Here is a 70,732-nt window from a genome sequence, read left to right on the forward strand (position 1 = left end):
AAATGCACATATTTAGGGGGAGGAACCTATATCATAGGATTTAAAATCTTATTTATCAAATCTTATGTAAGCTTTAAATGTGTTGTCATCAATCACCAAAAAGTGGGAGATTGAAAGTGCATTCATCCCTTTTGTGAGTTTTGGTGATTTGGATAACAACACATTTAAAGGTCTAACGAGTTTGCTAAGTGTTGAACAGGAAATTTAGTATGATGAACATACTTGAATAGTGTATAATGATCAGTGAACAAAGGTTCAACACGAGGTTAAATAACCAATGAGACAATGCAAATGGATATAATATGATCTCTATATTGGTTTGAATATATGGACAAGACCTGAGAAATCACTACATACATATGACCAGAATAGAGGACAAAGTGATTTAGAGGATTGGTCAAGCCAAAGAGAATAAGATATGAGGAATCGTGAATTGGCTTGACCATATTATTGTCAGTCCATATATGCTTCTATGAGAATCAAACTAGAGCTTGATTGATCTTGACAATTATATCTAGAAGACATTCAAGCAAGGTTCACAATATTGAAGAAATGATTCTCTCAATGGATGCTCAATTTGATGTGACTCAAGAATGGCTTGATAGGGTGAAGATAGCAAGGAAAGGGCTTCGAGGAACTAAGCGAAGGTGAAGGTCAAGCGACGGCTTGTAGACCGAGGTACCATGGCTAAGGTGAAGAAGAGAGTACTTGCACTAAGTCGATGAACTAATCAGCTATGAAGAGTTATAACATGTTGATGCATCAGTAAGGTGACTTGAACCATGATTTGAACTCATATAAGGTGATATGGTACAAGTCACTGGGTTTGATTTGAGTTTGCTTCAAAAGGTGAGACAAAGATGTTTGTGATCCTTATGAAGCAATGCCATGGAGAAATCACACATGAGACACCAATGACTCAAGGAGTTTACTTCATTATATTTTATTTAACTTGAGTATAGGAATCGTCGTACTATAAAGGGGGATCCAAAAAGAAGGTTGGTGTTTGCCAAAGCTCAAACCTCTCTATTCAAAAGCTATTTTTGAAAAGCAAAAATCTCTTTAACATTCTATGGTTGACCGTGGTTAGGGTTGAGAAACCTAGAGTGTTCTTGCTGAAAAGCAGCTGAACTTCTTCAACTGCAGCTGAGCTTTCCAGCTGAACTTGACTTCAGCTGAGTTGAGCTTCTTCAGCTGCAGCTGAGCTTTTCAGCTGAGCTGAACTTCAGCTGAGTTGAGCTTTCTCAACTTCAGCTGAACTCAACTTCAGCTGTGAACCTCTTTGACCATACACCAGCTGAACTTGCCTCCGGGCAGTTGAGCTGGGGTTTTCTCTCCTAAACTCACTGGTCAAGACCGGTTGAACTGGTCCTGAGGGGCAGTTCAGCTGGTCTCTGACCCCTCTGATCTCTGATCTGCAGTCTGCCAGTCAGACTGGCAAACAGGTCGCCAGGAGCTGTCAGGGGCGGTTCAACCGCCCCCCTGGGCGGTTCAACCGGTTTTGGTCAACTTTGACCAGTCTGCGGTCAGTCTGCGCGTCAGTCTGCCAGTCAGACTGGCAGACAGGCTGCCAGGCCTGCCAGGGGCGGTTCAACCGCCCTAGGGGGCGGTTCAACCGGTCTGAGGCAGAAAAATCTGCCCAACGGCTAGTTTTGAGCTCCACCTATATATACTACCTCCTACCTCTCTCCCCACAGCAGTGAGCACGATTTGAACTCCATTTCTAACCCAAGAAACACCTCTCTCTCTCTCACACACATCTGAGAGCACCTAGAGGGGGGGGGGGTGAATAGGTGATCCTGTGAAATTTAAACTTATAGCCACAAAAACTTGTTAAGTGTTAGCCCAATAATCGCCAAGTGGCTAGAGAGGAGTCTCAACAAAACACAATACCACAAGAGATCACACACAGAGATGACACAGTTGTTTATCCCGTGGTTCGGCCAAGACCAACGCTTGCCTACTCCACGTTATGGCGTCCCAACGGACGAGGGTTGCAATCAACCCCTCTCAAGCGGTCCAAAGACCAACTTGAATACCACGGTGTTTTGCTTTGCCTTTCAATATCCCGTTTGCGAGGAATCTCCACAACTTGAAGCCTCTCGCCCTTACACTTGAGAATTACAAAGAAATACGGAGTAAGGGAGGAACTAGCAACGCACACAAGACTCAAAATCAGAACAACAGCACGCACACAAGTCGCAACAAGAGCTCGCAACACAACTCAATGAGTTCACAACTCAACAAGAGCTCTAGATGCTATCACAATGAACCAAATGCGCGGAATCGATGTCTTGGTGCTTAGGAATGTTGTCGGAATACTTGGTGTTCTCCTCCATGCGCCCAGGGGTCCCTTTTATAGCCCCAAGGCAGCTAGGAGCCGTTGAGAGCAAATCAGGAAGGCTGATCTTGCCTTCTGTCGACTGGTGCACCGGACAGTCCGGTGCACACCGGACACTGTCCGGTGCACACCGGACACTGTCCGGTGCCCGATTTCTTTCCTTAAACGGCGCAGCCGACCGTTGGCCGCCAGAGAGCCGTTGGCGCACCGGACATGTCCGGTGCACACCGGACAGTCCGGTGCCCCCTTCTAGCCGTTGGCTTGGCCACGTGTCCCGCGCATATCGCGCGGCCGACCGTTGGCCCGGCCGACCGTTGGCTCACCGGACAGTCCGGTGCACACCGGACAGTCCGGTGAATTATAGCCGTACGCCGCCGGTAAATTTCCGAGAGCGGCCAGTTCGCCCGAGTCAGTCTGGCGCACCGGACACTGTCCGGTGCACCACCGGACAGTCCGGTGCTCCAGACCGAACAGCCTTTTGGCTGTACACAGCCAACTTTTCTCTGACTCGATTTCTCCTGTTTCAAGCACTTAGACACAATACATTAGTCTTCAAAACAATGTACTAAGGTTTAGAAACATACCTTTACTCTTGATTTGCACTTTGTCCATCCATGGGTATAGATTCACATTTAAGCACTTGTGTTGGCACTCAATCACCAAAATACTTAGAAATGGCCCAAGGGCACATTTCCCTTTCAATCTCCCCCTTTTTGGTGATTTATGCCAACACAACATAAAGCAACTAGAACAAGTGCAATATCACTTCAAATAAAACTCAAATTTATTTTGATTCAATTTTGGCATATATGGATCATCCTTTGCCACCACTTGGTTTGTTTTTGCAAATCAAAACTCAAATTTCTATCTCTAAGTCAAACACACATGTTAAGTCATAAAGAGAGTCATTTCAGGAGTATTTGATTCAGGATTCCAAAAACTCCCCCTTTTTCCCATAATCAACATTTCTCCCCACAAGAAGCCAACTTTTGACAAGAGAGACAATAAAATTGTTTTGACAAAACAAAGAACTCTATTCTACTATTTTCAAAATCTCTCAAGTGGTAGCTGATCCATTTATCACTTTGGCCTTTATTTTCTCCCCCTTTGGCATCAAGCACCAAAACGGGATCAATCTTGGCCCTTTAACCCCATTGCCTCACCAAAATCTTCAATTAAGAGTAAATAGGTAATAAGAGTTAAAAGATGAACTTGGAAAAGTTACTCTTTTCATCGGAGTGCAGTGGAAGTCTTGCATGGTCCAAGTCCACCTTTTCCCTTTTAATTCTCCTTCGAGACTAAAACAAGCAAACTCAAGCATATGGTTAGTCTCAAAGGGTCAAGTTGTAACACATCTCCCCCTAAAACTGTGCATCACTTTGCAACGGACTTGTGAGGTCCAGGGAGTGTTTGTACAACTTGAGCACCATACTAAACAACAAAATGCAAAAAGGAACATGATCAAAGGCATATACACATGTATGCTATAAATCAATCCAAGTTCCGCGAATCTAGGACATTTAGCTCACTACGCAACCTGCAAAAGGTCTTCTCGTCTAGAGGCTTGGTAAAGATATCGGCTAGCTGGTTCTCGGTGCTAACATGAAACACTTCGATATCTCCCTTTTGCTGGTGGTCTCTCAAAAAGTGATGTCGGATGTCTATGTGCTTTGTGCGGCTGTGCTCAACAGGATTTTCCGCCATGCGGATAGCACTCTCATTATCACATAGGAGTGGGACTTTGCTCAGATTGTAGCCAAAATCCCTGAGGGTTTGCCTCATCCAAAGTAGTTGCGTGCAACACTGTCCTGCGGCAACATACTCGGCCTCAGCTGTGGATAGGGCAACAGAAGTTTGTTTCTTAGAGTTCCATGACACCAGGGACCTTCCTAAGAATTGGCATGTCCCCGATGTACTCTTCCTATCGACCTTACATCCAGCATAGTCGGAGTCCGAATATCCAATCAAGTCAAAGGTAGACCCCTTTGGATACCAGAGCCCGAAGCAAGGCGTAGCAACTAAATATCTAAGGATTCGCTTCACTGCCACTAAGTGACACTCCTTAGGATCGGATTGAAATCTAGCACACATGCATATGCTAAGCATAATATCCAGTCTACTAGCACATAAGTAAAGTAACAACCCTATCATTGATTGGTATGCCTTTTGATCAACGGACTTACCTCCTTTGTTGAGGTCAGTGTGTCCGTCGGTCCCCATCGGAGTCTTTGCGGGCTTGGCGTCCTTCATCCCAAACCGCCTCAGCAGGTCTTGCGTGTACTTCATTTGAGAGATGAAGGTGCCGTCCTTGAGTTGCTTCACTTGGAACCCAAGGAAGTAGTTCAACCCGCCCATCATTGACATCTCGAATTTATGCGTCATCACCCTGCTAAACTCTTCACAAGACTTTTTATTAGTAGAACCAAATATTATGTCATCGACATAAATTTGGCATACAAACAAATCACCATCACATGTCTTAGTGAAAAGAGTTGGATCGGCTTTCCCAACCTTGAAAGCATTAGTAATTAAGAAATCTCTAAGGCATTCATACCATGCTCTTGGGGCTTGCTTAAGTCCATAGAGCGCCTTAGAGAGCTTACACACGTGGTCGGGGTACCGTTCATCCTCGAAGCCAGGGGGTTGCTCCACGTACACCTCCTCCTTGATTGGCCCATTGAGGAAAGCGCTCTTCACATCCATTTGGTACAACCTGAAAGAATGGTGAGCGGCATATGCTAGCAAGATACGAATTGATTCTAGCCTAGCCACAGGAGCAAACGTCTCCTCAAAGTCCAAACCTGCGACTTGAGCATAACCTTTTGCCACAAGTCGAGCCTTGTTCCTTGTCACCACTCCGTGCTCGTCTTGTTTGTTGCGGAACACCCACTTGGTTCCCACAACATTTTGCTTAGGACGAGGCACCAGCGTCCAAACTTCATTCCTCTTGAAGTTGTTGAGCTCCTCTTGCATGGCCAACACCCAGTGCGGATCTAGCAAGGCCTCTTCTACCCTGAAAGGCTCAATAGAAGAGACAAAGGAGTAATGTTCACAAAAATTAACTAATCGAGACCGGGTAGTTACTCCCTTGCTAATATCACCCAGAATTTGGTCGACGGGATGATCCCTTTGAATCATCGCTCGAACTTGGGTTGGAGGTGCCGGTTGCGCTTCTTCCCCCATCACATGATCATCTTGTGCTCCCCCTTGATCACACGCCTCCTGTTGATGAACCTGTTCATCGTCTTGAGTTGGGGGATGCACCATAGTTGAGGAAGAAGGTTGATCTCGTTCATCTTGTTCCTGTGGCCGCACTTCTCCAATCGTCATGGTTCGTATAGCGACCGTCGGAACATCTTCTTCATCTACATCATCATAATCAACAACTTGCTCTCTTGGAGAGCCATTAGTCTCATCAAATACAACGTCGCTAGAGACTTCAACCAAACCCGATGATTTGTTGAAAACTCTATACGCCTTTGTATTTGAGTCATAACCTAACAAAAACCCTTGTACAGCTTTGGGAGCAAATTTAGAATTTCTACCCTTCTTCACTAGAATGTAGCACCTGCTCCCAAATACACGAAAGTAAGATACATTGGGTTTGTTACCGGTTAGTAGCTCATACGAAGTCTTCTTGAGGAGGCGATGAAGGTAGACCCTGTTGATGGCGTGGCAAGCCGTGTTCATGGCTTCCGACCAAAAACGCTCGGGGGTCTTGAATTCTCCAAGCATCGTCCTCGCCATATCGATTAGCGTCCTGTTCTTTCTCTCTACCACACCATTTTGCTGTGGTGTGTAGGGAGCGGAGAACTCGTGCTTGATCCATTCCTCCTCAAGGAACTCCTCCACTTGAAGGTTCTTGAACTCGGACCCGTTGTCGCTCCTTATCTTCTTCACCTTGAGCTCAAACTCATTTTGAGCTCTCCTGAGGAAGCGCTTGAGGGTCCCTTGGGTTTCAGACTTATCCTGCAAAAAGAACACCCAAGTGAAGCGGGAAAAGTCATCAACAATAACTAAACCATACTTACTTCCTCCTATGCTTAGATAGGCGACGGGTCCGAAGAGGTCCATATGTAGCAGCTCCAGGGGTCTTGATGTGGTCATCACATTCTTGCTGTGATGTGCTCCTCCCACCTGTTTACCTGCCTGACAAGCTGCACAAGGTCTATCTTTTTCGAATTGTACGTTAGTCAAACCTATCACGTGTTCTCCCTTTAGAAGCTTGTGAAGGTTCTTCATCCCCACATGTGCTAAGCGGCGATGCCACAGCCAGCCCATGCTAGCCTTAGCAATTAAGCATGCATCTAGACCGGCCTCTTCTTTTGCAAAATCAACTAAGTAAAGCTTGCCGTCTAATACACCCTTAAAGGCTAGTGAACCATCACTTCTTCTAAAGACAGACACATCTACATTTGTAAAAAGACAATTATATCCCATATTGCATAGTTGACTAACAGATAGCAAATTGTAACCAAGAGACTCAACTAAAAACACATTGGAGATAGAGTGCTCATTAGAAATTGCAATTTTACCTAACCCTTTTACCTTGCCTTGATTCCCATCACCGAATATAATTGAATCTTGGGAATCCTTATTCTTGACGTAGGAGGTGAACATCTTCTTCTCCCCCGTCATATGGTTTGTGCATCCGCTGTCGATAATCCAGCTTGAACCCCCGGATGCATAAACCTGCAAGGCAAATTTAGGCTTGGGTCTTAGGTACCCAACTCATGTTGGGTCCTACAAGGTTAGTGTAAATATCCTTAGGGACCCAAATGCAAGTTTTGTCTCCCTTGCATTTTGCCCCTAACTTCCTAGCAACTATTTTCCTATCCTTTCTACAAATAGCAAAGGAAGCGTTTAAAGCATGATAAATTGTAGAGGGTTCATTCATTACTTTCCTAGGAACATTAACAACATTTCTCCTAGGCATATTATGAACAACATTTCTCCTACCAACATTTCTATCATGCACATAAGAAGAACTAGAAGCAAACATGTCATGAGAATCAAAAGCATCATATGCGTTACATCTCCTATAAGCATTTCTAGATTGTCTCCTATCATGGTACATAAAGGCATGGTTCTTTTGCACACTACTAGCCATAGGGGCCTTCCCTTTCTCCTTGGCGGAGATGGGAGCCTTATGGCTTGTCAAGTTCTTGGCTTCCTTCTTGTAGCCAAGTCCATCCTTAATTGAGGGGTGTCTACCAATTGTGTAGGCATCCCTTGCAAATTTTAGCTTATCAAAATTACTCTTGCTAGTCTTAAGTTGAGCATTAAGACTAGCCAATTCATCATTAAGTTTGGAAATTGAAACTAGGTGTTCACTACAAGCATCAATGTCAAAATCTTTACACCTATTGCAAGTTTCAACAATTTCTACACAAGATGTTGATTTACTAGCTATTTCTAACTTAGCATTCAAATCATAATTAACACTTTTTAATTTAGAGATGGATTCATGACAAGTAGATAATTCACTAGAGAGCATTTCATTCCTTTTAATTTCTAGAGCAAGAGAATTTTGTGCACTAACAAATTTATCATGCTCCTCATATAAAAGATCCTCTTGTTTTTCTAGTAATCTATTCTTGTCATTCAAAGCATCAATCAACTCATTAATCTTATTAATTTTAGATCTATCTAATCCCTTGAATAAGCATGAGTAATCTATCTCATCATCATCACTAGACTCATCCTCACTTGAAGAAGCATAAGTACTAGTATCATGAGTGCTTACTTTCTTCTCCCTTGCCATGAGGCAAGTGTGACGCTCGTTGGGGAAGAGGGATGACTTGTTGAAGGCGGTGGCGGCGAGTCCTTCATTGTCGGAGTCGGAGGAGGAGCAGTCCGAATCCCACTCCTTTCCGATATGTGCCTCGCCCTTGGCCTTCTTGTAATGCTTCTTCTTCTCCCTTTTGTTCCCCTTTTCTTGGTCACTTTCATTATCAGGACAGTTAGCAATGAAATGACCAATCTTACCACATTTGAAGCACGAGCGCTTCTCCTTTGTCTTGGTCTTGCTTGGCTGTCCCTTGCGACCTTTAAGCACCGTCTTGAAGCGCTTAATGATGAGGGCCATCTCCTCATTATTTAGCCCGGCCGCCTCAACTTGCGCCACCTTGCTTGGTAGCGCCTCCTTGCTCCTCGTTGCCTTGAGAGCAATGGGTTGAGGCTCATGAATAGGACCGTTCAACGCGTCGTCCACATATCTTGCCTCCTTGATCATCATTCGCCCGCTTACGAACTTCCCCAGAACTTCTTCGGGCGACATCTTGGTGTACCTATGGTTTTCACGAATATTGTTCACCAAATGAGGATCAAGAACGGTAAAGGACCTTAGCATTAGGCGGACGACGTCGTGATCCGTCCATCGCGTGCTTCCGTAGCTCCTTATTTTGTTGATAAGGGTCTTGAGCCGGTTGTATGTTTGAGTTGGCTCCTCGCCCCTTATCATTGCGAACCGTCCAAGCTCGCCCTCCACCAACTCCATCTTGGTGAGCAAGGTGACATCATTCCCCTCATGAGAGATCTTGAGGGTGTCCCAGATCTGCTTGGCATTGTCCAAGCCGCTCACCTTATGGTACTCGTCCCTGCACAAAGAGGCTAGCAACACAGTAGTAGCTTGTGCATTTTTATGAATCTGTTCATTAATAAACATGGGACTATCCGTACTATCAAAGTGCATTCCACTTTCTACAATCTCCCATATGCTAGGATGGAGAGAGAACAAGTGACTATGCATTTTGTGACTCCAAAATCCGTAGTCCTCTCCATCAAAATGATGAGGTTTACCAAGTGGAATAGATAATAAATGAGCATTAGTACTTTGAGGAATACGAGAGTAATCAAAAGAAAAGTTCAAATTGACCGGTTTCTTTCTCTCGTATTCGTTGTGGTCGTCGTCCTTTTGGGAGGAAGTAGACTCATCGCTGTCGTAGTAGACGATCTCCTTGATGCGTCTTGTCTTCTTCTTATTCCCATCTTTGCGTCTGTGGCCCGAGCCCGAGTCGTTGGACTTGTCATCCCTTGGCTCGTTGACGAAGGACTCCTTCTCCTTGTCGTTGATCACTATTCCCTTACCTTTAGGATCCATCTCTTCGGGTGGTTAGTCCCTTTGTGAAGAGAACGGCTCTGATACCAATTGAGAGCACCTAGAGGGGGGGGTGAATAGGTGATCCTGTGAAATTTAAACTTATAGCCACAAAAACTTGTTAAGTGTTAGCCCAATAATCGCCAAGTGGCTAGAGAGGAGTCTCAACAAAACACAATACCACAAGAGATCACACACAGAGATGACACAGTTGTTTATCCCGTGGTTCGGCCAAGACCAACGCTTGCCTACTCCACGTTGTGTCTGTAAGGAAAATGGACCCCGGGCCATTTGGCTAATTGAGTTTTGGTGTTTGATGAACAACACAATCCGTGAACTAATAAGTTTTCTAGTGTTTGTGTTTGTAGTTCACAGGATGCGAAGAGAATTGGACCAAGGCAATGAGGATGCAACACCTCAAATGAAGACATAAAAAGATGCATAGAAGTCCAAGACTCAAGAACAAAAGAAGCCCATAGAAATCAGCAAAGAAACCTGAGAAGAGGGCTGTCAGCCAGCGCCTGGTGGCGCACCGGACAGTGCACAGTACCTGTCCGGTGTGCACCGGACTGTCCGGTGGGACAACCGGACGGTCTGCGCAGAGAGGCCGCAGGCAGGCACTCTCGGGCTATAGCACCGGACTGTCCGGTGTGCACCGGACTGTCCGGTGTGCCAACGGGCAGACGGCAACGGTCGAATCCAACGGTCGGATCCAACGGTCGACTGCTACAGACGCCAACGGTCGGCTGACATAGGCGCACCGGACATCTACTGTTCAGTGTCCGGTGGTGCACCGGACTGTCCGGTGCACCCGACGACAGAAAGCTGCTGCTTTCTGTCCAACGGCTAGTTGGGGGTGTGGAGGCTATAAATACCACCCCAACCGGCCATTCTCAAGTGTGAGAGCCCAAGCAACATTCCAATACACATAGTGCATATTTCCAAGTGCTCAAACACCCAAGTGTTTAATAGAATCACTCGGTGATTAGCGTAGGTGCTTTGCGAAGTGCTTAGGTTAGTTAGACCGCTTTAGCGCTTGCTCTAGGTGAATCCTAGTTAGTTGAGTGAGTTTAGATAAACCTCACAACCCCTCGGCTCTTGCGCGAGCCGTTGTAATTGTACCGAGTGGGGCGAGAGTCTTGCGAGACCGTGACAACCGCGTTTGTGTCACGGCCGCCACCGTGTACCGGAGGGAACGAGGCCCGCGGCGTTTCGGCCGAAAGCTCGATAGTGGAGACGGCGGGGAGCGTCCGAGAGGAGCCGAAAGCGGAGCACCACTTGCGCGTGGAGAAGGCCCGCGGCTCTCTACGGAGTTACTCGACCGTGGTGCTTGGCCCTCGCGTGGGCTTCCCTTTGCGTAGGGGCACCAACGAGGATTAGTCGGGACCTTGCGCGGTTCCGGATACCTCGGTAAAAATACCGGCGTCATCCACGAGAGTTTGCATCTCTACTTAGCTCTTTACATTCCGCATTTATATTAAGCATTTAAGTTTCAATCTTGTTGTCATACTTATTTAGTGTAGATTGAAACTTAGCCTTTGCGGTAGAGATGGCAACACTTAGACAAAACCTAGTTTGCACATTCTAGTTTTGATTCTTGCATAGGTTTTGCTCTAGGGATTTAATTGTGGCCTAGATTAGTAAAAGTTTTAGAAGTCCTAATTCACCCCCCCCCCTCTTAGGCGTCACCCGTTTCCTACAATTGGTATCAGAGCCCGGTTTGGCTCATTTGAAACGCTTTAGCATCACCGCTAAAAAGAGCCGACGCTTTTTAGAGGAAGGGATGGATACCCATAGGCCACCACACTTCGACGGCACTAACTTCCCATATTATAGTGCTAGAATGGCTTGTTACCTAGAGGCCGTTGATCTAGGTGTTTGGAGAGTCACTCGTGACGGGATGAAACCTCCCAAGAATCCCGAGAAACCCACCACGAGTGAGGAAAAAGAAATTCATTTAAATGCTAGAGCCAAAAATTGCTTGTATGAATCTCTTAGCATGGATATTTTTAATCAAGTATTTACCTTGAAAACTGCTAATGAGATTTGGCTAAAATTGCATGAGCTCCATGACGGCACATCCAATGTCCGTGAGCAAAAACATTGCCTAGTCTTAAATGAGTACAATTCTTTTGCTATGAAAGATGATGAGCTTGTTAGAGACATGTATTCTCGTTTGAATCTAATAATCAATGAGCTCAACTCTATTGGCATTAATAAGCTAGGTGATGCGGACATTGTGAGGAAGATTATCTCCCTGCTACCACAACAAAGATATGGAAGCATCATCACCATCCTTCACAACATGGAGGACTTGAGCAACATGACCCCGACCATTGTGATTGGGAAAATCGCGGCCTTTGAGATGTCGCGAAAAATGAGTCGGGGAGAGGAGCCAACTTCCTCAAGACCATATGCCTTTGCATGTGATGAAAGGAAGGGCAAAAAGAAGGCTCCCACTCCAAGTACCTCAAGTGAAGAAGAGGAAGAAGAAGAAAGTGATGATGATGAAGATAATCAACCATGCACATCATCCTCCGAGGACGAAGAGACAATCCGACGCGTCGGAAAGGTAATGGGGATGATCCGCAAGATTAATCTAATGGGTGTGCCCCTGCAGGTCGAGGATCTTCTCTTTAACATTGACAGGAAAAAGCAAAGGAAGAGAGGATGCTTCGCATGTGGGGAGAAGGGCCACTTCAGGGACAACTGTCCAAATATGGCCAAGCCCAAAAAGGAGAGGAGCAAAGGCAAGGCGCTAACAAGTGTTAGAACTTGGGATGATTCTTCAAGTGAAGATGAACCTCCAAGGACGCGCAGCCACCGATCCTCGTCACGATCATCACGGTCATCACACAAATGCCTTATGGCAAGAGGTAACAAAAGCACTCCATCCTCTAGTGATGAAAGTAGTAGTGATGAAGGTGAGGGAAAAGCCTCTCTAGATGAGCTTGCAGAAGCCGTAGAATTTTTTCAGGATGTTTGCACTAAGCAAAAAGCTCAACTTAAAAATTTGAAAAATAAGTTGGTTAGCTCTCAAAATGATTACAAAGGTTTGCTAGAAAAATTTGAAACTTTTGCAAACTTAAATAGTGAGCTATCAACTAAAATTGAGCTATTAGAATCTAGTGCTCCATCCACTGCTACCGATGATAGCCTTATTAAAAAGAATGAAAAACTTAAGGCTAAGTTAGCTAGCTCCCAAGAAGCTATTGAAAATTTGCTAGAGAAAATGGAAATTCTTAGCATACACAATAATGAGCTAACTACTAAGCTAGAAAACATTGGTAGCACCCCAGCAGCATCTTTAGTTGAAATATCTGAAATAATTAAGAAAGATGCTTCTACTTCCTGCTTGGATTTAATTGATGATTCTAACCCCTGCAACCAAGTCGTTGTTGAGAATATTGTTATAGAGACATGTACGGATGAGGTTGCAAAGGAAAATGAACAATTAAAGCAAGAAGTGGCTCGCCTTGGCAAGGCTTTGTATGACAAGAAAGGCAAAGCCAAACAAATCCAACCTCCACAGGATAACACCACTGCGGGAGTGAACAAGCCTATGGAGGGAGAAACTGTGATTTGTAGGCTATGCCACAAGGAAGGCCACAAGTCTTTCCAATGCAAGGCGATGACCGGGGATAAACAAAGACAAAAGCTCAAGCAAAAGCCATCAAGCAAAATCTCAAACACCTACATCAAAAAGGTGAACAAAAAGGATGCTACACCATATTTGATCAAGAAGAAAAAGAACGGAAAGGTGATAGCAATCAAGGCCAACAAGCAAGCCAACAAAGGAAAGGGGGCCAAACGCATCTGGGTGCCAAAGGAGATAATTTCAACCATGAAAAGCACCAAGAAGGTTTGGATCCCGAAAGGGAAGTAAGTGGACCGAAGGTCATCGGGAAATTTGGAGACTTGGCTAAATTGGGATGTATATCATGGGATACATCATATTGGATCAAGTTTATTGCCAAGTGTGTTAGTGAAAATTTTGGACCCAAATTTCCCACCCATGACTAAGGTAACTAGTTTTATTGTATTCTTTGTTTTTACAATTGATATCTATTTATCTATTATCTAGTTTACCTTTCTTGCCTAGTATTACATTTGTTATGTACTTTTATTTAAGATCATGCATACTAGGTAAATCATATGGTAGGATTGCTTGTTTTTAATTCATATACTTAAGCAAACCTACATGACTTAAAATGTTTATTTAAGCACGGCACATGGCTTTTATATCACTCCATAGTAAATGATGCATCAATTGAAAATTTTGATTTCTACAAAGTGTATCATTTAACTTATATGTGCCAAAGTTTGGATTATGGATAATTTGCCCCTCTTGATATCAAATCAAAGTACATGTCTCCTACAAGTATTCAAAACTTGTATGCACACCTTTAGGGGGAGGTTACTCTATAATCTAATACTTTGAGACTAACACCTTTTCAAGTCTATTTTATGTGATAGTCTCATTGTAAGGAAAATAAGGTCCCCGGAGAAAGACAACAATCTTCCACTGCAAAATCTCCAAGAACTCTCATGTCTCTCAAGCTCGCCATTGACCTACAATTGGTCTTCAATTGGTATCTTTTGAGACTACATTCAGTACCATTTACATGTCTTCTCCAATATTTGATTAGACTATATTTCATATCATATGCTTCCATGTTGCTAAAAATGCATAAGTGGTTAACTCATATTCTGTTACCTATGCATAAGGGAAGTTAGTCTTTTCAAATCATGTCTTGCACCTCTAATTTTCACATGCTTTTTCCTAAGTAGAGGATCTCTGTCAGGGGGAGTATTTCTTCATCTCTAAAGGGGGAGAAAAACTCTTTCTAAGGGAGAATACTCATTTAGGGGGAGTAATCTTTTGAGGATCTCCTACTCATGGTATCTTTCATGATCTCCAAAGTGGTATCTTTCATGGCCTAATTTAATATACTTCCAGTGATATCATTTGTTGAGGGCAAGCCTTTATTTACTTCCTACATGCTTTTAATGTCTTCCTTTTCGGTGGTTGATGCCAAAGGGGGAGAAGTTTAGGGGCCAAAGCAATGAAAACTATATCAAACACCAAACACCACCAATTTAAAATTTTATATCTACAAATGGCTTTTCAAGTGGTTTTGGTTATTTGGTCCAAAAATAGGAAGTAAGTGAATTATGGAGTTAGGGGGAGGCTTAAGTCCATAATGTCACATTGTGGGGACAATCATGCATCCTAGCAAGTAGATTGCACATTTTAATTCAAATACTTGTATTATTTACTTGCTTTGGTTGTGTTGTCATCAATCACCAAAAAGGGGGAGATTGTAAGGAAAATGGACCCCGGGCCATTTGGCTAATTGAGTTTTGGTGTTTGATGAACAACACAATCCGTGAACTAATAAGTTTTCTAGTGTTTGTGTTTGTAGTTCACAGGATGCGAAGAGAATTGGACCAAGGCAATGAGGATGCAACACCTCAAATGAAGACATAAAAAGATGCATAGAAGTCCAAGACTCAAGAACAAAAGAAGCCCATAGAAATCAGCAAAGAAACCTGAGAAGAGGGCTGTCAGCCAGCGCCTGGTGGCGCACCGGACAGTGCACAGTACCTGTCCGGTGTGCACCGGACTGTCCGGTGGGACAACCGGACGGTCTGCGCAGAGAGGCCGCAGGCAGGCACTCTCGGGCTGTAGCACCGGACTGTCCGGTGTGCACCGGACTGTCCGGTGTGCCAACGGGCAGACGGCAACGGTCGAATCCAACGGTCGGATCCAACGGTCGACTGCTACAGACGCCAACGGTCGGCTGACATAGGCGCACCGGACATCTACTGTTCAGTGTCCGGTGGTGCACCGGACTGTCCGGTGCACCCGACGACAGAAAGCTGCTGCTTTCTGTCCAACGGCTAGTTGGGGGTGTGGAGGCTATAAATACCACCCCAACCGGCCATTCTCAAGTGTGAGAGCCCAAGCAACATTCCAATACACATAGTGCATATTTCCAAGTGCTCAAACACCCAAGTGTTTAATAGAATCACTCGGTGATTAGCGTAGGTGCTTTGCGAAGTGCTTAGGTTAGTTAGACCGCTTTAGCGCTTGCTCTAGGTGAATCCTAGTTAGTTGAGTGAGTTTAGATAAACCTCACAACCCCTCGGCTCTTGCGCGAGCCGTTGTAATTGTACCGAGTGGGGCGAGAGTCTTGCGAGACCGTGACAACCGCGTTTGTGTCACGGCCGCCACCGTGTACCGGAGGGAACGAGGCCCGCGGCGTTTCGGCCGAAAGCTCGATAGTGGAGACGGCGGGGAGCGTCCGAGAGGAGCCGAAAGCGGAGCACCACTTGCGCGTGGAGAAGGCCCGCGGCTCTCTACGGAGTTACTCGACCGTGGTGCTTGGCCCTCGCGTGGGCTTCCCTTTGCGTAGGGGCACCAACGAGGATTAGTCGGGACCTTGCGCGGTTCCGGATACCTCGGTAAAAATACCGGCGTCATCCACGAGAGTTTGCATCTCTACTTAGCTCTTTACATTCCGCATTTATATTAAGCATTTAAGTTTCAATCTTGTTGTCATACTTATTTAGTGTAGATTGAAACTTAGCCTTTGCGGTAGAGATGGCAACACTTAGACAAAACCTAGTTTGCACATTCTAGTTTTGATTCTTGCATAGGTTTTGCTCTAGGGATTTAATTGTGGCCTAGATTAGTAAAAGTTTTAGAAGTCCTAATTCACCCCCCCCCTCTTAGGCGTCACCCGTTTCCTACAGTGGCGTCCCAACGGACGAGGGTTGCAATCAGCCCCTCTCAAGCGGTCCAAAGACCAACTTGAATACCACGATGTTTTGCTTTGCCTTTCAATATCCCGTTTGCGAGGAATCTCCACAACTTGAAGCCTCTCGCCCTTACACTTGAGATTTACAAAGAAATACAGAGTAAGGGAGGAACTAGCAACGCACACAAGACTCAAAATCAGAACAACAGCACGCACACAAGTCGCAACAAGAGCTCGCAACACAACTCAATGAGTTCACAACTCAACAAGAGCTCTAGATGCTATCACAATGAACCAAATGCGCGGAATCGATGTCTTGGTGCTTAGGAATGTTGTCGGAATACTTGGTGTTCTCCTCCATGCGCCTAGGGGTCCCTTTTATAGCCCCAAGGCAGCTAGGAGCCGTTGAGAGCAAATCAGGAAGGCTGATCTTGCCTTCTGTCGACTGGTGCACCGGACAGTCCGGTGCACACCGGACACTGTCTGGTGCCCGATTTCTTTTCTTAAACGGCGCAGCCGACCGTTGGCCGCCAGAGAGCCGTTGGCGCACCGGACAGTCCGGTGCCCCCTTCTAGCCGTTGGCTTGGCCACGTGTCCCGCGCATATCGCGCGGCCGACCGTTGGCCCGGCCGACCGTTGGCTCACCGGACAGTCCGGTGCACACCGGACAGTCCGGTGAATTATAGCCGTACGCCGCCGGTAAATTTCCGAGAGCGGCCAGTTCGCCCGAGTCCGTCTGGCGCACCGGACACTGTCCGGTGCACCACCGGACAGTCCGGTGCTCCAGACCGAACAGCCTTTTGGCTGTACACAGCCAACTTTTCTCTGACTCGATTTCTCCTGTTTCAAGCACTTAGACACAATACATTAGTCTTCAAAACAATGTACTAAGGTTTAGAAACATACCTTTACTCTTGATTTGCACTTTGTCCATCCATGGGTATAGATTCACATTTAAGCACTTGTGTTGGCACTCAATCACCAAAATACTTAGAAATGGCCCAAGGGCACATTTCCCTTTCAACATCTCTTGCCTCTCCCATTTCAAATCTTTGGAGAGAAATCTTTGAGTGAGCTTGAGAGCTGCGGTTTTGTGCTTCATCTCCAAATCTCTCTTGCTCTTCTTAATTCGAGCTTTGGTACTACATCGAGTTCTTTGTGGATTCATTACTCTTGGAGCTTCTAGCTCCTAGACGACTAGGTGTCTCTTGTGAGTCTCCAAATCTTGTGGAAGACCACAAGAAAGTTTGTATTACCCGCTCATTTGAGCAAAGATTATTGTGTGGGCTTGACCTTTGTGGTCGGCAAAGGGAGGATTAGGGTTGAAAGAGACCCGGCTCTTTGTGGGCGCCTCAACGAGGAAGTAGGGCACCTTTTGTGGTGTGACCGAACCTCGGGATAAATCTTGTGTCTCTTGTGTTCTTGCTCATTGTGTTTGTTTGTGTTCTCCGTTCTCTCATCATTGTGTGGAAGATTTGTTTATATCTTTTTGGTGTGTGGATTTTGAGAAGTGCCCTTCTCAGATCTACTACTTTGAACCTTGTGGATCACTTAGAACATCTCATTTCCAAAGTTAACTGGGTGAATTTCGAGATCAATTCAGTTTTACCCAGTTTGCTTCTAGTTTTTGTTGAAAAAGTTTTAACTTGCCTATTCACCCCCCTCTAGGCAACTTTCAACCGGACATGTCCGGTGTAACAGCGGGGCAACGACTACTTCGCGCCAACGGTCACCTGCAACAGCAATTAATGCGCGCCAGAGCGCGCAGAAGTCAGGCACACGCGTAGTGGCGCACCAGACACTCTACAGTACATGTTCGGTGCGCCACCGGACATCCAGGCGGGCCCAGAAGTTAGAGCTCCAACGGTCGAATCCCAACGGCTTTGGTGACGTGGCTGGCGCACCGGACATGTCCGGTGTACACCGGACTGTCCGGTGCACCATACGACAGTCAGCCCCACCAAACGGCTAGTTTGGTGGTTGGGGCTATAAATACCCCCAACCACCCACCATTCATAGCATCCAAGTTTTCCACTTCTCAACCACTTACAAGAGCTAGGCATTCAATTCTAGACACACCCAAGTGATCAAATCCTCTCCAATTCCACTCAAGGCTTTAGTGATTAGCGAGAGAGATTTGCCGTGTTCTTTTGAGCTCTTGCGCTTGGATTGCTTCTTTTCTTTCTCACTTGTTCTTGTGATCAAAACTCCATTGTAATCAAGGCAAGAGGCACCAATTGTGTGGTGGCCCTTGCGGGGAAGTTTTGTTCCCGGTTTTGATTTGAGAAGAGAAACTCACTCGGTCGGAGGGACCGTTTGAGAGAGGGAAAGGGTTGAAAGAGACCCGGTCTTTGTGACCACCTCAACGGGGAGTAGGTTTGCGAGAACCGAACCTCGGTAAAACAAATCCTTGTGTCACACTCCTTATTTGCTTGAGATTTGTTTTGCACCCTCTCTCGCGGACTCGTTTTTATTTCTAACGCTAACCCGGCTTGTAGTTGTGTTTATATTTGTAAATTTCAGTTTCGCCCTATTCACCCCCCCTCTAGGCGACTATCACTCTCCATCAAAGTGAGGAGGTTTGCCAAGTGGAATGGAGAGCAAATGAGCATTTGTACTTTGCGGAATGCGAGAGTAGTCAAAAGAAAAGTTCGAATTAACCGGTTTCCTTCTCTCGTAGTCGTTGTCATTGTTGTCCTTTTGGGAAGAAGTGGACTCGTCGCTGTCGTCGTAGTAGACGATTTCCTTGATGCGCCTTGTCTTCTTCTTCTTCCCATCCTTTCGTTTGTGGCCCGAGCCCGAGTCGGTAGGCTTGTCATCCTTCGGCTCGTTGACGAAGGACTCCTTCTCCTTATCATTGATCACGATTCCCTTCCCCTTAGGATCCATCTCTTTGGGCGGTTAGTCCCTTTCTTGAAGAGAACGGCTCCGATACCAATTGAGAGCACCTAGAGGGGGGGGGTGAATAGGTGATCCTGTGAAACTTGAAACTTAATCCACAAAGACTTGTTTAGGCGTTAGCACAATAATGCCAAGTGGCTTAGAGAGGAGTCTCAACAAAACACAATAACCACAAGAGATCAATCACAGAGATGGCACAGTGGTTTATCCCGTGGTTCGGTCAAGACCAACGCTTGCCTACTCCACGTTGTGGCGTCCCAACGGACGAGGGTTGCAATCAACCCCTCTCAAGCGGTCCAAAGACCCACTTGAATACCACGATGTTTTGCTTGCTTTACTATATCCCGTTTGCGAGGAATCTCCACACTTTGGAGCCTCTCGCCCTTACAAAGATGTTCACAAAGAAGCGCAGAGTAAGGGGGGGATGAGCAACTCACACAAGACACAAAGATCACAACAAATATGCACACACAAGACCCAGACTTAAGCTCAAAAGACTAGCACACTAGAACGGAGCTCAAATCACTAGAATGTCGAACAAGTGCGCAAGAATGGAGTGTGAGTGATCAAGAATGCTTAAGGAATGCTTGGTATTCTCCTCCATGCGCCTAGGGGTCCCTTTTATAGCCCCAAGGCAGCTAGGAGCCATTGAGAGCAATCTGGGAAGGCAATTCTTGCCTTCTGTCGCCTGGCGCACCGGATAGTCCGGTGCGGATTTCCTTCCTTATTTGGCGAAGCCGACCGTTGGCAGCCTTGGAGCCGTTGGCGCACCAGACACTGTCCGGTGCACACCGGACAGTCCGGTGCCCCCTCCCAACCGTTGGCTCGGCCACGTGTCTCGCGCAGATCGCGCAGCCGACCGTTGGCCTGGCCGACCGTTGGCGCACCGGACAGTCCAGTGCACACCGGATAGTCCGGTGAATTATAGTCGTACGCCGTTAATTTATTCCCGAGAGCGCCAAGTTCGCCTGAGCCAGCCTGGCACACCGGACACTGTCCGGTGCACCACCGGACAGTCCGGTGCACCCAGACAGCGCTGGCTTTGGCTGAAACAAAGCTATCTCTCTCCAATTTGTTTTCTCCTGTTTCCAACACTTAGACACAATACATTAGTCTCTAAAACAATGTACTAAGTCCGAGAAACATACCTTTATACTTGATTTGTACTTTGTCCACCATTTGACACTTAAGCACTTGTGTTGGACACTAAATCACCAAAACACTTAGAAATGGCCATGGGCACATTTCCCTTTCAAGATTCCTGTTACTATCGTAAATATGAATATAATTGGTATTTTACCACTCGTTGCATCCTCGTCCTCTTTCACACTTCCAATCTTTTCTTTTCACTTACCCTAATTATTGTTGTGTTCTTGAAAGAGGTTCCGTTAGGAAGAAATTTGCACCATTTTTTTGTTCTTGAAAGAGGTTCCATTAGGAAGAGATTTGCACCATTCTTCGTGTTCTTGAAAAAAAGCCCCTGTTGCAAGAACGGAGAGCCTCGCTGGTGTAAAGGTGTCTAGTACTTCTCGTGTTCCGGATTGCTTCTGTGATATAGTTATTTGAGGAGGTTGATTGAAACTTCCAATCTTTTAAAACTCATTTGGGAGGTCCTTTAGACCTTGTTCAATTGCTCCTATACATATGAATTGGATGAGTTTGAAAAAGAATTAGTGGATTTTTTTTGTTTACTATAGATTTAAACTCACTCAATTTACCCAAATCACATGGATTGAGACTAAAACGAATATGACCTTATGATAAGTCTAAGACACGATTGCAAGAAGCTTTATCATGTAGTGAGAAAATTGTGAAATGTGGAATATTGAACAACAGTCCTACCGGTGGGGGCGAAAATCTTTCATGGCATTCCATGGTATTGGATGCCCTGGTCTGAGATCCAACAAAAAATTGAAGCTAATGTAAATCTGCATTGTCTTAAATGAAAAAAGAGTTCACGGCTGTGCGTATTCTTACATCGAAAGTCTATGGAAAAATACTATTTTTTCGAAAACTTTAACCACTCGTCTTATTTAAAATATTTATTCAAAAATATAAAATTTTAAGTGAAGCACAAACTACCCTAAGTAATAAAATAAATCACAAAAAACACAAAAAACACATGGTAACTCATTATTATTATTATTTGGATAAGAGGGGTGGTTAAAGTTTTTCTAAAAAGTCAACGGTATAATATATTTATGAATGGAGAGATTAGTTTGAACTGTAGGAGCTACTCAATAAGAAATTAAGGATGTAGTAACACGATAAAATCCGGAGAACTTTCAAACCTGGTCTAGTGCGAGAACAACATCCAATACTTATTATGACACTAGGTGAGTGCCCGTGCGTTGCAACGGAAACATGTAATATTACGATAACTTATATATAAAATATGTGTTAAACTGTTATGAGAAAAGGTTTTACATACCCTATTTTTATCAATATGACAACAGAGGATCAATATAAGACCTTGGCATGGCTTCAGAAGTTCACATTAATGAATTATGGAGCAAGAGCAACTATTTCTGGTGTTTCAGTAGAAAGAATGGGGATATGTGTTTATCTCTCTCCTACATGTTACACAATGTGCTACAGAATAACACCTCTAGGTCGCTGCTACAACTACAGAGAATAAATTATGGATTATGGGTGCCCTACTAAGTTAGCTACATGTAAAATCTGGGGCGATTGACCCCCTAATGCTTCATCTTGGAGATCTCACAGAAATACACCTTCCGCACAAGGCGAGCCTTGATAAAGCTCGCGATATTCGTGTCCTGATCTTCAGTGCAGACAGCTGCAGGGGAAATGATTGTGTCAGTCAGCACGAGTGAAAAATGTCAGCAGAAACACAAGAATGGAAAATTATATGGTGCGCAAGTAGGCCTGCACCCTATTTAACTAAAGGTGTGTTTGGTTCAGTTTTCTAAACCAATTGTGTTGCCAAAAATCTAAAATCTCACACGAACGGTACAACATCAGAATAGATTTTTAAAAGTCTATAGATTTCTCAAGTTCAATTCAAAATCACCATCTACCCCAAAATTTTCAAATTACTATTATTCATGTTACATCTATCACTCTTGTAGTATCTACCATTGATAGTTGTGTTTTAATCAAATATATTTTAGATTTCTCACAACCCTCAGCTCGAAGCAAATTTTTCACGCCTCACAATTGGATTCATATTTTCATAAATCTATAGGTGTGAACCAATCATGTTGTAATGTTCCAAAAAAATCATCACAAAAAATATGTATGCAACACACCTAAGTGCAACAGCAATAATTCAGTTCGAAATTCATCTCCGATGTTGAGATTAAGAAAGCAGAAGTATCACTGTCAACACATGATGAACAGTGCCAGGTTGACTGCTTATCTATTTTGTTTCTTGACATCTACGATGAATTCAAACTGAATTGTTGCATCTATATTTAATTTTATGTTTACTGCATACACTATCTTTATGATATTTTTGAAACACTGCAATATGGTATTTTAGCTAACGAGGATGCCAGCATCCCTGGGCGCTAAAAAATAAAAACTGCACTCCACAAGAAAAACATGTTGACAATGTTTACAAATAATCCATAACATACAACGTTTGCAGTCTAACTAAAAGATATACAACTACTTACAGTTACTGCAGTTTCATGAAAACATAATCTTGACTATTTGATTCAATTTTTTCATATGTATCAGAACATTGTTAATAGACAATATATATAAACAATGGATACAATAATACTCTTCAAGAATAGTTAGTGCAGAAGGGACCAGCCAACAAGTATCAAACTACCATGCTTTTTTGCCATATACTATATATCACAGAACCTTCATTTTATTATCATGTCACATGGTTAAGAAACGATAAATGACACAAAGTCACTGGTCCTTTAAGGAGAGTAAAAGAATGAAAAGGTATTTGGCCTGAGGTTGGCTACAAAATCATTACCTTCCGTCTAGAGGTGCTTGAAGTTTCTTTGTGCCCATTTGGAAACATGGCATTACGATGTTTCTTCTCTTAATGGTTTACTCCCTGTAGCTGGCTAATTATTCTATGTTGTTTTTTTCCACTTCTAGGATTGGCGAGCTGTCTTGCTTTTCTTTGAGCAATCTGTCACAAACTACTGGAAGAAGCATCAACTGCAATCACCAAAAGGTTAGATAATGCGACCTCAATGTTCTTTGCTTATGTCTTGTGAAACGAACATTTATTGGTGTGAATGCATTATAACCTTTTCTTGGCAAATGGAGTTTGTGCTGATTGTACCCATGTGCCTCAGAAAAATCATGGTTGGTGATTTGTTGAATAGACTTCAGTTTTTTAATGCGACCTCAGTTTTTTTATCTATTGAAACAGGAAAATGAAGGGCCATCTCGGACTAACCTGCAGGAGCGTTGGCGCATGCTGGACTCTTGTGTGTCTGCAATGTTGAAACCTACATTGTAAATGGTTAGGTAAATGCTTCACTTAAAAATGGCAGTAAATGCTTCCATGTGCTCATGATCAAGTAGGTTTTATGTTCAATCTGCAGTTCTACACAAGTGCGATTCATTTTGATACTCATTTCTATTTACTTTCAGAGCTCGTGCTAACTGCCATGAAGTGCAATGCACCTATGACTGCCAATTGATATTATGCTCCTGCCATAAAGTGCATTGCATCGTGCTAACTGTACACTAACCTGTGAGGATATAAGGTCAGTATTTGTTTATGTTTTCTCCTTTAGTATCATATAAAAAACAGCACGCCTAGACAACCCAGAAAATGTGTCGCAATAGGAATATCAGATTCTAACGCTGGCAGCAATCTCGAATGATAATATTTTTTTCCAAACAAGCGAGGTCACTAAACAGAAGCGGCAACAGATAAAAACTAAAGATAAAAACTAAAGAGTACAGATGATTGGCATCACATCGGGAATGAAATATGCCTAACATATCATCTTGCATAATAGATTATTTGCTGAGAAGAATAACGAAAACATATTTAGCTGTTCATCACAAGTTACCTTAGATTTTGCTGTTCAAGGTCCTTTGGGTCTTCTTTCCGCCAGAACATACAAGGGTATTTCAGATTTGCAAACAAGGAAAAGCAAGAACTTCAATGAGACATCATTGTAAAACCAAGTTTCTGATTTAAATAAAGATGATGCTTACGGTCAACACATTCACAAATGTAAATGTGTGAAATTGTTCAAACATAAGGCTGATGTGGTCATGCTCAGGTAGTATGTACAGACCTAAAAACAAGGTATATGACAACAATACCAGCCACTAAACACACATGGTTAATCACTAAAACAATTCTCTGATTAATCAGGAAAAATTATAGCAGCCACCAGAACTATACAGGTTTAGTAATTGCTTCACTAAAAAATGGCCCCATGTGTAAATTTCCAGGTGGTATGTACAGACATAAAAACAAGGGTATATGACTACTTCTTGTGCTTAAATAATAGCTGGCACTAAACAGTGTATCCAGTTCATCAGGAAATCGGTTCTGAGTGATTAATCACTAAAACAACATCCATGATGCAAATTATTTGATTAACCATGTACATACCAGTAATTGCATGTACATACCAGTAATTGCTTCACTAAAAATGCCCCCAATTTGCTCATGCTTAAGGAATATGTATAGAACTAAAAACAAGGGTATATGATAACAATACCAGCCACTAAACAAACACACATGTTTAATCACGAAAACAATTCTCTGACAACTCCTATAAAAACAAGGGTTGTCTGTACCTGAAGGAAGCAAGATCCGAGATTAGCTTTCCACATGTTCTTTCCAAACCGATAGCACGAACAGCTGCAAAAAGTTGCAAGCAAACAAGAACAAAACATCAGTGTATAACAACAGCTTCGTTATACCTTATCTATGCATTCATAGACGTCAAGCATACTATACTCTGTCATTTCGATCATTGTGTAAGTCCACTGCTTGTTTGCCATAGGCAAGTATGCTTGCTGCGAAGAAGTGCATGCCAAAACATGTGTTAGCTCACATTGGTTCATCATCGAAAATGGAAGTGGCAGAACAAAGTTGTTTCTCTTGTGCATACAGTTAAATTAATTCCGCTGACAACTGAAAGAGCAACTTCTTTTGCTCCTTCCTCATAGACTTGCTGTGTAGAGCAACTGGAGACAAAAAAAACTATCTGATGGGTACAAGAAACAAGCACATCAATCCTCTTGACGTCAATCCTCTTGAGATACGTTTCAAGGAAAGATAAAATCTATAATTCTAAAAAAACATAAACATTTTCTATCCATTCAGCGTACTTATTACTGGAGTACGTAGCGATTCCTGTACGATTCCCACGAAATAAAATCTAGTTGTGTGTTACTCGCTTTCCTTTTTAAAAAAACTAATCCTTATAGATCACGGTTTGTCAATCCTCCATACGAGAAAACTGAGAACTGATCCGTGCACACCTATAAAGGCAACTGAAAACTAATCATGGTACACCACGACTTACCTATCTGTGTCAGGCAACTGAAAAGTGAAAACTAATATGAGCCTTCACATCTTATCTGTAGAAGCAAGTTAATAATCCAAACACGGTTAAAAATGAAGGAACGTCTATAGCACGGTTCCCTAAGTATAATATATGGTTCCACCCATATAATCCATATAAATAAGCCGTGTATTAAAGGATTCTAGTGAATAAGATAAAATGTTTAGATATATTGGATTGTATGAACGAGTTTCTTAGATATCAGCGTGTCTGCGTGTGCCTCCAGCCAATAAGCTACCAGCGTGGAGCCTTTTTCCCCAAAATTATCTAGGACTGGCACTTTCAGTCAATAAGCTACCAGCGTGTCTGCGTGTGCCTCCAGCCAGCACCTACACTAATCGAACTGAAAAAATCACTATCAACTTGGCAAGCAAAACTCTAAACAAGAATGGCAGGGCCAGGGTCGTCCTGATCAACCCAGTGCTTGACAGTCAGCTCGTCTATGTGATGTCGTCGATGCAGCTGCCACCAACGGTCGACACAGCAAACTGGCAGGTTGCGCAGGGCATTTCTTTGAGCAGGTGAAACCTCCAAATCTTCAACTGGCCAGCTGGCTGGCTTGTGTCCTGGCAATCGGTTATCGGTCTGCAGTGCGCACCACCAAGGAGCTAGCCAGCTGGGTGATTTAGGAATCAAAGACACTGTGGGACTCAAATCGTCTGCCTCATACTGAAGCTAATTCATCGGCTTCATGCATGCAATCAGCACAAACCTTGCTAATTATTGCCTTTGTGAACCGGTTATCCTCACAGGGCAACGATAGAACTCAGTCAAGTCCAAACTGACCATTTTGACCAGAGTACCAGACAGTGCTCAATAATGATGATGAGGGTGATAGACGAGTCTCCCTCTCATCGGTGGACCGGGCAGACTGCACTCAGAAACCGCTCATCGGTGGACCGGCATGGAGGGGATACTCGAAAACCGCTGCTTGACTGCCTTATCGTCGAACTTCGATCGCTCCGCACCGCTGATGGCGGCCCACCCGGGGGTGAGCGGATCGCCGGGGCCACCGAGAAGAACGACTCCTCTCTCGATGCCGCCGTCCGCGTTGCGCGCGATAAGCACGGAGACGGCTCCCTTGTCCGCAGCGCGCGCCACAACCCTGCCGCGGTACCCACCACAAATCGCGCCCGCAAGAGGAAGAGGAGAGGACGACAAAGCAAGCAAAAGGGTGAGGGCAAGGCCGTGTAGTACCTTGGATCCGCTCGGTTAGGGGGCTCAATAGCCGGATCTGGCTGCCATCTCCGGGGAGGCCTGCTCGGAGTCGAGCTCCTGCCGCAGCCCCCGCGCGGCGTCCTCTGCGTCCTCTCCCGACGCAGTCGCGCCGCCGCCAGCTCCTTGGGGAGGGAGGTTGAGGAGAGGCTGCGGGCTGGGGAGGCGGCGAGGGGAGTGCGGATTTCACGGAGCGCGGTTTGTGGGGGACGCGCCCGTGCGCGGAGGGATCTCGCGGCGGACGCGAAGGCGGCTGCCACAGCGGGGAGACGAGATGGGCATCACAAGCGGGGGGCGCGGGCAGACAGGCGTCGAGAGGCAGAACACGGGTGTGCACGCCTACAATAAGGACATATAGAGTAGTAGAGATAAAAGATCAACACTTTAAAAAAAAGTTTTGTTTATGTACTAGACTCTAGAAAATAGATGAATCAATTTGTGTTTCTGATATTTTTACAAATAAATCAATTTTTAATTATATTTGTAATAATATTTTATTAAAAATATCTCGTTTATTATAACACTTAATTATTTAAATTCTAATCTAGTTTCAATTTACTGTGCATTAATATAACAAACTTCGTAAGTATCAATAACAAGGTCTCAAATTTACACTAAAGAAAAGCTGTTTTTTTTAAAGTAGTCGCAGAAAAGAAGCCCTTTTAGTTCAGCTTCTAATTTTCCAAACCAGAAGCAGAACCAAACATGTGTCACGCCAAGTTGCCAGCCTGGCCGCTTACAATACAGCACCGATACATTGTAACCTAAGACCATCTCCAGCAACGTCCCCGCTCCCGACCCCCTTTCTGCGCGTTGTGGAGGACGGGGCCCACAGATGCGCGGCCACCATCTCCAGCAGCGGCACGCATCCGGGCAGCGACGGCGCATCTCGCCTGTGGAGCGTCGTCTGTGGGCCCCGCGCGGCGGACACGCGGCGCGTCTCGGTTGGCGAGTGCGAGATGCGGGGCGCGAGCAGCGCGCGCCGGAATGGGCGTTGGCGAGAGGGGGCGCGGAGGATGGGGGCGCGATGCGGGAGCTGCTGGAGACGTCTACAGTTGACGCGAGCGCGGAGATTGGGAAAAAAATTTGTTGCAGCCCGGCTGCAAACCAGGCTGTTTGCAGCCCCTCACAAAAAGGTGGATAGGCCCCACCTGCAGGTCCACCAGATAACGTTTTAGTTGTATTATTTACCTGCGGGTGGGACCTATCTTCCTTTTTGTGAGGGGCTGCAAACAACCTGGTTTGCAGCCGGGCTGCAACAAATTTTTTTCCGGAGATTGGGCAGCCGGAGCCGTTTGCGGGTCGCTGCTGGCGTTGGTCTAACAGCCTGAGCCAAATGCGCAGTACTCATTTGGTGGGTTACTCAGTCAGTCCATCCAAGAGACTCCCATCATCTTCGCGGCGAATGCGTACCGATCCGCAGCCTCGTCGATCTGCCACCCACAACAAAAACGGAGCGACTCATTCAGTCCGTGCACGAGAAAGCAGGGCGCGAGCGAGAGCGAGAGCGAGAGCGCATACGATCTTCTGCGTGGAGCGGCCGCAGCAGTGGCCGCTCTTGCGCTCGATCCGGGCGACGACGGGGTTCGTCTGCGGGCTGCCATCCGCGCCGGGGCGCAGGACGTGCTGCATCGTCTGCCGGACCGGATTGCGTTGGATTCGAGTACGTGGGGGTGGGGGCACAGCACAGCGCAGCAGCGCGTCAGACACGTATTGAGTGAGACAGGATTACAAGAAGCAGCTGGCGGTGGAGACGACGCACGTACCGCGAGGAATTTGAGCGTGTGCGACGGCACCACGCGGTCGTCGTGGTCCGCCGTCAGCAGCATGGTTGCAGGGTACTGGCCGCCTAAGCCCCGGCAGCTTGCGTCGCCGTTGGCAGCTGCGGCCGCCCGTTTGTTCTCCCACGGCCGCCGCACGTTGTGCAGGGGGGAGTACCTGCATGATCAGTGCGTCATTGCCGACTCTCTTTGTGAAAACAGACAGTAGCGGTAGTAAGCAGCCGGAGCCATACTTGATAAGCCACTGGAACTCTTCCTCGTTCTCCGAACACCCGAAGTCGCATGTCCATGCACGACCTGAACGTGCAGATGCAGAGGACGACCAGATTCGTGAGAAGTCTCTCTCTCTCTCTCTTTCTCTTCACTCTTCAGGAACAGAAGCATGCAGAACCGTACCTATGGTGAACTTGTGGAACCGTAGCATGTCCATCACTCCGACATGGGCCAGGGCACAGCCAAACAGATCAGGGCGCTGCATCCACATCCACCACCACGACCCACAAACAATTCTCGTTCATTTCTCTACAAGCATGGACTGATGAGACAGCGACACACGAAAGGCTAACTAACCTGGTTCACGCAGGCAGCTACCAGGAGGCCCCCGTTGCTGCCGCCCTCGACGCACAGCCTCGCCGGGCTGGTGTAGCCAGCGGACACGAGGAACTCGCCGGCGGCGACGAAGTCGTCGAAGCAGTTCTGCTTGTTGGCGAGCGACCCGGCCCTGTGCCAGCCCTCGCCGTACTCCCCGCCGCCCCTGAGGTTGGCGACGCACGCCACGAACCCCAGGTTCCTCATCAGGACCACGCGGGCGACGCTGAACTGCGGCGTCACGCTCACGCCGAAGCCGCCGTAGCCGAACAGTAGTGCCGGGTGCGATCCGTCCAGGCTGATCTCCTTCTTGGATACGATGAACATTGGGATCTTGGTCCCATCCTTACTCGGATAAAACACCTGAACGAACGAACGAATGATCACTGAGTGACCAATTGGTTGTCTTGACAACAATGTTTCACGTACAGCTCGAGACAAGTTAGTTACCTACCTGCTTCGCTTCAAACTCGTTTCGATCGAATCCTGGAACCGAGATCTCTCTGTACACGTCCATCTCCGGGACCGCAGAGCCGACATCGCACCTGTAGATGATCCCGGGGGTAAGGAAGCTCGCGAACTCGACGAACACCTCGGCGTCGCATCGTCTGCCGGAGATCCCGCTGACAGTGCCGATGTCGACGGGTATGTCGTGAAGCAGCTCCCCAGTGACCAGGCTCCTCATCTGCAGGACGCACCTGACATCCGACAGGTAGCTCACCAGCAGCTTGTGGCCGTGGACGGCGCACGCCGACTCCAGGACCGCCTTCCCGTCCTCGTCCTCGGGAACCACGTCGGTCCACCACGGCGACCCGGGCTCGTCGTCGTCGACGTCCACCCTCGCCAGCTTGTACCTTGGAGCGTCTTTGTTCGTGAGGAACGTGAACTGGGTGCCGTCGTTAGCGATGAGCCCGTAGTAGGCCTCGAACCTGTCCACGAGCTTGACGAAGGGGAGCATGCCGTTGCCATGGGCGCTCTTCACGCCGCCCAGCCCGTGAGCGAGAGCCGACAGGTCGCAGTAGTACAGCTTGTTCACCGGCTCTGACGTTTCTGAGACCGAAAGGATCACGTACTGCAACAGGTAACAGCAGGTACCATCAGACTAGGATTATCTACCATGCTGCCAGCCGACATATATATAGGTGCGGAACCTTTTTTTTTGCACCAAAATTCCATGTATAAAAAAAATGAGCTGGGCCAGCTTACCTTGCCGTCTTCTGTGACTTGAGGGATGTATATGTACTTGGGATGATCAGGGTCTCTCCAGCACAACACGTCCTGTGACTGCTCTGTTCCAAGGAAATGATAGTAGACTTCGTGGTTGAGATTGACGCCAGTCTTCATCCCAGAATCCAGCGCATCCCTGCTCACCGGCACCACCATTGCCAGCTCAAGCTTGGAACACAGTTGCCATTTCTACAAAAAAAAAAAGGTCCTGTAGAAAACTACAGATTTTTGGGCACTAACCTTGGAGCCGGAAAACGCGAGTAGAAGAACCCTTGGCCGTCACGAGTCCACGCGATGCGCGAGAATTTCACCTGCATCGCGATTTTTTAATTAAAGAACATGGAACTCTCTCTCTCTCTCTCAAAAACAGAGAACGCTCGTCTCGTCAGCGGCCAGCCTCGATCGATGAGCAGCTCACCCAGGACAGCGTATCGGGCAGGTGCTCCTTGTCGCGCACGCGCATGACCCTGATGGTGACCCAGTCGCTGCCGCTGCCGCTGGTGCCGTAGGCCAGGTGCTCGCCGTCGTCGCTCACGCCGACCACGCCGAGCGACACCGTGCCGTCCTCGCTGAACGTGCTGGGGTCCAGCAGCACGTCGGGCTCGCCGCCCAGCCCGTGCTGCACGTAGAGCGCGCTGTGCGGGCGGAGGCCCGGGTTGTGGAAGTAGAAGTAGCTGCCCCGGCGCTTGAAGGGCGCGCGGAAGCGCGGGTGGTCGAAGAGCGCGGTGAGCTGCCCGCGCAGGCGCCCGCGGTGGTCGCAGCTGGACAGCACGGCGCTGGTCACGGCCGCCTGCGCGTCCACGAACTCCTTCACCTCCTTCGAATCCACCTGCTCCATCCTAATGAGTAATGACGACGTGCGTTTATTTAACCACGGCGCAGAACAGTGTGTCAGCGAGCACAATGTCCAAACCAAAGAACAAAAAAGGTTCACTAAGTTTGGTTTGAAAAAAAGAAAGAAAGAAGTGTTAAGTTTCGTTATGTCTCTGTACATTGAAGCAAATTTTACGGACACAAAAAAGCAAACAGATGCAAAAATGCCTTGAAGGAACAGGACAGGACGGAAAGATAGCAAGAGATATTCCAGGAGCGTACGTACATACATATAAATATTTTAGACTCACCATCTGTAAGGGTCCGGCACGAGGACGCCGTGGTAGTCGTCGACGATGTCTTCGTCCCGGCGAGCCTGAGGGTACTTGAGCGGCGGCAACGGCCCGTCCGCGGTGGCCAGGGAGCCCATAGCGACAGAACACACTAGTTTAGCAATAGCAACACAGAGCGGGCGGAAGCACACAGAGCAAGGCGGCGCTGGAGCTGGAGATGGAGATGACAACACACTGCACACCGACACGATACCTACGTCCTCCTCCTCTGATCCCCCAGGTTTTATAGAGCGCTCCGGGCATTCTTCCCCGTTCTTAAAAAAATTGCGCAATTTTAAAAATGTCGACAGTACTAGAGACAGGGAGAGAAAACATGTACGATGTATAAAGATAAAATAAAGGTTCCTGACAATAAATTATGTCACTATGACAATTCGCTTTGTTCGCCAACGGCCAACGCAAGTCTGTGAGCAGGAAAAATAAATGGGTTTATTTCTTGGTATTTGTTATCGTACAGAAAGAGAGGAGACAAAGGAAGGGGGGCGTGGATAATCCTAATCCCAGCCCAGCGCACGGAATAATCCTGTTCAGGACACATTTCCATGCGAGAAACGAGGACGATGTCGCCATGGGGTGTAAGAATGTTGCCATACATGAGGACCGAGGATGCGTCGCTGTCACGCGAGAGCCGAGGACCATGGGCTCACGAGCCATGACATCTGAGCCATGGCATCGGATTTATTTATTGTGAATATCCTGATCCTTTTTTTTCTTCTGAATTCCTTTTCTTTGGCGTCGAGATTCTTTGCCTGTGCGCTCCTCTCCGGTAAAAAACAATCCTTTTTTCCCTTGAGGCTTGCGGTGAAGAACAGGGTTTGCTCATTGTCCTAGACTCCTAGGGCCTGTTTGTTTACCCCATATTATATAATCTGGATTAAATAATCCTAAGAGGCAAACAAACAATCTAGCTTATTTGCCCAGATTATATAATCTAACCCCTTGGATTATGATAATCCATAAGCAAGTGAGGAGGTGCTTATTTCAGATTATTTTTTTCCCACTTCCCCACTACCCTTTCAAGTTTCCTAGAAATTACCCACCATTGCCATTATAATCTACCGAATCGTTTTTGCGCCTATCGGATCGGAGAAGCCCGCCGCCCAACAGAAACACGCCAGATAATCTGGGTAAACAAACAGGACTACTCAGATTATATAATCCAAATTATATAATCCAGATTATATAATCCTCCAAAAATAATCCAGATTATATAATCCATTGGGGTAAACAAACAGGCCCCTAGTCCCCTACTCCCCTTGTCGTGCTCGCTCGATGTGCGAGTAAACCCTCTTTGTTCGAGGAGACAAATCTTAGATCCAGCCAATCAAAAGTCTGTGCGAAAAATATTAGACTATATTCCAATTTAAACTCAAAATAGCTATCTTCTAATTACTACCTAGATCACATCACATGCTAACATGTGACAAGGTGACTCTAGGATTGACTAGAGAACTGAAGAACACTTCGAAAGCAAGGCCAGAAAGTGAAGCACTAAAATCAATCTCAATGGTAAGTTTCATTCATGGGTATAAAGAGTGCCACATCGTCTTTACAGGTTTGATGGACGAATCGAATAACCTCCTGCGGTTAGGGACGGCGACAATTTGATCCACAGACCTGAAACTCGACCCGACGAGTGTGGGCACGTGTAAAGATTTTGACCCACGGATGCACCCACACCTGATTTAAAGTTTCACAAGGGTGGGTGCGGATTTATATTTCAACCCAGGTGACCCACACTTGATCTGAAATTTGTTTATTCTTTATTTTGCGCAAAAATGATTAAGATACAATATTAATTCCTTTAAATAAGTAACTTCGCTAATTATTTATGAAATATTTTATTGATGCTCAACATGAGAACGCTTAAAATATGTGGATATAACTCAATTATTGATGATAATTAATTGCTTACAGTTAAATTATTGTTTAAGAGGGTTTGGAATTACACTGCGGGTGTGATCGCGGATGGGTTTAGGTAGAATCCATGGGTGCGAGCGTGAGCGAGTTTTTGGTTCACTCGACCCGTTGCCATTTCTACCTATCTAACGGTTTTATAGACTAGATACAACTTTAAATTATTGCACAAATGTTCCATGTGATTATGTGGGCCCACATTTGATCAAACGTAACAAAAACTGCACAAGCTAGCATGCTGCAGTAGTTTACGCACACGAGAAGAAGCAGATACAATGCCATGGACTACTAACAACAAAGAACTAATCAGTCATTGGGCTGCACACAAGCTCTCTGTTAATAGAATGGCAAGCGTCAGGCGCACACAAGCATCATATGTATTCTGAAGAAATCATTACCAAGTGATGAAATCAATTATTCAATACCATCTGTAATAGAATGACAAGCATCAGGTAATATAACTGAGATGAACTAAAGATATCTGAGATGGACTAAAGATAACTATGGAGTACTTGGACCAACAACACAATAACTACAGGAAAAAGCTCAAGTGATGGCTGCAGCGACAGCAAAACCTGTTGCCGCCTCTCGTCAGAACGCTGTCACAGCTCAACTCACTCAGGAACTACTACCTCTAGCAGCACAAATCTCATCTCATCTCAATAACTAAACGTCCATGTCGACGGCATCCTTGAGGACTGGATGGCAGGCGCGTTCCGGACGTTGATGTCGAGCGGCAGCATCCGGTACTCGATCTCGAGGTCTCTCAGGACCTTGATCATCTCCTGGAGCAGCAGCTCTCTCCGCTCGAACCTCATCCCCATGTCGTGGAAGTTGATCGTCTGGCGACACCAGATGGAGGCCTTCAGCTTGTTCGTGTCGTCCACGTCGCGCAGGACCACCATGGAGCCAGGGTACCAGTGCTCCTTCTTGTTGTCAAGGTAACTGGATTTTTTTTAAAAATAAATAAATATTTACTAGTACATTAGGTATGTATTTTTGGGAAATTCATATAGGGTTAAAAGGCATCAATCAGTACTTACTGCATCAGTCTCTCCTTCATGAGGGACAGTTTCTCCACCGGCGTTGCGACATGAACAGTGAAGTCCACCGAATCTCCCATGTCAGGACTCCTGTAGTAATTCATGATCGGTAGCTGGGCTAGCTTACTGTTTGGATAGTACACCTTGAGGTTGTCATATCGGAGGAAGATCGTCGTCATGATGTTCATCTCCTCCACGACCACCTGACGATGATGCGAATTACTCTTCATCAATTGGTGCGCAAAGCAATTCTTCAGTGTAGTAGATAACGAGAATTAGCGACCAACCTGCATTCCATCAACTTCGCATCGGTCGCCGACATCGAAAGGATGCATCACGAACAGGAACACGATCGCCTCGAAGATGGTCCTGAGAGTGTTCCCGAACATGAACACCGCCACGAGCAGCTGCGAGCTGAGCAGGACGAAGAACTTGGACGTCGCGATCCCCAGGATGAGGAGCCAGAGCGCGAGAACGATGAGCGCGACCACGACGTTGGCCATCTGGTGCAGCTTGTTCACTGCGGTCTTGGTGTCGTTGAGCGTCAGGGCGAGAGCTTTGCGCTCTCTGAACGCGTTTACCTACAGTATCCAGACGACAGCGATTGGACGCCACGGGATTTTGTTTCATGTTTCCTGAGAGATGGATACAATACAAGATGAGGAGTTGTGTTGTGTCTACTAAGATCGTTTACCACCCAGTTCTTGAGTGACCTCTTGCTGACCCTGTTGTGCTCCTGCGCTCCTTCGAAAAGATCCATCGCCTTCAGAGCTTCTTCCTGTCTCATGAAACGCATCAAGTCTGACAGGTATATGTGCCTGTAATAGGTTCAGAGAATCCATAACTGAATGAAGAAGGATGCCAATCCATGATGTTCCAAACAACATGTTTGATATAGAAAGTACGCGAAATATTATGAAGAGATGTGCTAGTAAAAAAAAGTAGTCGATCGAATGCGAATGCTCTCACTTGGATCCAGGCTTGGCGACGTTCTGGAAGATCCTCTTGGCAGCAACCTTGGCCTCGTACTCGCTGTGTATCTCCGTGGCCAGCTCGTCCTCGCCCGTTGCATGCTTGAGCTGCTCGTCCATCGTTGTCAGCGCCCCGTACCGAACAATCTTCATCAGCCTCTTCATGCTCCACGCAGAGATGTTCTTCTGGCTGAGCTTGTGGAGCTGGTCAATCGAGATGCCGTCATCCAGATGGCGCTCTGTTTTCTGCCTATGCAGCTGCTTGCTGGCCCCTCCTCCTTCCCGCCTGGACGTGGCCGTCGTGAGGCGCCCACTCTTGGGCAGTGGCCCGGACTTGCCCGGCATCGCTGTCGCTTCGAGCTCACTGGGGATGGACGCCCCCGCGCTCTGGAGCCTCTGCACCTCAGCCATCATCCGGCTCTCGTCCACTAGCGGCGGGCCGGAGAGGGTCTCGATGACGTACTGGTTGAAGAGCGCTTCCTGGATCCTGTCGAAGTAGGTGGAGACGTGGAAGGACGAGGCGAGCACCTTGAGCAGCAACGTCTTGATGAGGCGGATCACGGTGGCCACGAGGAGGCAGCACAGCACCTTGGTGACGTAGGGCAGCACCAGCGTGTGCGTCTCCCGCTTGGCGGCCTTGTCGAACAGGAGGTGCCAGGACACGAGCGCGACACCCAGCCAGAGCACGTTCCGCACGGCCCGCCGCACGCCGTACACGAAGTAGAGCACCTTCTTTCGCAGAAGGAAGTTGCGCTCGACGAAGAAGACGGCGATGCGGATGACCCAGCCGGACACGAGGCGGCCGCAGATGAGCACGAACACGAGGAGCTCCCACTTCCAGAGGTGGAGCCCCGAGAGCTTCTTTATGGACAGGCTGGGTATGGTAACGCTGCAGATGAGCGCGCCCACGATGACCACCAGGCTCACCCACTCCATGATGAGAAGGCAGTCCATGGTGTCGCGCTTGAAGTCCGAGGTCATGCCCTCGTCCATGAACGGGTCGTCGTCCTCATCCTCGAAGGCACCTGACTTGCCGATGGGCCCTGATTTGCCAATGAGCCCCGACTTGCCGATAAGACCCGACCGGAGCTGGCCGGACTTGGGCGGCAGCCCCTTGGAGACAAATGACTTTCGGGGATCCACCTCGCTGGCGGGGGCGCTCGACGTCGACGGTGGCGGGGGATCCATTAGCCGAGATCGCGTCTTGCTGCGCGCCAGCAGGGAGGAACCGGTGGACGTCGACGTGCAGCGTAGCACCTCGGCAGTGTCCAAGTCGATGGTGCTCTGGTTCCGGTTGTGGCTGGCGTCGTAGGAGGAGGAGGACGCCGACGACGTGGACGGGGAGAACCGTTTCCGGGGATCCTGGAACGAGACGCGCAGCTCCCTGGAGGCGTTGACAGATGTCGGCGCGCGTGGCGGCCTTCTCATCTCGTCCACCTCGAAGTCGGGGTCGATGGACAGCTCGCCGCCAGCGGCCGCCTGCTTCCGGAGGAAGCTGCCAATGAGGCGGCTCGGCGGATCTTCGCTGGACTCCCCGCCGCCGGCCGAAGACTGCGGCGTGCGGTTCTTGAAACTGAACGACTCGCCGGAGCGGGGCGCATCGCCCCCAGCGCTGGAGGTCGACGCGCTCGAGCCGGACGCAGACGCCGCGAGCATGCTCACCGCGCCGCCGGCCCGCGGCGTGCTGACCGCGGAGCTGTGCCCGGACATGCCTCCGGCCGCGTGGAGGGAGACCGGCGAGTGCGGCTCGGCGTCGATCTTCACGACGACCTCCCGGCGGTCGCCGTCGCTGGGCTGGTCAGCGCGTTCCTTGTCCTGGTCGTGTTCGAAGTCGAAGGACCCCGACCGGGACGAGGCGTTGGACCCGTACAACCTGATGCTGCTCCTCCGCTGCTGATCCATGGCCCCGGCAGTGGGCAACCCAAACGACGAATCAGCTGCTCAGGAACAGGCCGTCTCGCTGGATATTAGCGGGGAAACTCTGCTCGGAACGCGGGGCGGCAGAGAGACATTGCGCGGACGCTCATGCATGCGCTCGCGCCGCACCGGGGGTGCGCGGTGCGCCTGCTGCTTTGGAGCTAGCTGCAGGCGAGGCCTCAGGGGCAGGAAGCGAGGTCGCACACGCACGCATGCACCTACGGCGAGCGCGCTGTCCCGGCCGCGATCGGGGTGCGAGCAAAATGCACTGGCTCTTGGCTCGCCAGAGAGCACGGCGCGCGCGTCGTGGTGTTTGCTTGGCGACGGGCGCGACACGCGTTTACGGGAGTGCTGGGGCGCCTTGCGGGAGTCCTATATACCGGGGAACGGCGGGCATGCACTGGAGCCATGACCGGCGAGCATGCGAACGCGGTGCCCTCGATCCGCAACCACCGGCGGGCGGAGTTTAGTTGGGGCTGTGCGATCCCGTTGCTCAGCTCGGGTGGGATAGCATCTAGCAGAGGCTATTTTTGGCCTCCTTTTATGCTCGTCTTGGTCACTCACGTGTGATTGATTTGATTCAACCGTCGGTTTGCATCTGTTCTCGCCTAGTCACCTTTGCTCCGGCTATCCTCCTGATACCCGTTGCCTTTAAAGCTTTTTAAAGCTTCTTAGCGCTAGCTTTACAACCCTATTTTTCTAAAAAAAAATCTATTTCTCCAAGAAATATTAGTTAATTTTTCTCTTAAAGATAAAAATCTCTTAAGAAAATAGAGTTGTCAAACTAGCACTTATATGATAACATCGTGTCCTGCCTTCTATGCTTGTTTGCTTTCTTTGATAACACGACTGTTTTTCTTTTTATGCTTTACGAGGTGATCATCACCAAGCATGACGGGTGACAATTGAAGACGAGGAAAGTCGACAAGAAGTTGATGTATGAATGGGTCACACTTATAATCCATATTTAGGGTCTGTTTGATGCATTTCTAGCCTATTTTTTAGCGCGCGCGCACACATATATATATATATATATATATATATATATATATATATATATATATATATATATATATATATATATATATATATATATATATATATATATATATATGATATATGTTGTATCCGTATCGAAGGGATATGATTTTTTTAAACCATGATGTACGGATGTTGGAGATGGCAATGGGTACCCGAAACCCGATGGGTTTTTACCCCATTAGGGTACGGGTTTGGGTCAATTTTCATACCCATGGGTTTGTTAATGGGCATAAATGTATACCCGACAGGTTCATGGGTACGGGTTTGTTCCTATAGTACCCAAACCCGTGAACCCGTGGGTTTTTTAAACCCGACCAAACCTAGTGTATATTGTCATTTTATTTTATAAATGAACAACAAACTTGTTAACTACCTATTTACTTCCTATTTTTATCAAATAGTGAATGTATAAGTAGTTGGTGAGAGTGTTGCTTGCTTGCTATTATAGTTATTACTAGCGTTATATATGTGGTGGATGTATAACTTAGTGCAAGGTAACTTGATTATACAACTTATTATTTGTATTTAATTCTCTCTACTAATATTTTTATACCAAATCATGAACTCGTTGTTCATTACATAAATTTTGGACCATGATCTCATTAATCATTACGATACTTATTGATTATAAAAAGAATAAGTATATTGGAGATAAAACCCGCGGGTAACCCGTGGGTACCCGCTAACCCGATGGGTACGGGTTTGGGCAAAATTTCAAACCCGTCACGGGTACGGGTTTTTTAATGGGTGTAAATATTTTTTACGGGTACGGGTTTGGGATAGCAAAACCCGGCGGGTTTGTACCCATTGCCATCTCTAGATGTTGGTCAACTGATAAAGCTCTCGTAAGAAACCATCACAGAATAACACGGTTAAAGGAGAGAACCTTCTCCCTCCACCTTCGGAGGTTCGAAGATGAAGTAGTAGAAGCAAAGGTAAGTGAGCGCAAGAGTAATCAATATAAGGCTAGTTGAAACATTAGTGTCACATCATTTCTTTTACCATTATCTAATACTCCTTTAGATATACTACATCCGTTCTATAGTATTTGTTGCTTGCTAGTTTATTTTTTAACTAAACGACGACAAATGAAAAAAATAACGGATGGACTACTTTATTAGAGCAGATTACAAGATATTCGAGGCATTATACCTCTGAGGGTCTTGTGAGTCGCGCAAAGAGCTTAAACACAACAAGATTTCATATGGTCTGCTGACCGAAGGTAGTACAATCCCAAGGTATATGAATGCTCGACAATGTAGAAGTGGTATTGTGCACATATTTATAGTGTCAAGCTGATGCACATCTTCGTAATGAATTACAAAAATTACAAAATTACCCTCTATCCTATACAACAGATCTAGACAACTGATGCAGGGTATCTATATCCTTTCACACAAGAGAGGTATCGTGCATGCCTTGTTGTCGCCCTTCGGGGCTCCTCTTCATCCGAAGATGGTCGCGCCCCCCTATTCTAGCTTCGCTTTCCTTCGCGCATTCGCCAAGCTTCGAATGTGGCCATCGTAGTTTCTCATTACAATTCGATAATTTCAAAGGTTACTCTCTAAAACACACTCAGACAATGGATCTCGTTATTTGTGGGCCTTCAACAAAACTTTCTCCCCAACAATATCCCCTCGTGGGATTAGTTCGTTTTCTATAATGATCTCAAATCACGAATCTCAACAAAGAGGGCTTTACATCGAAGGTCTAAAAACACCTTCTATTGAGTTTATTATTGGAAAATGTCTTTTCACTGAAATGTTATGCGATAAGGAAGACACAAATAATGAAACTGGAACCGCTAGGTAGCGAATGAACCACACGTGTCGCCTTAGATGTGTTCAATTTCAGCATGTTAACTATTCTCCTTATTTGTTGCTTCGTCATTGTTTCATATCCATACAAAGAAGAGAAATAGGTTGCTACATAAGAGGTTGAATAATATTGTCTATGTTTCTTACAACCGACGGATGAATACTATGTTCCAAATAAGGCATGACAAGAAAGGGAAAAGCTTTGACCATTTGATCATTGAAGAGTTTGATTAGGATAATGAGTGAACTAACTCATCACATGTACACCCTCAAGGTTCTCGTGGGTGTGAGTCTAGTGAGAATAGACTTACATGGGAAGTTGTTGATGAAGTTGTTGGTGTATCAAGGTCATTGAGGTTGTAATTTGCCAAGGAACGTCAGCAATCGGTGTGTAGGAAATTCAAACTTAAGGTTAGATGAAGATGAATCAGATTTAGGCGATGAAAAACAGGAAGGAGATCAAGGCCCACATGATGATGCTTATGTGGCAGATTGCGAGGATGCTCCCACTCGCAATGGTGCTAGTGACGGTGGAAAAAATATGCAAGTTGTAAACAATCATGATGAATTCGAAGATTGATATTGAGTAGGTGGAGTTGGAAGTTAGCTTTTGAGAAATTTCAGTAGCGCCTATGTTTTGTGTTGCTAGTTGTGCACTAGTTAGGATATGGTGATATGTCACTATCAAGCTTTTGCTTGTGTTGTTATCTAGCTATCGAGAGTTATTAATTGGACCACTAGTAGCTTGTGGTTGACTTTTTGTAATGTGGCTAAGTGATCGTAGACTAATGCCATGTAATACCCAAAAAATTGGAGTTATAGAATGTACAAGAATTGGGAAATATAAAAGGTTTATTTGACTACTTGTGTTGTTTTTCTCATTTGTGCATATTCAAATCATGGGGTTACCTTAACTACTAACAACTACATTAAATAAAGGGAATAGTACATCATGTTGGAGTTTATTTGTTTGTGCATTTAATGATAGTAATAAATGTAATAAAAATGTAGTAGTGCTGAAATTGGGGTTAAACCTAATTTGAAATCTAAAACTTGGAAATGAAATAGAAAAAGAAGAAAGAAGAAAAGGAAAACAATATACACTATAAAGAAAAATATAGATAAATAAATATAATTTTTCATGATGATATTTTTTATTTGTGCACTTAATTTGGGTGTGAAACTCACCAATACATTTAAATTCAAATACCAAATTTTGAAATTTAGAAAAAGGCAAAACATAAATAATAAAAGAAAAGGAAAGAAAAAAGAGAACAGGGAATAAGCCGCATTGGGCTGAATCTACAAGGCAGCCCAACCTCCCCTCGCGCTTGCCCATGCGCCGAAACACAGGGCCCACATGTCAGCCACGCGACCCCACGTAGTCCTGCACGCCGTTTTCCATTCTCTCGGTCACTTGCAGATGGGCCCGACTCGCCTGCCTCTCACGGATGGACTCTAGCGCTATCTCCTCTGTCCTCTGGCCGCTAGGACCCGCTGTCAGCGTAGCTTTCAACCAATACCACCGCGCAGCTCGATCTCAATGGAACACGCGATTATCCTAGCGCTGCTGGCTCAACTACCCTGCCCAGCTCTACATAACCGCAGAGCAGTGTCATACCCCCTGCTTCATCTTCGTGGCGCTGCGTGTGAGAATCGGGAACAATCGGCATTAGCAATTACTGGCGGAGCAGCTGCTCGGAAGTCGTCGGGCGTGGCCGAGCCGTTCGCGCGCGGGATCCCGAGGCACCCAGGTGCCTTCGTCGGAGTTTGCTCAGGCGGCCGGGTCATCACTCGACGGCGGCGGTCAGCGCAGAACGCAAAATCCGATGAGCCCACTCTTCCCTCTGCGATGTCCTTGGATGCATTGGGTTGTCGTGAGCGAGTGGGGATGGCAAGTTTGGGAGTGGTCCTGGGGCCGGTGAACCGCCGGTGTGCCCTTGTGTGTTAGTGGCGAGCTGTCAGCAATGCTCCATCGCAGGTCACAACACAGCCACCGACACTGGTCCGGTGCCTTCTCCGCGCTTGGTGGGCCGTAGAGTAAAAAGGTCGAATGCTCGTTACTCTGGTTCGGAATGGACAGTGTAAGCGGATGGGTATTAACCCTATGCAGGAAGTCTGTAAGGTCAGGGGAAAAACAAATGCTAAACTCCAGTTAAACTTCCTTCCTCGCCTATCCTCTTCTTCCTCCTCGATCTGTTCTTCCCCATTCCAGTAGGCTGTTAACAAATTGGTATCAAAGTCTACCGATCTTGGCACTGAAGATTCCCCCTTACTTCACTCGCTCAGCAAAAATGGCGGGCGCCCCCGATCCCAACCTGACGGCTGCTCTGAATGCCCAATCCAAACAGATCGAAGCCCAATCCAAGAGCCTAACCACCCAATCCAAGCTACTTCAGCAGTTATGCGATCGATTGGAAACCCAGGATGCACGGTGGCGCCATCTCGAGAAGTCTGTGGCCGCCAATTCCGACGACATCGCCGCGATCCAGGTGCAGGTCGCAAATCGCGACACCACCTCGCCGGATACCACAAGGGCGCTCGGCTGGGCTCCTCTCGAGGAGTTCGCGGCAGACGCCATGACCCGGGTGGCCGCGCTGGAGAACGTCACTTCTGTCTTCGAATCATGGAGGCCGCGCGTCGAGGTATCAGTCGACGGCGTGAAGGACTCCGTCGACGCCATTCGCGCGGAGCTGTCCAGGGTGGCGCGCTTCCTCGAACGCGGTGCCATCCACGACTCACCAGATCCGCGCGGCGTCCTCGGTCCTCACCAGTCGACGGCGGAGCGCGTGCCTCCTCCCTCGTGGAACACCGACGGCCCAAGCGGGCACCGCATCGACAATCAACCACGGGAGACGGTTTTTGGGGGTTTTTACCCCCATCACTCCCTCCCGTCCATGGGTATGCACTCACATCCTCAGGGAGCTCCTTCATTTGCTTCAGATGTCCACACTGGGGGCACGTCGGGCACTGGTCTCAACCCACCTCCCGCACCGTTCGGCGGTCGTGCTTACGGTGTCCAGTTCACCAATTACTTAGGTCAGTTGCCCAAGCTGAATTTTCCTGAGTTTGACGGTTCCTACCCCAAACTATGGCAAACACGTTGTGAATCATATTTTTGCATGTACTCCGTAGACCCATCCGTCTGGATTGAAGTAGCCACAATGAGTTTCACCGGTCCTGCAGCCAGATGGTTACAATCGATCGAACACAGCCTTCACCAGGTCACTTGGCACGAGTTTGGGCTGTTAATTCGTGAGAGATTTGGCAAAAACCAGCACGAAACTCTTCTTAGACAACTCCTGCACATCCGTCAATATTTCAGTGTCTCTGATTATATTGAACAATTTGCACAACTAGTTGACCAGTTAAAGGCTTATCAACCCTATGCTGACCCACTTTACTATATCACTAAGTTTGTCGATGGGTTGCGTGATGATGTACGCTCTATTGTGTTAGTGCAACGCCCACGAGATCTCGATACTGCCTATGTTCTTGCTCAGTTGCAGGAGGAGGTGCGCGAGGGTACCCGACAGCGGGAGGGCAAGTTCACTCCAAGAACATTCAGCAAACCAGCGGCCTCAGGCACCAGCCTTACACATGACAGTAAAGCAACTCATTCCCTCAAGCTGGATCATGCGCCTGCTGCCATTCCTTCTCGACAAGCTCAGTTAGAGGACAAATTGGCTACATTATATGCATATCGAAAGGCCAAAAGACTTTGTTACAAATGTGGACTCCAATATAATCGAGGTCACAAGTGCCCTGACACCGTGCAGTTACACCTGGTCGAAGAAATGTGGCAGTCTTTTCAGTTACCGGAAGATGAGGAACCTGTTACTGATGTTACAGCTGAGGAGTTGCTTCTGTTACATATGTCGCAGGCTGCTGTTCTCAGTGCAGATACCCCCAAGACCATGCGGTTTATTGGCCACATTGGTGGTATGGATATGTTGGTACTGTTGGATTCGAGCAGCTCTACTTCATTTATCAGCCACCGAGTTGCTTCGCATTTGCCCAATTGGACTCGCTTATCAGCTTCACTTCGCGTACAGGTGGCCAATGGATCCCAATTATCCTGTGACCATGAATTGACTAATGTCACATGGTACCTCAATGAGTATGCCTTCTCATCAAGCTTGAAGATTATTCAACTCACTCACTACGACCTCATCTTAGGTATGGACTGGTTGAGTTCCCATAGCCCTATGTGGGTACACTGGGAAGATAAGTGGCTGATTATACCGTACCAAGGCTCTACTATCAAATTGTGTGGTATGGGGGTTCAGGATATGCAGTGTACTGTTATGGAGGTATCTTACTTGGAATCCCTCACTGACAAGGATCAAGCCATTGTTCACAAGTTGCCCGCAGAACTGCAGCAGCTACTCACTCAATATGCTGATATATTTGAAGTTCCACAGGGTCTTCCTCCCCCACGCGAGTGTGACCATCGTATTCCATTGCTGACCGGTGTAAGCCCAGTACAACTCAGGCCGTATCGTTATGCACCAGCTCTGAAATCAGAAATTGAGAAACAAGTAGCGGACATGCTCCAGACAGGAATTATTCAGAACAGCAGCAGTGCATTCTCATCTCGAGTCATTCTAGTAAAGAAAAAAGACAACACATACCGGTTTTGTGTCGATTACAGACATCTAAATGCACTGACCATCAAAACCAAGTTTCCGGTACCCATTATTGACGAGTTTTTGGATGAGCTTCACGGCGCAGCCTGGTTCTCCACTCTCGACCTACGAGCGGGGTTCCATCAGATCCAAATGGCTTCAGAGGACCAACACAAAACGGCATTTCAAACCCACCATGGTCATTTCGAGTTTAAAGTCATGGCCTTCGGATTGTCTGGCGCACCCGCAACATTTCAGGGAGCGATGAACAGGACTCTTGCCCCACTGCTCCGGAAATGTGCCCTTGTTTTCTTTGATGACATATTGGTCTACAACCATACATGGTCTGATCATATTCAGCATTTGGAGTTAGTATTCAGTCTTCTTCGAGCCGATCAGTGGCAGATTAAGTTGTCCAAATGCTCCTTTGCACAACAAGAAATTGCATATTTGGGCCACGTCATTTCAGCGCGAGGTGTGGCAACAGATCCCTCAAAAGTGGACGCCGTTACCTCATGGCCAGTACCTGCAAACTGTCGAGAGTTACGGGGATTTCTCGGCCTCGCGAGATATTACCGGAAATTTGTACGCCACTTCGCGGTGATTTCTATACCCCTAACTCAATTACTGAAGAAGCACACACCTTTTGTCTAGACTCAAGACCACGATCATGCTTTTCATACACTCAAGACAACACTGTCCTCTGCCCCAGTCTTGCAACTGCCTGACTTCTCGTCCCCGTTTGCCATTGAAACTGATGCGTCAGGATCAGGCATTGGTGCGGTTCTCAGTCAGAACAGCCACCCTCTCGCTTTTGCCAGTAAAGCTCTGGGTCCAAAATACAGAGGATTATCGACCTATGAAAAGGAGTACCTAGCTATTCTGATGGTTGTCGACCAATGGAGACCCTACCTCCTACACGATGAGTTCATAATTTACACTGATCAACGCAGTCTCTCACACTTGACAGAGCAAAAGCTTAATACACCGTGGCAGCAAAAAGTTTTCACCAAACTCTTGGGTCTCCAATACAAAATATTATACAAGAAAGGAATTGAAAATGGTGCAGCGGATGCCCTGTCACGTCGTCCCCATGAATACTCAGAGCTTTATCATATTTCTAGCAGTAGCCCCTAGTGGCTTTCAGAAATTATGGACGGTTATCAACAGGATCATCACGCCCAGCAGCTGCTATCTGAGCTGGCCGTGACTGCTTCACCTGCTGGCCATTACAAACTTCAGAATGGGGTCATCAAATACAAGGGTCGTTTCTGGCTGGGTGCTAATTCAAATCTGCAGCGTAAGGTCATATCTGCATTTCATGACAGTCCTATGGGAGGGCACTCTGGATTTCCAGTTACCTACCGCCGGATTCATCAACTGTTTGGATGGCCTTACATGAAACAACAGGTGAAAGATTATGTGGCAGCTTGCTCCATTTGCCAACTGTCCAAGCCCGATAGGTCCAAATATCCTAGACTGCTCTAGCCCCTCCCCGTGCCAGAACAAGCTTGGCAGGTAGTGTCGATGGACTTCATCGAGGGTATGCCTCGTTCTGCTCATGCTAATAGCATCTTAGTGGTCGTGGATAAGTTTTCGCGCTATGCCCATTTTATTCCACTCTTGCATCCTTACACAGCTTTCAAAGTGGCCCAGCTGTTTATGTCATCTGTTTACAAGCTACACGGCATGCCAGAAGCTATCATTTCCGACTGTGATCGCATTTTCACCAGCTCTCTGTGGCAGGAATTGTTCAAGCTGGCTGGTACACAGCTGCGTATGGGGTCAGCCTACCATCCTCATTCGGACGGCCAGACCGAGCGCGTCAATCAGTGTTTGGAGACCTATTTACGCTATTTCATCCATGCCTGTCCGCACAAGTGGAACCCGTGGTTGTCTCTTGCAGAATTCTGGTACAACACGTCCTTTCACTTGGCTCTTGGTCGCTCTCCATTTGAAGTCCTCTACGGTTGACCTCCACGACATTTTGGCCTGGCTGCAGAAGACTCAGTTACTGATGTGGATCTGGCCACCTGGTTGTCCAACCGTGAGTTGATGACCAAGGTCGTGCGTCAACACCTTCACCGCGCCCAGTCCCGTATGAAGTCCCAAGCAGACAAGGCACGATCAGAGAGGGAGTTTGCTGTGGGGGAGCGTGTATACCTCAAGCTCCAGCCATATATTCAAACATCCATCGCACCCTGGGCCAACCACAAGCTATCCTTCAAATATTTTGGGCCCTTCACAGTAGTGCAGCGCGTGGGTTCAGTTGCATACTGATAGTCGCCTAGAGGGGGGGGGTGAATAGGGCGAAACTGAAATTTACAAATATAAACACAACTACAAGCCGGGGTTAGCGTTAGTAATAATAAATGAGTCCGCAAGAGAGGGCGCAAAAACAAATCCCAAGCGAATAAGCAAATGAGACACGGAGATTTGTTTTATCGAGGTTCGGTTCTTGCAAACCTACTCCCCGTTGAGGAGGCCACAAAGGCCGGGTCTCTTTCAACCCTTCCCTCTCTCAAACGGTCCCACGGACCGAGTGAGCTTCTCTTCTCTAATCAAAGCCGGGAACAAAACTTCCCCGCAAGGGCCACCACACAACTGGTGCCTCTTGCCTTGATTACAATGGAGTTGTGATCTCAAGAACAAGTGAGAAAGAAAAGAAGCAATCCAAGCGCAAGAGCTCAAATGAACACGGCAAATCACTCTCACTAGTCACTAGGGCTTTGTGTGGAATTGGAGAGGATTTGATCTCTTTAGTGTGTCTAGAATTGAATGCTAGAGCTCTTGTAGTAGTTGAGAAGTGGAAAACTTGGATGCAATGAATGGTGGGGTGGTTGGGGTATTTATAGCCCCAACCACCAAACTTGACCGTTGGCTGGAGGCGTCTGCTCGATGGCGCACCGGACAGTCCGGTGCACACCGGACAGTCCGGTGCCCCTGCCACGTCATCACTGCCGTTGGATTCTAGCCGTTGGAGCTTCTGACTTGTGGGCCCTCCTGAGTGTCCGGTGCACACCGGACATGTACTGTTTGATGTCCGGTGCACCGGCATGGGCGTGCCTGACGTCTGCGCGCGCTGCGCGCGCAATAAATGCACCGCAGGGAGCCGTTGGCGCCGCAGAGAGACGTTGCTCCGCTGGCACACCGGACAGTCCGGTGCACACCGGACAGTCCGGTGAATTTTAGCGGAGCGGCTGCCGCGCGAACCCGAGGCTGGCGAGTTCCTGAGGCCGACTACCCTTGGCGCACCGGACACTGTCCGGTGTACACCGGACAGTCCGGTGAATTATAGCCGAGTCGCCTTGGAATTTCCCGAAGGTGGCGAGTTGGAGTCTGAGTCCCCTGGTGCACCGGACAGGTACTGTTCACTGTCCGGTGGCACACCGGACAGTCCGGTGCGCCAGACCAGGGGTGCCTTCGGTTGCCCCTTTGCTCCTTTGTTGAATCCAAAACTTGGTCTTTTTATTGGCTAAGTGTGAACCTTTTACACCTGTATATACTATACACTTGGGCAAACAAGTTAGTCCAAAGATTTGTGTTGGGCAATTCAACCACCAAAATTATATAGGAACTAGGTGTAAGCCTAATTCCCTTTCAATCTCCCCCTTTTTGGTGATTGATGCCAACACAAACCAAAGCAAATAGAGAAGTGCATAATTGAACTAGTTTGCATAATGTAAGTGAAAAGGTTACTTGGAATTAAGCCAATAAAACTACTTACAAGATATGCATGGAATGTTTCTTTCTTATATAACATTTTGGACCACGTTTGCACCACATGTTTTGTTTTTGCAAATTCTTTTTGTAAATCCATTTCAAGGATCTTTTGCAAATAGTCAAAGGTAAATGAATAAGAGTTTGCAAAGCATTTTCAAGATTTGAAATTGTCTCCCCCTATTTCAAATGCTTTTCCTTTGACTAAACAAAACTCCCCCTAAAAGAGATCCACCTCTTAGTGTTCAAGAGGGTTTTGATATACCATTTTTGAATCCCCCTTTTGAACACAATAGGATACCAAATGATAAAGACTTTTGGAAAGCACTAAGTTTTTGAATTTGGTGGTGGTGGTGCGGTCCTTTTGCTTTGGGCTCATTTCTCCCCCTTTTTGGCATGAATCGCCAAAAACGGAATCATTAGAGCCCTCCTAAGTAATTTCTTCCCCTTTGGTCATAAGTAAATGAGTTAAGATTATACCAAAGACGAAATCCGGTCCTTTTGCTTTTGAGCTTTTACTCTCTCCTCCAAGGATGAAGTCCTTTTCTTTGATGCTCATTTCTCCCCAAGGAATAGAGAGTTGCTCGGAGTGATGGCGAAGCATGAGTTACGGAGTGGAAGCCTTTGTCTTCGCCGAAGACTCCAATTCCCTTTCAATATACCTATGACTTGGTTTGAAATAGACTTGAAAACACATTAGTCATAGCATATAAAGGAGATATGATCAAAGGTATTCAAATGAGCTATGTGTGCAAGCTTAGCAAAAGAAATTTCTAGAATCAAGAATATTGAGCTCATGCCTAAGTCTGGTAAAAGATTGTTCATCAAGTGGCTTGGTAAAGATATCGGCTAATTGATCTTTAGTATTAATGTAAGAAATCTCGATATCCCCCTTTTGTTGGTGATCCCTAAGAAAATGATACCGAATGGCTATGTGCTTAGTGCGGCTATGCTCGACGGGATTGTCGGCCATTTTAATTGCACTCTCATTATCACATAGCAAAGGGACTTTGGTTAATTTGTAACCGTAGTCCCGCAGGGTTTGCCTCATCCAAAGCAATTGCGCGCAACAATGTCCTGCGGCAATGTACTCGGCTTCGGCGGTGGAAAGAGCGACCGAATTTTGCTTCTTTGAAGCCCAAGACACCAAGGATCTTCCCAAGAACTGGCAAGTCCCCGATGTGCTCTTCCTATTGATTTTGCACCCCGCCCAATCGGCATCCGAATAACCAAGTAAATCAAATGTGGATCCCCGAGGGTACCAAAGCCCAAACTTAGGTGTGTAAGCCAAATATCTCAAGATTCGTTTTACGGCCGTAAGGTGGGATTCCTTAGGGTCGGATTGGAATCTTGCACACATGCAAACGGAAAGCATAATGTCCGGTCGAGATGCACATAAATAAAGCAATGAACCAATCATCGACCGGTATACCTTTTGATCCACGGACTTACCTCCTGTGTCGAGGTCGAGATGCCCATTAGTTCCCATGGGTGTCTTGATGGGTTTGGCATCCTTCATCCCAAACTTAGCAAGAATGTCTTGAGTGTACTTCGTTTGGCTAATGAAGGTGCCCTCTTGGAGTTGCTTGACTTGGAATCCTAGAAAATACTTCAACTCCCCCATCATCGACATCTCGAATTTCTGTGTCATGATCCTACTAAACTCTTCACATGTAGACTCGTTAGTAGACCCAAATATAATATCATCAACATAAATTTGGCATACAAACAAGTCATTTTCAAGAGTTTTAGTAAAGAGTGTAGGATCGGCCTTGCCGACTTTGAAGCCATTAGCAATAAGGAAATCTCTAAGGCATTCATACCATGCTCTTGGGGCTTGCTTGAGCCCATAAAGCGCCTTAGAGAGCCTATAGACATGATTAGGATACTCACTGTCTTCAAAGCCGGGAGGTTGCTCAACATAGACCTCTTCCTTGATCGGTCCATTGAGGAAGGCACTTTTCACGTCCATTTGATAGAGCTTAAAGCCATGGTAAGTAGCATAGGCCAATAATATGCGAATTGACTCAAGCCTAGCTACGGGTGCATAGGTTTCACCGAAATCCAAACCTTCGACTTGTGAATACCCTTTGGCTACGAGTCGAGCTTTGTTCCTTGTCACCACACCATGCTCATCTTGCTTGTTGCGGAAGACCCATTTGGTTCCTACAACATTTTGGTTAGGACGTGGAACTAAATGCCAGACCTCATTCCTCGTGAAATTGTTGAGCTCCTCTTGCATCGCCACCACCCAATCCGAATCTTGGAGAGCTTCCTCTACCCTGTGTGGCTCAATAGAGGAAACAAAAGAGTAATGTTCACAAAAATGAGCAACCCGAGATCGAGTAGTTACCCCCTTATGAATGTCGCCGAGGATGGTGTCGACGGGGTGATCTCGTTGGATTGCTTGGTGGACTCTTGGGTGTGGCGGTCTTGGTTCTTCCTCATCCTCCTTTTCTTGATTATTTGTATCTCCCCCTTGATCATTGCTATCATCTTGAGGTGGCTCGTCTTCTTGATTTTGCTCTTCATCATTTTGAGCCTCATCCTCATTTTGAGTTGGTGGAGATGCTTGCATGGAGGAGGATGGTTGATCTTGTGTACTTGGAGGCTCTTCGGATTCCTTAGGACACACATCCCCGATGGACATGTTCCTTAGCGCGATGCATGGAGCCTGTTCTTCACCTATCTCATCAAGATCAACTTGCTCTACTTGAGAGCCGTTAGTTTCATCAAACACAACGTCACAAGAGACTTCAACTAGTCCAGTGGACTTGTTAAAGACCCTATATGCCCTTGTGTTTGAGTCATAACCAAGTAAAAAGCCTTCTACAGTTTTAGGAGCAAATTTAGATTTTCTACCTCTTTTAATAAGAATGAAGCATTTGCTACCAAAAACTCTAAAATATGAAATGTTGGGCTTTTTACCGGTTAGGAGTTCATATGATGTCTTCTTGAGGATTCGGTGAAGATATAACCGGTTGATGGCGTAGCAGGCGGTGTTGACCGCTTCGGCCCAAAACCGGTCCGGTGTCTTGTACTCATCAAGCATGGTTCTTGCCATGTCCAATAGAGTTCGATTCTTCCTCTCCACTACACCATTTTGTTGTGGCGTGTAGGGAGAAGAGAACTCATGCTTGATGCCCTCCTCCTCAAGGAAGCTTTCAATTTGAGAGTTCTTGAACTCCGTCCCGTTGTCGCTTCTTATCTTCTTGATCCTTAAGCCGAACTCATTTTGAGCCCGTCTCAAGAATCCCTTTAGGGTCTCTTGGGTTTGAGATTTTTCCTGTAAAAAGAATACCCAAGTGAAGCGAGAATAATCATCCACAATAACAAGACAATACTTACTCCCGCCGATGCTTATGTAAGCAATCGGGCCGAATAGATCCATGTGGAGTAGCTCAAGCGGCCTGTCGGTTGTCATGATGTTCTTGTGTGGATGATGGACTCCAACTTGCTTCCCTGCCTGGCATGCGCTACAAATCCTGTCTTTCTCAAAATGAACATTTGTTAATCCTAAAATGTGCTCTCCCTTTAGAAGCTTATGAAGATTCTTCATCCCAACATGGGCTAGTCGGCGGTGCCAGAGCCAACCCATGTTAGTCTTAGCAATTAAGCATGTGTCAAGTTCAGCTCTATCAAAATCTACTAAGTATAGCTGACCCTCTAACACACCCTTAAATGCTATTGAATCATCACTTCTTCTAAAGACAGTGACACCTACATCAGTAAAAAGACAGTTGTAGCCTATTTGACATAATTGGGAAACAGAAAGCAAGTTGTAATCTAAAGAATCAACAAGAAAAACATTTGAAATAGAATGGTCAGGAGATATAGCAATTTTACCAAGTCCTTTGACCAAACCTTGATTTCCATCCCCGAATGTGATAGCTCGTTGGGGATCTTGGTTTTTCTTATATGAGGAGAACATCCTTTTCTCCCCGGTCATGTGGTTTGTGCACCCGCTGTCGAGTATCCAACTTGAGCCCCCGGATGCATAAACCTACAAAACAATTTTAGTTCTTGACTTTAGGTACCCAAACGGTTTTGGGTCCTTTGGCATTAGAAACAAGAACTTTGGGTACCCAAACACAAGTCTTGGAGCCCTTGTGTTTGCCCCCAACAAATTTGGCAACAACCTTGCCGGATTTGCTAGTAAGCACATAGGATGCATCAAAAGTTTTAAATGAAATGGCATGATCATTTGATGCATTAGGAATTTTCTTCTTAGGCAACTTAGCATGGGTTGGTTGCCTAGAACTAGATGTCTCACCCTTATACATAAAAGCATGATTAGGGCCAGAGTGAGACTTCCTAGAATGAATCTTCCTAATTTTGCTCTCAGGATAGCCGGCAGGGTATAAAATGTAACCCTCGTTATCCTGAGGCATGGGAGCTTTGCCCTTAACAAAGTTAGACAAGTTCTTAGGAGGGGCATTAAGTTTGACATTGTCTCCCCTTTGGAAGCCAATGCCATCCTTGATGCCAGGGCGTCTCCCATTATAAAGCATGCTACGAGCAAATTTAAATTTCTCATTTTCTAAGTTGTGCTCGGCAATTTTAGCATCTAGTTTAGCTATATGATCATTTTGTTGCTTAATTAAAATCATGTGATCATGAATAGCATCAATATCAACATTTCTACATCTAGTACAAATAGATACATGCTCAACAATAGATGTAGAGGGTTTGCAAGATTTTAATTCTACAACCTTAGCATGCAACATATCATTTTTAGTTCTAAGGTCAGAAATTGTAACATTGCAAACATCTAGTTCTTTAGCCTTAGTAATCAACTTTTCATTTTCTACTCTAAGGCTAGCAAGAGAAATGTTTAATTCTTCAATCCTAGCAAGCAAATCATCATTATTATCTCTAGGAGTGGAAATTGAAACATCACAAACATGAGAATCAACCTTAGCATTTAAAATAGCATTTTCATTCCTAAGGTTGTCAATTATTTCACGGCAAGTGCTTAGCTCACTAGATAATTTTTCACATTTTTCTACTTCTAGAGCATAAGCCTTTTTAACCTTAACATGTTTTTTGTTTTCTTTAATTAGACAATCCTCTTGGGAATCCAAAAGGTCGTCCTTTTCATGAATAGCACTAACCAATTCATTCAATTTTTCTTTTTGAGCTATGTTGAGGTTGGCAAAAAGGGAACGCAAATTATCCTCCTCATCACTAGCATTATCATCACTAGAAGATTCATATTTAGTGGAGGAGTTGGATTTAACCTTCTTCTTTTTGCCGTCCTTTGCCATGAGGCACTTGTGGCCGACGTTGGGGAAGAGGAGTCCCTTGGTGACGGCGATGTTGGCGGCGTCCTCGTCGTCGGAGGAGTCGCTTGAGCTTTCGTCGGAATCCCATTCCCGACAAACATGGGCATCGCCGCCCTTCTTCTTGTAGTATCTTTTCTTTTCCTTTCTTCTCCCCTTCTTGTCGTCGCCTCGGTCACTGTCACTAGATATAGGACATTTAGCAATAAAATGACCGGGCTTACCACACTTGTAGCAAACCTTCTTGGAGCGGGACTTGTAGTCTTTCCCCCTCCTTTGTTTGAGGATTTGGCGGAAGCTCTTGATGACGAGCGCCATTTCCTCATTGTCGAGCTTGGAGGCGTCGATTGGTTGTCGACTTGGTGTAGCCTCCTCCTTCTTCTCCTCCGTTGCCTTGAATGCAACGGGTTGGGCTTCGGATGAGTCGCCAAGCTCGTTGATTTTCCTCGAGCCTTCTATCATGCACTCAAAACTTACAAAATGCCCGATAACTTCCTCGGGGGTCATTTTAGTATATCTAGGATTACCACGAATCAATTGAACTTGAGTGGGATTAAGAAAAATGAGAGATCTTAAAATAACATTTACCACTTCGTGATCGTCCCACTTCTTGCTCCCGAGGTTGCGCACTTGGTTCACCAAAGTCTTGAGCCGGTTGTACATGTGTTGTGGCTCCTCCCCTTTGTGAAGCCGGAACCGACCGAGCTCCCCCTCGATCGTTTCCCGCTTGGTGATCTTGGTGAGCTCATCTCCCTCGTGCGCAGTTTTGAGCACATCCCAAATCTCCTTTGCATTTTTCAACCCTTGCACTTTGTTGTATTCTTCCTTGCTTAGAGAGGCAAGGAGTATGGTTGTGGCTTGAGAGTTGAAGTGCTCGATTTGGGCCGCCTCATCCTCATCATAGTTTTCATCCCCTACGGATGGTACCTGCGCACCAAACTCAACAACATCCCATATGCTTTTGTGGAGCGAGATTAGATGAAATCACATTAAATCGCTCCACCTAGCGTAATCTTCACCATCAAAAGTTGGTGGTTTGCCTAGTGGGACGGAAAGTAAAGGTGTATGTTTGGAAATGCGAGGGTAGCGTAGAGGGATCTTACTATACTTCTTGCGCTCTTGGCGCTTAGAAGTGACGGAGGGCGCATCGGAGTCGGAGGTCGATGTTGATGAAGTGTCGGTCTCGTAGTAGACCACCTTCCTCATCCTCTTGTGCTTGTCGTCTTTCCGATGCGGCTTGTGGGAAGAAGATTTTTCCTTCTTCTCTTTGTGGTGAGAAGAAGATTTCTTCTCCTTCCCTTTGTTGGAGGAGCTCTTCTTCTCCTCCCTCCTTTTGGTGCGGGACTCTTCCGATGAAGTGCTCCCGTAGCTTGTAGTGGGCTTTTCGCCGGTCTCCATCTCCTTCTTGGCGTGATCTCCCGACATCACTTCGAGCGGTTAGGCTCTAATGAAGCACCGGGCTCTGATACCAATTGATAGTCGCCTAGAGGGGGGGTGAATAGGGCGAAACTGAAATTTACAAATATAAACACAACTACAAGCCGGGGTTAGCGTTAGTAATAATAAATGAGTCCGCAAGAGAGGGCGCAAAAACAAATCCCAAGCGAATAAGCAAATGAGACACGGAGATTTGTTTTACCGAGGTTCGGTTCTTGCAAACCTACTCCCCGTTGAGGAGGCCACAAAGGCCGGGTCTCTTTCAACCCTTCCCTCTCTCAAACGGTCCCACTGACCGAGTGAGCTTCTCTTCTCTAATCAAAGCCGGGAACAAAACTTCCCCGCAAGGGCCACCACACAACTGGTGCCTCTTGCCTTGATTACAATGGAGTTGTGATCTCAAGAACAAGTGAGAAAGAAAAGAAGCAATCCAAGCGCAAGAGCTCAAATGAACACGGCAAATCACTCTCACTAGTCACTAGGGCTTTGTGTGGAATTGGAGAGGATTTGATCTCTTTAGTGTGTCTAGAATTGAATGCTAGAGCTCTTGTAGTAGTTGAGAAGTGGAAAACTTGGATGCAATGAATGGTGGGGTGGTTGGGGTATTTATAGCCCCAACCACCAAACTTGACCGTTGGCTGGAGGCGTCTGCTCGATGGCGCACCGGACAGTCCGGTGCACACCGGACAGTCCGGTGCCCCTGCCACGTCATCACTGCCGTTGGATTCTAGCCGTTGGAGCTTCTGACTTGTGGGCCCTCCTGAGTGTCCGGTGCACACCGGACATGTACTGTTTGATGTCCGGTGCACCGGCATGGGCGTGCCTGACGTCTGCGCGCGCTGCGCGCGCAATAAATGCACCGCAGGGAGCCGTTGGCGCCGCAGAGAGACGTTGCTCCGCTGGCACACCGGACAGTCCGGTGCACACCGGACAGTCCGGTGAATTTTAGCGGAGCGGCTGCCGCGCGAACCCGAGGCTGGCGAGTTCCTGAGGCCGACTACCCTTGGCGCACCGGACACTGTCCGGTGCACACCGGACAGTCCGGTGAATTATAGCCGAGTCGCCTTGGAATTTCCCGAAGGTGGCGAGTTGGAGTCTGAGTCCCCTGGTGCACCGGACAGGTACTGTTCACTGTCCGGTGGCACACCGGACAGTCCGGTGCGCCAGACCAGGGGTGCCTTCGGTTGCCCCTTTGCTCCTTTGTTGAATCCAAAACTTGGTCTTTTTATTGGCTAAGTGTGAACCTTTTACACCTGTATATACTATACACTTGGGCAAACAAGTTAGTCCAAAGATTTGTGTTGGGCAATTCAACCACCAAAATTATATAGGAACTAGGTGTAAGCCTAATTCCCTTTCACATACAAATTGGAGCTACCAGCTGAGTCTTTAGTCCATCCTGTATTCCATGTCTCCTTGCTCAAGAAGGCTGTCTCGCCCATACATCAGATCAGCAGCACCTTGCCAGATTCATCAGCTACAACCCAGATTCCTGTCTAGGTGCTCGACGCTAGAACCATCTCCCGTGGCGGTACATCCATTCCCCAGGTGCGGGTGCGCTGGTCCGGTTGCGACGACACGCTGGCGACATGGGAAGACCTCGACGCCATTTGCCAACAGTTTCCCCGATCCGCTGCTTGGGGGCAAGCAGCATCGCAAGAGGGAGGGAATGTCAGCAATGCTCCATCGCAGGGTCACAACACAGCCACCGACACTAGTCCGGTGCCTTCTCCGCGCTTGGTGGGCCGTAGAGTAAAAAGGCCGAATGCTCGGTACTCTGGTCCGGAGTGGACAGTGTAAGCGGATGGGTATTAACCCTACGCAGGAAGTCTATAAGGTCAGGGGAAAAACAAATGCTAAACTCCAGTTAAACTTCCTTTCTCGCCTATCCTCTTCTTCCTCCTCGATCTGTTCTTCCCCGTTCCAGTAGGCTGCTAACACGAGCATTGGCCTTGGCTAGGCAGGGCGCCGGTGGCCGGTTGGCCGGTAGGAGAGAGGGAGTTGGATATGCGCGCGATAGAAGCGTATGGGAAGTTGAAGACGCACGATCACCTTTCGATCTTCTATAGGCGACTAAGATTAGAACTGGGGCAGCCCTTCGTGTGATTAAACGAGGGCCGTCAGATCGGAATCAGGCGACATCGGTTAGATCAGGAACCACAAAATTTGGGTTGTCGTATCTCCATCCAACGGTCAACGTAGCATACCCTTTCGCAACATAATCTGCACCATACATTGTAAATCATGCGGCCAAGATCTTGAGATACCCTTTTGGCCCGACCTTTTTACTAAAGGGACCCCGGATTTATTTACAATTAATCCGCAGTCCACCTATAGTCAAAAGTAATTGCATGTGAGTCCTGTATTTTCTGAATTGAACCCCGAGCTTTTGTTAAATTATACCTGTTAGATAAGATCATGTGACTCTATCTCTATCTCCTTTGCCTATATAAAATAGACCCTCTTTGTACTTGTTGAAAGGGAAATAGGATCAAACCTTTTCCTATAAATAATTTTGGTGGTTGAATGCCTAACACAAATATTAGACTAACTAGTTTGCTCTAGATTATGTATTCTACAGGTGCATAAAGGTTCAACACAAACTAATAAAAAGATCAAGTTAGGGTTCAAAAGAAAGGAGCAAAAGAAACCGAAGAGAACCCTGGTCTGGCACATCGGACTATCCGGTGTGCCACCGGACAGTGTCCGGTGCTCCAGGGGCCGTACAGTCTGAACTCGTCACCTTTGGGTTTCTCAGGCGTCGCTCCGCTATAATTCACCGGACTGTCTGGTGCACCAGCGAAGCAACGGCTATCCAGCGCAACAGTCGTCTGCAAAAGCATGAACAGTGCGTGAACGGTGCGCGCAGAAGTCAGAGCAGGCATCAGAGGCGCACCGGATAGTGAACAGTACCTATCCGGTGCAGCACCGGACTGCCCGGTGCGACATGAAGTCAGCGCTCTAACGGTCAGAATCTTCAGAACCCTAATGGTTGGGTGACGTAGCTGGCGCACCGAACAGTGTCCGGTGGCGCACCGGACTGTCCAGTGCGCCCATCGACAGCAGCCTTCCCCAACGGTTGAATTGGTGGTTGAGGGCTATAAATACCCCCCAACCACCTCCACTCCAACCATCCAAGCATTCAACACTCTTTATTCAATACAAGAGCAAAGTGCAACACTCCAAGACACAAATCAAAGCCTCTGATCCAATCAAAGTCCCCAATTCAATTCTAGTGCATTAGGACTTGTGAGAGGATCACTTGTGTTTCTTTGTTGCTCTTGTTTGCTTGGCTTGGTTTTCTTTTCTTTCTCACATATTACTCTCAAGTGCTTTGTAAGCGAGGCAAGAGACACCAATTGTGTGGTGGTCCTTGTGGGGTCTAAGTGACCCGTGAGATTAAGGAAGAAGCCTCACTCGGTCTAGGTGACCGTTTGAGAGAGGGAAAGGGTTCAAAGAGACCCGGTCTTTATGACCACCTCAACGGGGACTAGGTTCTCAAGAACCGAACCTCGGTAAAACAAATCACCGTGTCATCCGCTCTATTTCTTGGTTGATTTGTTTTCGCCCTCTCTTTCGGACTCGGATTTTATTCTAACTCTAACCCCAGCTTGTAGATTATGTTTTAAGTTGTAAATTTCAGATTCCGCCTATTCACCCCCCCCTCTAGGCGACTTTCACCTGTACTTGGGAACAACATATAATAAATCTGTTTTCTCGTGGTTTTTTTCTCCTCCACGTTGGGGAGTTTTTTCCAAGTTAAACTCTGTGTCTCTTTTTCCCACCTGTGATCCTAACAATTGGTATCTAGAGCTAGGGTTAGACACATTACTCTCAGTCGTCCCACGCCGCCGGTTGTTTCCAACAGATCTTCTGCGCATGGAAGCCGCCGCCGTCAGTTCCGCTCGAGGGCCGCTGCTCTCGTTTCTCGGGTGCCACCGCCAGTTATCACCAGATATGTCTAGATTCGTGTGGTGGTCTTCTCGCATGCGTCGACCTTCACGAGCATCTAGTCAGGGCGTTCTCGTAGAAAGTCATTGATCTGCCATCGATCTACTGTGCGCAAGGAAAATTTTGATGTTGATTCTCGTTCTGAACCCAAAGGTGAAGGTTTAATTGTTCGGGGATTTGGAGATCATAAATCCAAACTTTATTGCCATTATTGAAGAAAAAATACTCATCATATTTCTTAATGACCCAAGGTGAGAAATAAAGAGGAGAGAAAGAAAAAAGAATTGGATAGGTCTTCTGTTGAAGCCAGTTTTGTTGAAACTTTGGATAGTGGAGAAGCTCTATTTGTTGCCTTTGTTGAAAAGTGCTCTTCTTGGGTTCTCGATTCCGCTTGCACTTTTCATATTTGTTCGCATAGAGATTGGTTTTCTGATTATGTTCAGTCTCATGCCGGTGAGGTTGTTATTGGAGATGGATCCACATGTGAGATTATTGGAATCGACTCTATTTATATCCAAGTTCATGATGGCGGTATTAAGAAACTTATCGATGTCCGTTTTGTTCCAAAATTAAAGAGAAATCTTATTTCTTTGAGCACTTTAGAAGCATTGGGATTCAATTTTGCTGCTATTGATGGTGTTCTTAAGGTTTCTCGTGGCAACTATATTATCTTGAAGGGCAACCGTTTGAATAATCTCTATTACTTGCAATGTTCAACGGTTGATGCTGAAACTATTTCTATTGCGTTCCAGAAGAGAGGTTATTTTGATGATACGAAACCGTGCTCCAGTTTCAAATGTAATGATTCCTTAGACTTGGTTGATATTTAAATTTAGCATCCTAGTGGTGTTTAGGGAAACAGTTTTATAGATTTAGCGTCAAGGGGAGATTTGTTAGATAAGATCATGTGATCTTATCTCTATCTCCTTTGCCTTGTTGGATAAGATCATGTGACACTATCTCTATCTCCTTTGCCTATATAAATAGGCCCCTTTGTACCCTGTATTTTGGGAACAACATATAATAGATCTGTTTTTCCATGGTTTTTTTCTCCTCCACGTTGGGGGAGTTTTTTCCACGTTAAACTCTGTGTCTCTTTTTTCCACCTAGATCCTAACAATACCCGCAACCCAGGACTTAAATAAATCAAATAGATAATATAGAAAATAGCTTCTAGTATAAAAATAATTCCAGAAACTTGTTTAATTCATAGTAAATCCATTTTAATTTCTTTTTGACCCATTCCAGTTGCTATAATATTGTTTTAATATTGTTTATCACCTGGTAACTCTGTTTTATCATGAAACATAGATTAAAATTATTCATTTGGTTTATTCTACATCAACTACTTAAAACTTCGAAAAATCGTAACTCGTTAACCATAGCTCCAAATTTAGTTGTTCTCGAACCCTTGGTCTCATCACGATGCGTAGAATATTATCATGCATTATATTCCTCTGTTTAGTGTGATGTTAATTTCTCCTATATCATGTTTGTTTATATTGTTGCGAGTAGACGAGCAAGCAACCGAGAACCCCGGTACTCAGCAGGTGGAAAATACTGAGCAGGAGCTCGTTGAAGGCAAGTTGTGCCCTTGACCACTTTTATTTACCCAATAATATTCTCTATAATCACTTTTGCATGTTTAGGCTTAATTTTGATCACCACTGAACTTTTGGGTAGTCATGCTATTGCTATATGTGGTTTTGGGTATTGACATAAACTTGACACATGATCATTCTTTATTATTATTGTTGATTATTTACTGTTTATGATAAGATTACTGTGTTATTTAGAACATGGAGAACCACCCGGGAAAACAGTGCTAGCACAAGGGTGGAATGGGACACCCTTGGCCAAGTAATTAGGAAAGCTAGGGAGAGATTACCTTACCTGAAAGGGGTAAGCGGGGAGGCATCACTGCGGAGTATAGGGAGGTTCTCGGGTCGGACTGCCTAGCTTTCCGGACGGGGGATTCCTATGCTTCCTTATTCCTAAATCGTAGCGGGTTTTCTCGAACTAGTGGAACTTTAGAAAGGCCTCGTAGTGCTACCCTGTCTCGTCTCCTCGGTAGAGATGAATGGGACTTCTAGACCCCTTGGCAAATGGGTAGCATGGCTTGTGGGTAAAGATGTGCAACATCTGTAGAGTGTAAAACTGGTATATCAGTCGTGCTCACGGTCAAGAGCGGCTTGGATACTCACATGATTAATTTATGAAAGTAAATTTAATTTGTCATTTACATCGCATTGCGGTTTATTATTAATTTTGATCTATTATTACTTTGGGTTGGTATACACTTACATTTAGTAACTGCTAATAAAATTTGACCAACTTATTAAAATCAATGCTCAGCTTTAACCCTTATTTATTGATCAGCCTTACACTACACATGAGCTCCCACCTTTGTTGAGTTTATGCACATTATTCCCCACAACTTGTTGGGCTATGATCTTTTGTGAGCTCACTCTTGCGATATATAAACCCCCCACAGATGAAGAGCAGATAGTCCAGTAGGTGGTCTACAACGAGGAGTACGAGCTTATCTAGGTGACGTCTCCCAGTTAGCTTGATGGCGCCAAGGAATAATTATTAGTTCGCTTTATTACTATTATTTATTTTTGTAAGACACTTCCGCTATGTAATAATGTTTGTGACATTTATCTCTATACACTTGGTCATTATATGTATTGTTCTTCTTTGGCGCACATATAAGACGCACCCGACTTTATCCCTTAAATCCGGGTGTGACATGCCATTAGTATCTATGTTTATAGACTGATGCATAATGCTACTTATGTTGTATGCCTATATTTTATCCACTATGCTACTATCTATTCGTAGCCTACACTATTTAGTATCTGTCCATATGCAATTATTGTGGACTATGACATCAGGATTTTTAGTTTCTCATCTTTTTGGCAGGTTGGTGCTTGGGAGAATAATAGAGAGCACAAATCATCATCAACTCAACAAGGATAATGTATTCTTGATCTATATTTACTCAGTTTTTTTTCTCGAACACTCAGGAGAGCTGCGCATCATTATATTAAGAGGATAAGAATGGTCTAAGGTAGACCAAAATACAAACTGCCCTAGAAAGCAGTAAAAGAGGGGAGGGGACAGAAAAAAGAAAAAAAGAAACTAAAAACTAAAAAGAAGAGGAAAAGAGGAGGGGCAGCAACCCCACACTAACCCTACACCTTCTAAATTAAGGCCACAACTGTCTAATATCATTTGCTCCTGCTATTCCCCAAAGCTTAATATTGGAGGGAAAACCCTAACCCTAGGATAGGGTGGGGCTGTATATTAATAGCCATGAGTTGGGCCTATCCCATTACAGAGGGGCAAGGGAGTAAATGTACCCAAACCCTAATACAGTTCCAACACCCCCCCCCCCCCGCAGTCACAACTCTATCCTGTATAGATGTTGAGACTAGAGCGAAAGTCAAAATACACTCGACGGTAACCCCTTGGTGAAGATATCGGGGAACTGCAGCGTAATGGGGACGCTGAGAACCCGAACGTCACCGGCGGCGACACGCTCGTGGACGAAGTGCAGGTCGATCTCCACGTGCTTCGTGCGCTGATGCTGCATGGGATTGGTGGAGAGCTAGACTGCGCTGACGTTGTCACAGTAGACGAGGGTGGCGCGCTGGAGGGGACTGTGGAGCTCGTGGAGGAGCTGTCATAGCTAGGAGGCGTCTACCACGCCGTTGGCCACGACGCGGTACTCGGCCTCAGCACTAGAGCAAGAGATGACGGGCTGCCGCTTGGCAGCCCATGAGACAAGGTTGGTGCCCAGGAACACGGCGTAACCGGAGGTGGATCGACGCGTGTCTGGACAGCCAGCCCAGTCGGCGTCGGTGTAGACCATGAGTTCCGACGTCGGGGATGGTCAGAGAAGAAGGTCGTAGTCGAGGGAGCCGCGGAGGTAGCGTAGGATCCGCTTGAGAGTGGTGAGATGAAGCTCCCACGAGGTGTGCATATGTAGGCACACCTGCTGGACGGCGTAGGCGATGTTAGGCCTGGAGAAGGTGAGGTACTGGAGCGCGCCGGTCAGGCTCCAGTAGGACGTCGCATCGGCGACAGGGGGCCCGTCGTCCTCTGAGAGCTTCGCCTGAGTGTCGACAGGCGTGGAGCAGGGCTTGCAGTCAGACATGCTAGCCCGCTCCAATATGTCTATGGCGTACTGGCGCTGATGAAGGAAGAGACCATGGGGTCGGCGCTCGGCGATGATGCCGAGGAAGTGATGGAGGGGCCCCAGGTCCTTCATCGCGAACTCTCGCTGCAGGGCGACGATCGTGCGCTGTAGGAGGTCGGCGGTGGATGTCGTGAGCATAATATCATCGACGTAGAGCAGAAGGAAGACGGTGCCATCGCCGCGACGGTAGATGAAGAGGGACGTGTCTGACTTGGCCTCGATGAAGCCGATGGAGGCCAAGTAGGAAGCGAAGTGACTGTACCAGGCCCGCGGTGCCTGCTTGAGGCCGTAGAGGGAGCGGTTCAGGTGGGTTGGCTGCAGTAGACAGTCTCCGTCAGAGTACCATGGAGGAAGGCATTATTGACGTCGAGCTGATGGATCGCCTAGTCCCAAGAGAGGGCGAGGGAGAGGACGGTGCGAACAGTGGCGAACTTGACGACAGGGCTGAAGGTCTCGTCATAGTCCACTTCGAGGCATTGGGTGAAGCCCCGAAGGACCCAACGAGCCTTGTAGCGGTCGAGGGAGGTCGAGGGAGCCGTCCGAGGTAAGCTTGTGGCGAAATAGCCACTTGCCAGTGACCACGTTGGTGCCTGGTGGACACGACACTAGGTCCCAGGTGTGGTTGGCCAGGAGGGCAGCGTACTCCTCCTCCATAGCGCGTCGCTAGTGTGGGTCGGCGAGGGCAGTGCGAACGAAGGAGGGGACCGGGGAGGCATCATGTGGAGTGGTAGTCGTATCAGCTGCCAAGATCAGCCGGTCGACAGGTCGAAGAACACCGGCGGCGCTGGGTCACCATCGGGTGGACGTGCCCGGGGTCACGGTGGATGGCGACCGGGTGGTACACCGGTGGCTCAGGGTGGTCTACCAGGACGTCGAGGGCCGCGGGCGTGGCCGACTCGCGGCGATGATAGACGACGGCGGGGTCGGCGAACCGCACCGGGCTCGTCGACGGGCCCGGGTCAGCAGGAGCCGAGGTAGTGACGTGGCAGCGGCGGTGATAAACGAGCGTGGGGTCGGCGAAGCGAGCCGTGGGCGTCGACGGGGCTGCGCCTGGCGCAGGCCTGATCAACGGGGGGGGTCAGCGGGGCCGCGCGTGGCGCAGGCGTGGTCGACAGGGCCGCGCGTGGCGCAGGCGTGGTCGACGGGGCCGTGTGGGGCGCGGGAATAGGCGCGAGTCGCGGCGTCGAGGCCGGACGGGGTGTGGGTAACGGCGCAAGGCGGGGCGCCTGGGAGGAGGGGGAGACCGGATCGGACTCGAGGAGGGAGTCGAGGTCAGTGGGTGGTGAGGGGCCATCAAGGGGAAACACATCCTCATCGAAGACGACGTGACGAGAGATGATGATGCGATGGGAGGCGAGGTCCAGACACCGATACCCCTTGTGGTCAGAGGAGTAGCCAAGGAATAGGCAGCAGGTGGAGCGAGGAGAAAGCTTATGAGGGGCAGTAGCGGAAGTGTTAGGGTAGCAGGCACAACCGAACACGCGAAGGTGGTCGTAGGTAGGGGCTGTGCCATATAGGGCAAAGTAGGGAGTAGGGTGGCTCACCGCCTTGGAGGGAAGACAGTTGAGGAGGTGGGTGGCGATGTGCAGGGCCTCTACCCAGTAGCTGGCAGGGAGAGACGCCTGGAAGAGAAAGCAGCGGATCATGTTGGTGGTGGTGTGAATCATGCGCTCTGCCTAGCCATTCTGAGCGGAGGTGTAGGGGCACGAGAGACGTAGCTGAACGCCACTGGTGAGGAAGAATGACCGAGAGGCGTGGTTGTCGAACTCGCGGTCGTTGTCGCACTGCAAAGCACGGACCGGGTGCTGGAATTGGGTGGATACCCAGGCGAAGAAGTGAGTGAGTGAGTGGTAAATGTGTCGGACTTCAGCCGAAGGGGGAAGTCCAAAGAAAATGGGAGTAGTCGTCCAGAATGACCAGGTAGTATTTGTAGCCGGAGAGGCTAAGGACAGGAGACGTCTAGAGATCAAGTGGACAAGATCAAAGGCCTGAACAGCCCTGGACGTGGAAGTGAAAAGGAAGACGAGAGTGACGGCCGAGCTGACAAGCATGACAGAGGCGCTCAGAAGAGCCCCGAGTATAGGATATGTCTGAGTGGCTTGAAAGTTGGGACATGATGTAAGGTCCAGGGTGCCCGAGGCGACGGTGCCAAATGGCGGCGGAGGAGGTGGTAGTAGAAAGAGCATGTGATGTGGTGGTAGTAGTAAGTGCAGGAGATGAGGCTACTCGGGTGGGGGGAGTGGAGGGCAAGTGAAGAGAATAGAGGGGGTCGGAGCTGTCACAGCGAGCGAGCACAGCATGTGTGGGAAGGTGGCGTATGGTGAGACCGAAGTTCACGAAGGTGCCCCGGACAAGCTGACCATCGTTGAGAAGGACGCGCACAACCATCCCGACGAAAACGGGCGGAGACAGGGAGGAAGTGGCGCCGACGACCAGGGCAAAAGCACGGCCGTGGTAGTCAGGAGCCACGGGAGCAGCGGGCGAGGCAAAGCTCATGTGTGGCGGGGTGACGCCATGGAACCGGGACGGAGCTCAACCGGCGCAGCGAAGCCGAGGGCGAGGATGTCCACTGTGTCACAGAAGCAGGGCGCACAAGGGGTGAGCGGGGCTGCACGGCCACGACTGCTGCTCCGGCCAGGCCGACCCACTGCGGCACGGTAGGATGGCGCGCAGGGGGAGCAGGCTGCTCCGGCGAGGCCGGCCCACTTGCGGCACGGCGCCGGGGCCCAGCACAGCAGGAGAGGGGCCAGACGGCGGCCGGCGATGGACGACAAAGATCCGACGGCCGGGGCAGGGACCTGTGGCAGGACGGGGCGGGGCGCGTGCAGGGCCACCTGGGGCGGGGAGCCTTCTCGACGGAGATGCGGCGGGCTCTGCAGAGGGCCGCGCTGGCAGGGAGACCGGGGGGGCGGAGTTGGAGATGCGACCTGGGCGCAGTGGCCGGCGAGTCGGCGCTCCAGCGGCCGCAGTGGTTGAAGGCGCTCGTGGCCGACTGCGCCACGCGCAGCTGCACGCGCCTGCTGCTTCAGTCGGACGAGGTGGCCGCGCGGGGGGGGCTCCAGCACGACCTCGCCATGCTGCACGACCTGCTCCCCGCCGCGGAGCTCGGGCTCGCCGACGACAGCGCCCGCGTCGCGGCAGTGCCGCCGCGCGGCGGCCCCGGAGCTGGAGCTAAAGGCAGGCGTGCTCGCGCTGATCCAGGAGGTGGAGCGGGAGGGAGCAGAGGGCAGGGGAGGCGCGGTTGGAAGGGCACCGGCGGGCGGCGGCTGGTAGGGTGAGCAGCCGGCGGGCTAGTGGAGGGCGGCGGCGAGGGAGGATGCTGAAAAGTCTGATACCATATTGGAGGGAAAACCCTAACCCTAGGATAGGGTGAGGCTGTATATTAATAGCCATGAGTTAGGTCTGACCCATTACAGAGAGGCAAGAGAGTAAATGTACCCAAACCCTAATACAGTTCCAACACTTACCATCCTCATGAATCTCTTGCACAATCTTGCGGATACTCGAGGGCACCCCATCAAACACACAAGCATTCCTATAGGGAATTAAACCCTTTTCTCTGGCTATTTGGTACTTTCTGCTCAGCCTTCCTCCACCAATCATGGAGAACTACATCTGTTATTTCTGGAGCCAAAGGCAGCAACCCCACCTTGTTCAAGACCTAGGTCCAAGTGTCTCTAGCAAATATGCAAGCCACCAGAATGTGTTGTGCTGTTTCTTCTTGTTGATTATAAAGAAGACATTTATCAAGATGGTTAAATCCCCTTCAAGCCAATCTATATTTTACACAGATGATTCATTCAATCATTGCATTATAAATTGTTTCTTACATTAATTATAATTCACAACATGTTCATGTTGCAATCTGTAAGGGGGATACACGCTACATGGAACAAGCGAAACTGGAGCTCCAAAATTGGCATCAACAAGGTATGTTTCTATTGCTCTCCTGTAGGTTAGGACATCTGTATGGCGACACCTCGCTGCGCGCCTTAAGCGTCTAGTCGACTCAAAGGGCTAGGTCGCCACGCTTTACCTTACCGACTTAATAACAATGCCTACAACAATGGCAATGCTCAACAAACACAGAAAAATCCCAACAAAATTATTGGAGAAAGAATTCTGAGAATGGAATTTGTGACTTCAGTTCATTGGCTCTTCTATTGAGACTTCGCAATGTCTCTATATGGGGCTCATCTCCTTCAACTGCAATTATTTTGGCAAAGTCCCCAATGTCAAAATAGTCTACTACCCTATTACCAGCTTCAAGTCCAGTCACATATGCTTTTTCCTAGCATAAGAAAAATATAAACCCATAAATAAAATTTTTTAGTATCACTCTGAATCATTTTTTGAAATGTTATGCCTCACTTTAGAAAAGGACCCATGTCGGTTGACAATCCAATCACCAGCAATAAACAAATTTGGAAAGGAAGTTGATCCTCTCAGTGTGTACTTATACGAGCCTGCAAGTAATTCATTTCCCCATTTATCAAATTAGACATTCTTATGAAACAGCACGTTTCTAAACCAGCACTGAGATGTACATATGCTAAAAAAGTATAATTTTATTATTATGATTCTTGATCCTTGTCACAGGTGCACAACATTAATTTAGGACAATATGCACTGAAATGATCTAGAGTATAGCATTACAAATCATACATAACATTTAAAAAAAACTTGTTTATTACTATAGACAGGAAGCTATCAAGAATAGTTCCTTTAAGCATTTATATTGAAATAATAATATTCTTTCAATTCACCTGGAAGAAAGTTGATTACAGAATTAGGAGATCTTCTGATTGAATATCTTATCACAATTGCGCCCTCAAAATCTTGTATGCATTTGATAAGATGTGATGAAGCTTCATAGACAATATCATCATCACTTAAGAGTACCAAATGGCTAGCATTATACTGAGAAATAAGTTGAAAGAGTAAGTACATCCTGATGAAAATGCTGTATATTTTCAAACTGATAAAGGTGACATGAACATACAAATTCAGCCTCCACAATGGTTATTGATTCTTCACAATAATCATCATATACTGAGGTAAGGTCAAAGAATGCCCAGCCAGATGAATCATCAAAACCAGAACACACATTGGCAACCTTTGGAATTATGATCTGTAAATGGATTTCATAAAATTATACAACGCAACACTGTGTGAACAGTAATCAGACAAAATGAATGTTGGCTTACCTTTTTATCAAACCATAATTTTACAGAGATCACATCGACTGTAGATAGGTGAAGAAGATTCCTGAATTCTCGATCAGACCGTAGGAATGGACTTTACATGTCAGAAAAGCATATAAATTAAATGCAGAATTCAGGTTGTGAAAACTGAAACGTATGGCTGCTTTAAGTGTTATAGGATATATGTTCTTACCATTCTTGGCTTCCAACATTACTGAATGTAGTAAGGTAAGGTTCTAAGGTAAGGCAAAACTGACCCAAGATTAACGTGTGACATATACGGTGTTACCTGTTTTTGACGATGGATTGTAGAGAAGAGAGTCCCATGGCTAAAACAAATGCATCTGCCTCGTACACATCATCACCACAAACAATAGAAGAGATGCATCCGCTATCCACATCTGTAGTCAAACTTGTTGGAACTTTATTTTCTACAAATTTTAAGCCTTTAAGCTCCAATGATTGCAGCCAAGGAGAGAAAATTTTTTCTTCTACTTCACCACGGCACAGCAAGAAGTCAGAATTTTCCTGCAAAATAGGGCATTCATTTATAAAAACTAAATCTACAGAGACAATAAGATGACAAAGGTTCATTTAAGAAATTATCGTCTGGTGAAAATCGATCTTTATAATGCAGAAGAGCACAGAACCTGATGAGACAACACATAATAGTACAGCATCCCCAGTGTTGCAGCTGCACTACATTGCTCACCAGGAGCAAACAGGGCAGCCTGAATAACTAGCTCAAAAATTTCCCTGTAGAGCCTTTGAGAGCAACCATACATCTTAAAAAGCTCTTTTGCAGTCACTACAGATGAAGATACCAACAATAATTTGATAAAGATAACCCATTATGAAGACATGTAGTACATGTGACACGTACACTAATCTGAACTAACTGGATAGACAATGGAACTTCCTTACTTGCATCATATTTCCTCCAAGCAGTGTCAGTGTTGTCGAAGTCAATGACTGAACCAAAGCAACACATAAGTGGTTAGCAAGTGAGCTGATTTTTAACAGAAGGTTAACAGCTGAACACCCGTACCTGCAGCTATGACAGGAATTGATGTCAGCCTATCACTCAAAGGAAGATTAGGGAACTGCAAAGGTAATTCAGGCTATTATTACTAATTTAGAACCAGATAAACTGATAACCCATATAAGATCTAAGGGCAACATACTTCTGGATATGCAAAGACTCCAAAGGGAGCTGGTAATCGGGGCTGGTTATGAAATATGGGAAATTCGACCTACAGGGGATCAGAACAATTTAATTTAAGGTTCAGGAGGGAGGGGTGTTAGCATAATAAACATCTTTTAGATCCAGACACAATAGCCCGGTGCAAAAACAATATGACACTTGCGATATAAAAAAAAATCATTCATAGACAATCCATGCAGCAACATGTTGTAAGTGCACAAAAATAAAGCAAAGAAATTACAGCAAGGCCCTCCGTAGAATAGTATGCTGCTTTATTCCAGCCCGTGAAAGGCGAGATCCCCAGCTCGTCGACTAAAGCGAAGATGTTGCGATACGGTTGCCAGAATCCTATGTGCAGCGCCAAGATAAGAGAATTACTAAAACAAAACTAGCACCGAATTGAAATATATAAACAAATATCCTATAATGACGGTTGACAATACCTCTGAGGCCAACCTCCTCCGTTGGGCCACTCTCCGCAGCAAGAAGCGTGACATCGTACCCCTGATCGTCAAAACAAGTTGTACTAATTCGTAAATTTGCACGTAGTCGTCACGGGCGCTTACAGGTAGACGAATACACGGGCTACAATTCACACGACAGCACTCTCAAGCGAGCCGCGAGGCCAACCTGTTTAATGAGGTGGTGCGCGGCGGCAAAGCCGGCCCAGCCGGCGCCTGCGACGGTGACCTTCTTCGGCTGGGACTCACCGCCTGGTGAGACCTCTGCTCGGACGGAGCTCCCTCGACGGCGACGGAGCCTGCGGGGGAGGACGGGCCGT

General features: G+C 47.0%; 3 protein-coding genes and 1 pseudogene across 9 annotated transcripts in view; all 4 read right to left on the reverse strand.

Annotated features, from left to right (window-relative positions):
- Positions 1-21,565: 21,565 nt before the first annotated feature.
- On the reverse strand, positions 21,566-27,186 carry LOC100272477 (uncharacterized; annotated as a pseudogene). Its single transcript, NR_156106.1, has 8 exons — positions 26,836-27,186; positions 25,183-25,278; positions 25,029-25,087; positions 24,866-24,929; positions 24,124-24,157; positions 23,499-23,550; positions 23,064-23,235; positions 21,566-21,905 (listed from the first exon to the last, which is right to left on the reverse strand). The product of NR_156106.1 is annotated as an uncharacterized protein (transcript).
- Positions 27,187-28,134: 948 nt separating this feature from the next.
- LOC103646079 (prolyl endopeptidase) lies at positions 28,135-32,080 on the reverse strand. 2 transcript variants are annotated; one of them, XM_008670805.4, is made up of 11 exons: positions 31,574-32,080; positions 30,868-31,288; positions 30,690-30,760; positions 30,429-30,585; positions 29,677-30,294; positions 29,205-29,585; positions 29,031-29,106; positions 28,868-28,931; positions 28,620-28,791; positions 28,375-28,488; positions 28,135-28,286 (listed from the first exon to the last, which is right to left on the reverse strand). In XM_008670805.4, exons 1-11 carry the CDS (start codon positions 31,690-31,692, stop codon positions 28,221-28,223), a joined length of 2,259 nt encoding a protein of 752 aa, XP_008669027.1. In that variant the 5' UTR covers positions 31,693-32,080; the 3' UTR covers positions 28,135-28,220. The 2 variants fall into 2 exon arrangements, with proteins under 2 accessions (XP_008669027.1, XP_008669028.1); XM_008670806.4 differs by lacking the exon at positions 28,375-28,488 and having other exon boundaries at positions 28,166-28,286.
- Positions 32,081-33,923: 1,843 nt separating this feature from the next.
- LOC103646080 (mechanosensitive ion channel protein 6) lies at positions 33,924-37,978 on the reverse strand. The gene is made up of 5 exons (XM_020548187.2): positions 35,545-37,978; positions 35,270-35,393; positions 34,863-35,156; positions 34,576-34,778; positions 33,924-34,477 (listed from the first exon to the last, which is right to left on the reverse strand). Exons 1-5 carry the CDS (start codon positions 37,446-37,448, stop codon positions 34,192-34,194), a joined length of 2,811 nt encoding a protein of 936 aa, XP_020403776.1. The 5' UTR covers positions 37,449-37,978; the 3' UTR covers positions 33,924-34,191.
- Positions 37,979-67,320: 29,342 nt separating this feature from the next.
- The window catches only part of LOC100275695 (uncharacterized), a 3,598-nt gene continuing 186 nt past the window's right edge, over positions 67,321-70,732 (reverse strand). Inside the window, exons 1-13 of one of the 5 annotated variants that reach the window (XM_035964671.1) lie at positions 70,582-70,732; positions 70,395-70,455; positions 70,193-70,299; positions 69,932-70,000; positions 69,796-69,850; positions 69,672-69,719; positions 69,398-69,555; positions 69,037-69,275; positions 68,751-68,811; positions 68,546-68,674; positions 68,310-68,463; positions 67,915-68,009; positions 67,321-67,834 (exon numbers count right to left, since the gene is read on the reverse strand). The exon at positions 70,582-70,732 is cut by the window's right edge and continues 186 nt beyond it. In XM_035964671.1, coding sequence (XP_035820564.1) covers positions 67,649-67,834; positions 67,915-68,009; positions 68,310-68,463; positions 68,546-68,674; positions 68,751-68,811; positions 69,037-69,275; positions 69,398-69,555; positions 69,672-69,719; positions 69,796-69,850; positions 69,932-70,000; positions 70,193-70,299; positions 70,395-70,455; positions 70,582-70,732 — 1,513 coding nt within the window. In that variant the 3' untranslated portion in view covers positions 67,321-67,648. Of the gene's footprint in view, positions 67,835-67,914; positions 68,010-68,309; positions 68,464-68,545; positions 68,675-68,750; positions 68,842-69,036; positions 69,276-69,397; positions 69,556-69,671; positions 69,720-69,795; positions 69,851-69,931; positions 70,001-70,192; positions 70,300-70,394; positions 70,456-70,581 lie in introns of all 5 variants that reach the window. The other 4 variants (NM_001149721.2, XM_035964672.1, XM_035964673.1 and 1 more) reach the window with 4 other exon arrangements.

Source organism: Zea mays, chromosome 2 (assembly GCF_902167145.1).
Source record: "Zea mays cultivar B73 chromosome 2, Zm-B73-REFERENCE-NAM-5.0, whole genome shotgun sequence".
Taxonomy (NCBI): Eukaryota; Viridiplantae; Streptophyta; class Magnoliopsida; order Poales; family Poaceae; genus Zea; species Zea mays.

Coding starts and splice junctions, on each gene's coding strand:
- LOC103646079 (XM_008670805.4), bottom strand. CDS start 31,692: ATGGGCTCCCTGGCCACCGCGGACGGGCCGTTGCCGCCGCTCAAGTAC. Junction 31,289..31,573: donor GTGCCGGACCCTTACAGATG/GTGAGTCTAAAA, acceptor ATTACTCATTAG/GATGGAGCAGGTGGATTCGA. Junction 28,932..29,030: donor GTTCCACAAGTTCACCATAG/GTACGGTTCTGC, acceptor CTGCACGTTCAG/GTCGTGCATGGACATGCGAC.
- LOC103646080 (XM_020548187.2), bottom strand. CDS start 37,448: ATGGATCAGCAGCGGAGGAGCAGCATCAGGTTGTACGGGTCCAACGCC. Junction 35,157..35,269: donor GGTCACTCAAGAACTGGGTG/GTAAACGATCTT, acceptor TGGATACTGTAG/GTAAACGCGTTCAGAGAGCG. Junction 34,779..34,862: donor GCGAAGTTGATGGAATGCAG/GTTGGTCGCTAA, acceptor CATCATCGTCAG/GTGGTCGTGGAGGAGATGAA.